We start from the raw sequence: 72,089 nt of genomic DNA, 5'->3' as shown, positions 1-72,089 counted from the left end.
ACACATGGAGTTGTGGTCGACAGCTAGTATTTCAGTATAAACAAAATCTATTTTATTTACATTTTTTTATAATAAAGTTTAATTATTTTATGAGCAACAATCAATAAACAAACACGCTGTATGCGTGAGTTGTATAATCTTCTTGAGAGTGTTTTGTTTATTTCAATGTATTTCTTAACGTTATTATGATTTTTAATCGCGTCTCAAGAAAAATAAAAAGAAATATCTGCTTGGGTGGAAGTCGTTAACAAAGTGGAATTACAGTAAATAAAACGGGTGTAAAGAAGGATTTAGTATCTTTTTGTAGCTTTTTTACATTTTCTAATATATATTTTTTTGTTTATATCTTATTCTCGACAACAAAGCCGCTATAAATTTTCTTTTAAAGGCTTCGTAAAAACGGTCCTAAAGCTTACACAATTCATATACTTACTCGCTGTTATATATAAATATATGTATTACATAAAATTAAATAGATAGTTTGATATTAAATGTAATTTAATTAGAAACACGTTATTAGTTATAATAACTTCGAATAAAATATCTCAAAAAGTGGAAAAGTCTCATTATATTGCTAACCAGAGTTTACAATACCAAGGTGAATTTCTTAATATCTTTCTAATATTAGTTTGAAAGTAATTCCTTGCTCGTATAACAGTATTGCCAACATTTTAGATCGCACAATAATTAGCAGCGTAATAATTACAACGCTTAATGTTGGCAGCGCGCTCCTATCGCATGCCCCTAAGTAGGCACTTTATTTTGTGGCATTTGGGGACAAACGGAATTATTCCCCAAAATTTACATTCTACGAATAGATAATTGCAAACATAATATGTAAGATTTTACTACGGTAAGTTTTTTGAAGCATAATATAATATGTTTATGCCTGTTTTCTTGCTTTTGTTGTTGTGGTCATTAAAAACATATTATCCACGTTTGGTCAAACAGAAAGGAATGTCTGAAAGCTTAGCGCCACTATTGTGTTTTGTTCGTCATTGTATCACTCTTCTGATATTATTCAATTTTTTTAGAGAATTCAATAGAACATTACAGTACCATCATTAATCAACGTTCACTTCATGCATATATCAATATAAATTCTTATTTATTTTTTAACTAGCTATCGCCCGCGAGTTCGTCCGTGCGAAATAAAAATAAAAAATAATTAGTAGCCTATGTGTTCTTCCAGACTATGTTCTACATCTATGCCAAATTTCAGCACGAACCGTTGAACATTCTGGAGATGTCTTTAAACTAATGTCTGCGCCAAACTTGACACCTGGCCGAGCGGCGCGAGGGTGACGTCACTCAACTGCAAGCACTCACTCTTTTCATTCCATTTCATTCTCGCAATTCTCGCACTCGCGCGCACACATGTCGCACCACGAATGTACTTCTTCTAATTAAACGCGAATCTAAGATATTTCCAACAGTTTTTTATTTTATTGTTCTGTACTGAACAACTAACATCCATCTATCCATCCAAACTTTTGCATTTATAATATTAGTAAGATTAATTGTTAAATAAAAGACAAAGTTTTAACATAATTAAATTTCAATAAATATTTCTAAACTTGTTGTACATCTGTTTCCGAAGTAGACTGGAATAAATCCGATTATAGGATTCCAAGAAACTAAAATTGGATCAGTATTCTATTAACAGTCAATTGCCGTTTAATAGAAAAAAAGTTCGTACAAATTCACATTTTGATTTAAAAAAAGGCAAAAAGCAAACTGGCCACCTGAATTCGTCAAAATGGCAAAGCTATTGCCCATTGTCATCCGCAATTGGGGATGCTTTGCCTACCTTTAATCGACGGAGGAGGAGACACACAGAAAGTGAATATTTCCTCTTCCTATGCATTCACTCTTCCATACTCTACCCCTTTACATCATCTTTATAAGAAAAGGCCTCCGGGAACGCACACTCATTAGAAGAAACGCGAAATTACTTCCATTTAAAGCCTGACTTCTGTGTATATGCATAGTTAATATAGTGAAATGTAAATATGAACCGTATTGTATTAATTCGAAGAACGCGTCTGTTTGTGAAAAAAAAAGAAAGAAAATTAATTAACATGAACTCGAGCAATCTCTGCCAAAGTTTGTTCATTAACGTTTCCTGTAATTTTTTGTTCGTTACACTGGAGCTTGTTTAAAATGTTCACTGGAAATTAGTTTATTCAATTACATGATTTTGTTTTTGTAAATTTAGTTTTCATTATAATTGGATAGATTTTTGGAACACATGGTTAATATTTTGTTTTAAATCGCAGTTGTCGAAATTCGCGTTTTTTATATGTTTTTGTATCATGACTTTTGCCTTGTGTTATTGTTTGTGAAAGTATTACAAAAACAGAAAGATGTGTTCTAATTTCCAAGTAAATATAAAATTCAATTAACGTGTAAATTAAAAGCGGCTTCGTAATCACGTTACTTTGTCACGGCGAGCACGTTGCGCTTCGCCAGTTGCTACGTTTGTTTTCTCAAACTTTTCTCTTATCACGCGAACGTGTGGAACACTTCACATCGTGTTTCTTAATATGTTACGCAGTGAAATTTGAAAATGTAATCCTGGGTTTCCACTACTCAAACCCGAATACAAAACATATTGCCATCTCTAAAAAAATAGAGAGAACGGCATGTTTTAAAATATTTTTTATTTTTTTTATATCATAAGTTGACAAACGAGCGAGCGGCCACCTGAAATCGCTGAAATAGCGAAGTGACCGTTGCCCATAGACATACGCAATTGCATATGCGTTGCCTACCTTAAATCGACGGAGAAGAGGATGCACAGAAAGAAAATATCTTCCCTTTCCATGCATCCTCTCATCCGAGAAGTCCATTTCCACGTCCCATCCTTTCCTTATAAGAAAAAGGGTAGGAAGAGAAAGAGGACTAAGTTAGGCCTCTGGGACGTGACGCTTGTCTTCTGTGTGGTCGTGTTATTTCACCGGGCGAGCCGGGCCAATTCGTGCGAGGATGTTAAAGCGGGCTCTACCACTGTTGAATTGTTTTTGTAGACGTCCATATGTAATTACGTCGTAGTAATATCGTAGAGGTCTTGTAGCTATGTTGTAGCATACTCGTTAATAGTTCGTTGTTGATGTAATAAATTAGAAAACTGTAATGATTCTGGTTAGCGAATGTGTGCGAATGTCGATATTCGAATAAAATCGAATGATTCGAATTATTCGTACATAGCTTAATAAAACAAAACTTCAAGGTTCTTAAAGAGATCATTCGAGACTCAACAATAACGGAGTACCAAATTATAATAATTATATCAGTTAAAAGATTAACAACGCTTATTTTCGTGAAATAACAAAGTCCTTTCTTATCATCTAAGCTTAAAACAATTACGGTAACAACAAATTGAACAAGCGATACAAATTAGCGGGCATTGTGTTGTCAGTGAGGCGGGAAAAGAGAAGTGAAAAGAAACCAATTATAAACGCTAGTCTGGTTTTAATATTAAAAGCATTCATTACTGAAAAAATTGGACTATTTATTTTATGAGAGCCTGATGTTCGTTACCGCGAATTTCCACTGTAGAAAAACATATCTCATATCATTATCTCTGTTTCATTCAAAGAGAAGGTAAGAGATGACAAGACGTTACTGTGTTTCTATGTTAAAGATACCTTCTTCTCTTATTCGCTTATAAACAAAGCAGTGAAAATTCTTAATTGTCTGTTTTCTTTTCAAAGTTAACAATTGTTAACATGAATATAAAAGGTAAAAGGACATCTAATTATATAAATAATTAACACGATTCAAAATTAATAACATTGCTCAATTGAAAATGTTACTAATTGCTTAATTTGCAATAATTGTATAATTATATAATTTAACAAGCCGTAGAATTAAACCCATTTATTCTGTATTTAACGTGTCGAGTTTCGTTGCATATTTCGTGCGCTCTTTTGCGAAAAACCTTCATAAATATTCAAAGGCAATTACTCGATGCTTCAAGGATTCTCACTCGAGTAACTATGTTATTTAATCACTTTTAAAAATTCAATTGGATTAACAAAAGATTCGCGTTGTTTTATATAAAACTAGCAGTCGCCCGCGACTCCGTCCGCGTTAATATAATAAAAAAAAACTTAATTAGTGTAGCCTATTTGTTCTTTCAGACTATGTTCTATACGTATGCCAAATTTAATCGAGATCCGTTCAAATATCTTCAAACACCCATCCATCCACATCACATCCATCTAAACATTCGCATTTATATTATTAGTAAATTAAATAAAAAGCAGCTCTTCAAGGCATATATTCGAAAAAAGGAATAAATACCTCCTCACCAATTTTCAGGCATATCGGTAAAGCCGTTCTTGAGTTATAAGTAGTGTAACTATAATAACACGACTTTATTTTTTTTTTAATTTAGAACTTATTGTTATTGTTCGAGGCTAATAAGATTGTTTTGATTAACGCAACATAATTAGTAATTTCTAACATAATATGACGTCATGATGTAATAAACTAAATAGTACATAATAAATATATATCTGAAAAAAAGAGAATAAATAAAAAAATAAGATATTAAACTACAGTCCTAAATAACTTTTATTAATTGTGTATAAATAGATTGATATATTACGTTGATTAATTCTAAATTAAACTAATACATAACACAAATATTTTACTATAAGATCACTGAAATATGAAACAATTTCTTGTATCCAAATTACACTCGTTTGTCTGGAATACGAAAATAACGCTTAAAATTCATAAGCGTCCGCAGCGCCCTCGTGCGTCTCAACGGCAGAGTAATTAATTATTATAAGATACGGTATTAGTCCTACATTTCTTGCAAGTCTTGCAATTTCCTGTCTGATCCAGCACGTAAACGAAACTAAGTTACAATTAATAGTGGTTTTTACGAGTAGGTTTCTGAGACCAAAGTCCATGTTTTAACATGTTGTTATTTTTCTTTCAAATAGAGGAATGACAATATATTTTATTCAAAGATTTAGGTGTCAAAACCCCACGGTTAGTTTAACTTGTCGTCTTTAAGTTATAAAATCCGAGATCGGGACCTGAAAAAGCACAATTGTGATAATGCCGTTGTTTACAAACTTAAGTAATAAGCAGGAAAAGTTTCTCTCCTTTATGAATATTGTAAGATAATATTGAATGTAAAAATGAATAACGATGTCTTGTTTAGAAGTTTTGTTCGCGCCCTATTTGTTGCGTCTTAAGAGGGAAATGGGGCGCGAACAAAGCTTCGACCTCGTAAAAACCTTTTAAAAATGAATCCATCGAAGCGCTACTTTATTGGGTTACGCTCACCCTTGTTTCTATTGTACTCAACTATTATCTATTATTTCATACATTTAAAGGGATATATATATATATATATATATATATATATATATATATATATATATACACATAACATAGTAACATATGTATAATAAAAAAAATAATTTATATTTTGTTTTTGAATATATGCTATTAATAACAGCTTGCATAGATTTATAAAGTAATGGTGAAACTATTTTACTTTTATATATATACTAGCTGTCGCCCGCGACTCCGTACGCGTGGATAGATGAAAAAACTTAATTAGTGTAGCCAACGTATCCATCCATCCACCGTTCCCGCTGCTCGTTTGCCCCTTCTGTTATAAAAAAAAAGGTTAACCTCAAAATACCATTATAATATGTATGTGAATAATTTAAGTTACCTATAAGTAGTTGTTTAACTAAATAATAACTCTACTTGTGGTCTAACTTTAAGTTTTATGACACGACTTAACTTGGTATAAGTTCGATGCACGTCACAGACTTTAGAACAATAATTTTCATTAGCACGAATTTCTCACATCAAAACTTAGATCCTTTACTTAGTTAGGACGTAGGCTAAGTTTGTTTTAAGTATGTAAGACTACTTACTAGTAGACAACTTATTCGTGTTTCTATACAATTTAATTACATTACCGATGTTTGTATCTATTTTATAAAAAAAAATACTTTCCTGAGATCTTTCTTTGAGGTCATTTCAAGTTCAAGAAGTGTAATAGTACATATTATTAAATAGACGATACTTTTAAAACCCTTTGTCACAAAACTTCCTTCAAACTGCCATCGAATTACAATGAACATAAATTTTGTTGAATTTTCGCAGATAAATTGAAAGACGACGATAAGTTTATAGATCAATAATTTTAATATTCTCTTTTATGGTAGTTTTATTTTTATGAATTTTGGTAGAAGTTAGTTTAGTTAATAAATGTTATAACTTCAGCATTCAAATATATTTAGAAATTCAGGGAAGTTAAATTAAATAAAAGTGCTATAACATTTTATCACAAAACAAGTTATTGGTATGGAATTAAAATTACTACTTTTTAAATTAAGAACAATATTTACAAACTCTTAGCTAATATTAGTCAATTAACCATCTGCTACTATTCCAACCAATGTAATATAGACAGTACATAAAATAAATTCCATACACCTACTGGTTGTATCAGTTACACATTCTATTTTAGTAACAAGCTATTTTTTCTCTCCCAATGGTCTATAAAATGTAATTTAGTGTTCCTTCGTTGCTGAGATGGTACGGGAATTAATTTGACCTCGAACGGCCATTAAACCTTCCTAATATGACGTAGTAACTTAAATTGTCTAAGATTATCTTCATAGCCTAAATTTTAGAAAAACTAAAACGAAATATCGCATTCGATATTCATAATTTACACCAGAAAATATTATCATAAAATAAATTTCCGTTTGTAGTCAGAAGAAAGGGCTAGTAATAAATATTAAAACATGCGAGCTAGTAGCTACCTGGATTCGCCGAAACAGCGAAATTACCGTTGCGACGAAAGAGGTGGAAAGGGGACTAAAATTTGTACTACTCATAAACCAAGCAAGCAAAATATATACTGAAAAGATAAATACTTATTTATTATATTAATATAACACTTAAATTAATCTATTAATCAGAAGTCCTCTAATTAATCACTCTGAGTGTAACATGTTCGGGCGATGTAAATCAAATTGTTTCGCAAAGTAGATATCTGAGGAGAGACGTGCCTTGCAAACTAAATGCTTCATTCAGCTGTACATATTATAAATACTGTCTGTACTTTCACAGATTTGTATGAATAATATGATAATATACTTAATAAGCTGGACGAGAAAAAAAACTTATAGTGTTTTGAGATATTTTGTTGAAGAACCAAAAGCACAAAGGTTGTGCTAACTAAGAACATTAATAAATATAGTAGTCGTAGTGTTTTTATCTAGAAATTTCTAGAAAAAAATCACCATTTAAATTTATAAAGTTTTCATCAAACAAAAGTGTAATCAAGCGACAAATCAGGCAATCCAATTGCAAATTGAAAACTCGCATATCAATTGAACGAATCGATTTCTTAAACACATTAATGTGGTTGTCCGCAGACTGGATATTCCCAAATGAATTTATAATTTACTTATAAAGCTATCTAAAGTAGCTATGAAGCAATTTTAACTATTATAACAGTTAAAATATATATATCTTTGTAAATATAAGCATGTTTAGAGATCAAATTACCTATCCAGGTGAGAGGCGCCACTATCGCCTCGCTACCTACTTTCGCCGCTTTTGGACCGATAAAATATTTGAAAAGAACTATACCTATTACTGTAATCTTAAATTTAATTCCCATAAAGTAGTTTTCCACAATTTATATGATATAGCTACCAACCTGTGTCCCCTGTATTATTGCATGCTGTGAAAGTTTACTTGAGGATCAGCGATGCGTTCACAAAAATACTGTTAAACTTTTACTGCTTTTATAAATTTATGTTCTCACAAATCGGAAGGAAACTTTATCGCTCTATAAATTATTTAAAACAGTTTACTAGACAAAATATTTTCTTCATATATATTATCTCTGCAAGGACTAAGAACCATCAGTTTGCCCACAGTTTAATAATTGCGTGGAAAAAATACTTATGAAATAAATAAAACCTTTATATACGCATTATTTAATATTTTTATGACCTGTTTTAATATATACTTCAAGAAATGTCATGAATATAATGTAAATATCATAAATTAAAGTAAATTATTTCATATTCTAATTAATCCTAAATATAACTAAAATGGTTTCCCTTTAGTTTTCGAAATTACGTTGGCAAGTTTAATTATGTTTAATTTAATTAATACTCAGTATTAGTCAATAGATGTTGTATGAATTCGTGCATGTGTAAACAACCAAATTGATCCGTTGATTAATTCCGACGCTTCGACCTGACGGCGTGTCAACAACAACCGCGTTAAATGACGTTATTTTATTTTGATTCCGCTATATCATATATGCTGACTATTTGATTTGTTACGAGAATAATTAAATAGCAATATAAAACAAATAACAAATAATTGTAAGCATTTTCTCGTAATATGTATAAAGTTGTTAAGATTATTAATTAAACGTCAACCGAAAAAAAACAATTGAACAATGATACAAGAATTTGTAAGAAACTTTAAGGTCCTTAAGTTTCTCCAGTAAAAATCAATTAGAACCCTTAAAATTTTTACCTTTTACTATGGATAACAAAGAAAAGTCTCCGTAACTAATCGTTACATCGAATGCGTTTGTTCGAGCTTTGTTCCCATCGTATAGCAATTTGCCTTTGATGTCGATATTGTTTGAAAACACGCGTTTACATTATTATTTTATTTCACATTATAGTGGATATATTGTTAGCCTCAAGACATATTTAAATGATTGTATGGCGGCAACATTAATAAATTGCACCTTATATTTTGTTTTAGATTATTAACGGAGTCAGTTTCTACTAAGTTATTTAATATTATTTTGCCCTAAAAATATTTCAGTATTTGATTTAACAAGCGATCTCCTTTCTTTGTTTAGGTTTAGTTAAATATAACTGTATCAAATATCTTGTCAATGCCGAAACTCAACAGTCGACAAATTGATAGTTGTCTTTCATTTACAAAGTCGAATTCGCGTTACGGTCGATGCATTTAATTCTTATATCACATTATGACTAAAATTATAGCTCTGTGCAAATCGATTAATCTAAATTACAAACTTCACTAAGCTACATTCTTTTTTTTGTTCCAAACAATCTACTTTGAATCATTATATAACTAATTTCAATTTCTTATGTAAATCCCAACATTGTGAAAGTGTTCTTTAGATGATAATATAATATTAATAGATACAAGAATATGTTTGTTATATTTTACATATTAAATTTAAGAGACAGAATTCCTCTTACCAAACGATTTCTGTATTTATGGGTAAAATAAAAACGCTAATGGTATCTAATGTAAATACCTTAACGGTAGTGTGGTTTCCGCTTCAAACAAATTGAGCGGCTAACTAGTCCTCTACAAACGAGTGTTGCGATGATTGATTTATCATCAAATGAAAACAACTAAACCAAAAATTTGGTGAAACAGCTCTCATAGACAAAGTTCAGTCGCTTTGAAACGAACTGACAAGTCTATAAGTCACGTAATTGTCATGCGTCAGTTCTATACATTTTTAATTACGTTATGGAATCGCTTTAGAGCGAATGCACTATTTTTCTATTTGTGTCAACCATTTCTTCATACTTTTTTTAAATGATGATAAGGGAAAAGACGTTTACTATTTCGGTTCACTAGTCTGTGAGATGTTTACTGTATCGTGTGGCACTACACTAATATAAAATTCATTACACCCGTGTATTGAGCTTTACCTCAGCTGAATTTCAGGTCCAGTGTCTATTTGGATACATTGCCTAAAACTGTTTATTTTGTTTTGTGAATTACATGAACTTTTGATTTATAATTTTAATAATTTCTACAAAAAAGCTTTTAAAAAAATTGATGACGACATGTTTTATGAAGTCGTAAAGTGATCAACGTTCCGCTCGTAAAGTTTGAAGCAAGGATACAAACCCATTACGAGATGTGAAGACAAATTGCTCGCAGACACGACATGCTCTTCAAATGTATCATATACTTTTATTTTATTGAACACACGACTTACCAAACCATTCAATCACCTCTTGTCTATTGTTATACAGTTTATTTTTATCATGTTTAAAATATCAATATTACGGAAGTTAATGATGTCAATAGGATAGAAGCTGATTTGATTAACAGTATCAATAGTACCAATGTTTAGAAGTCAATGTCACGTACAATAAAAAGTTCCCATCGGTACCTCAACTAAAATTGAAGATCTAAAGATCAGGACACGGTTAATATGTGAGAAACAAATCAGTGAATCGGCACACAGATCAGTATAATTTGTACCTGAACTGTAAGTCAACAAACAACTTGCGGCTCATCGAATCACATGGTTACAGTGCATCGCGATGAACTGCCGATTTTGATGTTGACTCGAAACTCAATGATTCAAGTTTATGTGAACTGAACTTTTGAATCGATTCAGACGTGAGTATATCAAAGTCACTAAAGTTATATTAACCATTTAAGTATCAAAGAAAATGGATTCGTGACATCCACTGAACTATTACTGATTTAGTATTGAATAATAGATGAATACATTAAACAATAGGCAAGTAAACATCAAGGAGAGGCTCGATGTCCACAAAAGCTTTGAGTAGCAGAGCACCGTTTAATCGGCTTACTAACGTAGTGTTTTGTTAATTAGTTTCGTCTTTGAGCCTTCCGTCTTTGTATTATTGTAAAGGAAATTGTGCCCAAATTGTGAATATAAATGATGGAATTTGAAATACTAATTAAAGTCAATGTGGTCCTGTTGTTGTGGGATGTCTTTTACCAAATTATAGAGTTGATATACTAAAGAATGGCGACCTCTTTGGTCATGTGTTTACATTACATTGAATAATTATTTAAATAATCATCATTTTCGAGAATGTCGTGTAACTAAAGATGATGTAAGTTTATCCTATGTAAATAAGGTTTAAATAACTATAATACAAAGAAAAATTATCTTAAACATATTGTAATGCGCAACGAAAATAAAAACTTTTTAATTACTTTGTTTTGTTGAATCACTAAACTCTCGAGTACAATATTTATTGTAATACAAATATATGTAAAAATATAAGCTATAATTATAACATTTAGAGTGAATACGTGTTAAATATAACAAGTAAAGTAAATGTTTAATAAAATGTGCGTACATTTTGATATTATTGCAAAATCACTCTTGTACGCCCAGAGTTAAAAAAGCAAAACTACGCCATCAAAAACGTCGTATCTTAAAATCGCTGACATGAACTGATAGAAATGCATTCGTTCTATTTGAACGGTTTAACGCGGGATGGAAAAGCACCCGTGCGTTTGAGGGCTCACTGTTCATACATTGCTTAACTTAACTAAGATAATAAGATAAGTGTAGGTAGCAGCTGCTCTCAAATTCGATTAGTTACGTGTACAACCGGCCTTAGTGTGGCCGCGCCATCTATAATGCTATTACGGAACTAAAGCGACATTATAATACTGCCCTACGATTAGCTAAGCAATTGAACGTATAGTCAAATAATTACATTCACTACCCACTTAGGAGCGAATGTTGTATAGCAAATTGTCAATTGTGCAATTTAGCTCTTACAGTTGTTGCTATGACAACGAACTAATTTAATTGGGAGTCTCAAATGACATTTCACTGACATGGGTAATAAATATATGTCCTCAACTGTACATTTACTAAAGAAGATTTGTTTAGACAAGTTAAGGTTGTACATCAGGATGTATAATTTTTGCTAAAACAATATTTTTATCTGATAAATCTGATGATTAAAAAATGTTTTATATTTTACATAAAATCATTTTTATTTTCACTATTTTAACTATAACTTACTTTTGTTTTACACTAAAAATAAAAGTAACATAATTAAATAGGGGAAAAATTGAAAACTTTCGTCATATTTTGTTGATGGTTTCATTAAAAATATCTTTCAGTAGAAAGTATTGTGTTGAATATCAAATTAATGAGAGAAAATTAATAACCCTTTCGTAATAGGAGATGGGCAGCGCCGGTGGCGGGAAAATGAAAGCCGTTTAAAAATATATCTTTAGTATAAAGTATATCGTTAATCAAATGTGCGATTCTATTTGATAAGGGTCGCTTATAAAAGTATAAAGCGAACAAAGAATCATTCACTGAGCTACACAATACACTATTGAGTAATCTTTTAACGTCAGAAATATATTATTCAAATGCTAGCTGACGCCCCCGACTACGCCCGCGCGAGTTTAAATATTAGATAGTAGCCTATTCTCAGACCAACTGAATATGTGTCCAGCTGTTTCAGAGGAGTATGGTTACAAACATTGTGACAAGAGAATTTTATATATAAGATACACAAATGCATCTATATATTACATAGATATAAATGATTGTATTATATGATGTTAACCTCTGGAGAAACCTACACTGTCTCGTGTTGTTTTTACTATAAACCTTCCAATTATCTAAAAAAACACGAAACATGACTACATATGTAAACTCATGATTTTTAGCCTATTTTCTACAGCACAGTTATCTTATGTCTTCATTTTTGTTTGTGAATTGAACTCTCCAAATCGTCAAACTAATATCCGAAAACATTGTTTAGAGTTAATCATTTCCATTCAAACTTTTCCACTTTATTTCGTATAGAATAATCTACATAAAAGTTGTCTTAAAACTTTTGTCCTTTGGGGACTATAACGAGTATTATAAGTTGTTTTCCTCGTACTGAGTTCTTTACGCGTTCACATCATTGACAGCAATGGAGAGGGAACGTTGTGTAAAACGATCTTAACTTTCCCTTACAAATTATTTGTTGCTTTGATGGATGCTTTCATAAATTGTTGATAACATTATTGTAAATTAGAAAAGAAAAAGCATTATTTAACTTTATAAGTTTTCGTATATTATCTAATGAAAATAGTACATATTAAAAATAGTTGAACTTTTAACATATTAACTTCAAATCTTTTTAGTATAGGATGACAAATTATCGCACACATAGATAAGTAGATGAACTTTTGTTTGTGTCTTCTTTGCAATTACTTTTGAAATTATAATTTAATTAGCATCCTCAATTAGTGCGTTTCACGAGTCTAAGCGACGAATTATAAAGACAATTGAGTTAAAATACCATTATCAATGGATTTTGTTTAGAAGTTTCCACATTGGGTCTATGCATCTTTATTACAGCAAACAAAATCTACAGACTCTTGGTCTGTACTCTTTCTTGCACATATTTATTATGCTCAATTACAATAGTGTATTTTATAAAATTGTTTTGAATTTTCTTTAAGTTTCTTACAATAAGCTATGGTCATGAAGGAAGGAGCGTTACGAGACTTTACCGATCTTCAAGAAAAAAGAACGGTCTATGCATTGAACTACTGATGTTAACTGATGATATATTCTCAATTGCGTAATGTTATTGTTTAGGAATTTAATATTTTATACAACAATGGAATTAAAATTAGTACAGCTCAATGCGTCACTGATTTTCAAAGCCATTTTACTCTCCGTTAAATTTAACAAAGCTTTAGTGCTAGCATAATTGAAATTAATTCAGAAATCGAATTAAAATTATAAAAGCTCTCTGTATTTTTGTACTGAATATGAGTCAAAGTCCCTTCCTGTTCATATGACTATTTTTTTTTAATTTTATCATCACTTTAGTTCCTTACAAATACGTTAGTCGTTTTATATCAAGTGTTTCTAAAACTATATTGCCGTATAACGATGACCATCAAACATTTATTTATGATGATAAACAAAATTATTATAATTAAAATTGACGCGACCGATCAAACTTTATCACCGCAACTAACAACAACGCGTCGTCAAAATTAACACACCAATTAACTGAACAAATAATGTATATATTTAACTTTGTTTATCTCAAATTAAATTATTTATTTAATACAAAATTTATGAAAAAACATGCCCACTATGAATACACAGCTCTGATGGGACTTTTCTTCAAATATATATTGTTGCACGCTTTATCAATACCCTGTAACGTAAATAATCTTACTTCTTACTAATATTATAAATGCGAATGTTTAGATGGATGGATTGATGGATGGATGTATTTTTATTTGAACGTATCTGCGGAACGGTTCAACGGATTTCGATGACATTGGCATATATTAGAACATAGTCTGAAAGAATACAGATGCTACTTATTAATTTTTTTTGTTAGACGGAGTCAGGGACTACAGCTAGTATGTAACACAGGTGATATAATTTAAAAACTAATATTTCATATTAAAGAGATGCAAACTATTCCACTGAACTCAATCGAAACTTTATCTTTGAAAGTTATCATACAGAGAGAAGCTACAGAAGTTGCAAATGTGGAAATGTTCTCTTATTTAAGTTTTTTTTCTCTCGCAGCATTCGATACTCAGTAATAACTTATCGTATTGAAGCAAACACTCCAGATATGAAATTTAAAGTGCACGTGACGTGTTTGCCTTCAAAGAGAACATTTGTAAAATTCTTTTATATTTTAAAAGAATCGACTGTTTCTTGTAGAAACATATTTTTGCATATTTATGTATAGTTATATGTGTTTACCAGTCTTCAATTAATATAATCAATTATGTAGATAAATTATATAATTATTGTAGGAATTTCAAGTCAGATTTTTTTTAGGCAAGAGAATTAAATTTGGTTTCCATTTACTATCAAGTATCTTACAGCAATCCTTACTCCGAATGGGGGATGAAATATACTTCCCTGACTATTCACTTTTTTTTCATTAATCGCATTGTCAGTTTAATGAAAAACTTAATTTGGAGACCACACGCGTGGGGTTAATGTCCGTCATCATGTATACACGCGGCCCTTGTTACCTTTTGTTCCTTTTGCCGTGTTAATGTTTCGGTCGAGTTGTTTGTCTGAATTCTCTCATAAAGCTTTAATTCCATGCTGTACGTGAAAGTAGATAAAGAAATATTTTAATTCAACAATCGCATGTCTCACGCAACGTACTTTCGTGTCGTTTTCATATTTAATAGACCTTCAAGTCCTGTAGACCAAATACATCTAGTTGTAAGGTCATTGGCAGGCAAGGCTGCGCACTAAATTATATTCCAACCAATTGTCGTAAAGTCGAGCTACATTTACGTAAGGGATATTAATATGACATATGTTTGTTTAAATCCCTACATGTGATGTTTGCAATTCCACAATCATTAGAAGGGTTGGCTAATGACGACTCCCTCACAAAGCGCACGGAAATGAGAGCCGCTAATCTATGCCGTGCACATACAACACTCTGGAATAGACATGGTTACGCGCCTCAATTTTCATTATGTAGATATGTATCTTTCACCTACAACAGCAAATCACATAGCCTTTTGAAAGAAATGCTTTCTGATATTATATTTGTGATATTTATAATGCTATTGTTTTTAAAATTATCTAAACCAAATATATTTTTATAAGGTCTTTTCTAGACGTTCATATATCTATGACATAGCGTACAAACTTCTATGAAGCTTATCTAAGCTCTATCTATACGTCATACCAACTCTATACACAAATCATACTGATAGCACTATATTAAGGTACAAAGCAAGCATCATTACACTTTATTTACTTGTTATATATACATTATATAATTATCTATTTTATATACTGATTTCATATATTGATAAACAGCTACGAATGTGTAATAGTTTTTTCGTACACCATATAAATGTTTTTCGATCGTTTTATAAAACTTGTTATTTTCTACATTTAATTTTAACTAAACAGGTCAGGCTATAAAGGCTTTTCGCATTAAAGTACACTCAGCAGTGTACATATTGGTTCGGTGTCTACGCGTGTGTGTATGTGTGTGTGTGTGTCGTCAATGGCACGGTGTTTACTTATGTTTCAGTGATCGTTGTGAGGTGGGGCGCCAGTGGTCGCGTATTATTATATTAAAAATAAGAGCTATTGTAATAAAATTATATAACGTTAACTCAAATGTGTCTCTCACAGTGGGTTTACATTACCGAAATAAATGTAAGAAAACGCTGAAATTTCGATGAGAGCAACTATCCGCATATAAATTATTATAGTAAACAATTTTAAAAGATAATAATTACGAAAATTGCGCAATAAACACTATAGAAAAGCATATATGACAATCAATTTGTTTAAGAATAGCAATGCCAATGGTTAAAGAAAAAAAATATTAAACAAAATCGTAACCGCTGTAAGCGGGCTCCACTTGACGACAGGCGACTAAATGTTCCATCTGACCTGAGCGTAATCGCTAAATTAGTTACGCCCCTTTCACGTCAACTGTTTACTTTTACCACAAAAGTTGGAGTTACCGGAGCTCTTGATCCACTGTACTCGATCGTTGTAATGCTACATTAGTTCAATACCACACAGGGCCGGTTTCAGCATTTTCGGCGCCCTGGGCGAGATTCTTGCGGCGCCAACTTATTTTAGTATCAGGGAAACTCTTTCAAAGATAGTTTATCTTAATAATATGGCAGACCGTAATCCTACTATTTTAGAAGTTTCCCCAACCTTTTTCATATAATATTGAATGTTTAAACATCGAAAACCATTAGAGATTTTACCTGCCATAGTCAGTCATTTAATGGTTTCTTAAGCTTTTGTTCAATCTGAAAATCGGAGTGTGATACTGTGTAATATCTGGGCATATATCTATAGTATACTTGATACGATGCGATCGCAAGATTGAACGTAAAACAAGCGACGAATCTCTGGGAACAATGGGGCGGCGCCACTGTAGCGCGGCTCTGGCATATTGTTGTAGGCCTATAAACAATTAGACATGCAATTTACATTATCAGAAATCAGTAAAACATTAATTTTTATATTATAACTTTTTCCTGCAAGTATTTTGCAAAATAACGTCCGAGGCCGACAGATAATAAAACTATTTTTTGAGGAGTTGAGGAATGATTTGATTGTTTGTCTTCATTGAATAGGCTCTGAAACTACAAAACCAATTTAAAAAAATGATTTCACCGTTGAAAAGCTACATAATCGACTGATGACATAGACTATATTATTAAGTAGATTATTTTACAAATCCGCGCAGACGAAATCGCGAGCAATCGCTTTATGTCATAATTCTAAATGATATTTAAGTCTGTGGCATATAGATTAGCGTCAGATTTCATATCCGGTGGCGACGTAAGCGACGCTGATACGATCTTTTTGGTACTCGCATCGTTCACGTCTCATAAAAGGAAATAAAAAAAACTAGCACTTGTAAAAAACATTTGAGACTTAGTTGGCGCTGTTTTAATCACCTCTTTACCCTTCTGCTGTCAAGTGATATCATCTCATATGATGGTGAACTAAGTTATTAACTCATATATATTTATGAATATATTGTTGTGTTTAGATCTTTTGAATTATACTATCTTTATTAAGTTAGTTGACAACAAGCCTCTTTAGCTCAGTGGTAGAGCACTGGTCTCGTAAACCAGGGGTCGTGAGTTCAAACCTCACAGGAGGCACAAGAGTTTTTCTTTATGCTGCTTTAAAGAAGTGGCAACGTTATATTTTTATTTCCAATATATAATAAGTATTTGTTATAACGATGATCAAAAAACGACACTGTTGTATACAGCAGAATCAAATTTGAACAGGTTTCAGTATATATTATAAACAAAAAAAAACAAAAAAAAACACTTTAATATAAGTTAATAAAATGAAAAGAATGTAAAATATCATTGACGCAGGAACTTTTCGCCACATTCAGGTCCTTATGAAAATGTGTTCTCTCGAACTTATTGTGAAACTTTCAAATTGTGGCTGAAGTTAAGAAAAACTTTCCAAAGTACCGTCAAGGTCGAACATCTTATCATTTGCATTTAGATTGATTTAATTAAACTTACAAAGTGAAAAATTGTATAATATTTTTGTTCAATAAATGTAATTTTTAATATCTTTTAATATCTTTTGACACTTTAGTTCTTTTTATAATATAGAGTTTTCTTATTAATACAATTTTGTAAATATTTTTTTAAATATATAATAAGGTAGCAAACGAGCGAGCGGCCACCTGAAATCGCTGAAATAGCGAAGTGACCGTTGCCCATAGACATACGCAATTGCATATGCGTTGCTTACCTTTAATCGACGGAGGAGAGGATGCACAGAAAGAAAATATTTTCCCTTTCCATGCATCCTCTCATCCGGAAAGTCTACTACCACACCCCATCCTTTCCTTATAAGAAAAAGGGTGGGAAGGGAAAGAGAACTAAATTAGGCGTCCGGGACGCACACTCATCAGACGAAACGCGGAATAGCTTCCACTTGACGCCTGTCTCCTGTGTGGTCGTGGTATTTCACTGGGCGAGCCGGGCAGATTCGTGCGAAGATGTTAAAGCGGGCTCTACCACTGTTTAATATAATCTAAATAAAGCTAGCAGAAGCTTATATGATTATTGAAAAGCAAAATATTGTTAAATGAAATACATAATAAAACGAATTGTCTTGTAAATACGAAATCACGTCAAATGCTTTCTACAAATCACTATACAACGCTTGATAATTTGTAAAGAAACAATTAAAATGGATTTTGTAAGTAAAGTTTTCCAGGAAAACATATTTACTGAGGATAACGCTAAAAGCATTTCCACGTAGTAACAAGAAAATATATACTCAAGAGAAGTAATTCCCACTAGAAAATTAATAAAAATGAGTTTTAGAGAAATTCAGGAAACTTGTATATGAACCACGATATGGATTTTTTCGCAGTCCGCAGTTATTGTTATCCTATCCTAGGGAATATTGTAAACGTAATTTTTATCCTAACTTGCACCTTAAAAAGCCAAGCCAAGTCGCAAGTCTTTATAAGGACATGTTTACATTCGGAAATACAAACCATTATTTAGTCCCCTTTATATTCCCACCCTTTTTTTTCATGGGAAGGATGGGGAGGGGAAGTGAATTTTACGGAGGACGTATAGGAGGGGATATATTCTCTTTCTGTGTGACCCCTTCTCCGTCACTTAAAGGTAGGCAAAGCGTCTGCAATTGCGGATGTCTCTGGGCAGCGGTCGCTTTGCTATTTCAGGGAATTCTCGTGGCCGCTTGTTCGTTTTCCTTACGATGTAAAAATCTGATTGATTGAATTTCGCTTTCTTTGGCCTGCAGGTTTATTTTTTTTTGCCAAATTGCAACAGCCAGTTAAAATCAGATGTAGTTAGCTTCACTAAGTTATAAAAATATATTTCTTACTTAGTTCTGAAACTTACTAAGAACTAGTGTTAGTATCGTCTCTAGAGAAATTATTGTAACTCTGATAATACTCTCACACTTCTATTTTACTTTATCATAGTTTATATATTCTTCATTTTTATTTTAATCAAAGCTATTAAATAGAATCTATATTATTTTTTTTATTTATTATATTTATTAGACAAGTACACACAACAGATAAATTATGCAACATTTACCAAAGTATGCAACAGAATAAATACAATAACAGCTATATATCTTGTACGTTAAAAGCGTACTGATTGCCAGTCTACGGAAAATATAATCTAAAATCCATGTGGAATTGGTTTCAATATTTTTATTGAAAGCATCAAAATTTAGTTTCATTAGAATTTGTCCCTTGTCTATTGAGAGCAACAAATTGAATTAGGCTGCCTTATTCTGGTAAATGTTATTTGATCTCATTCCAATGTCTATTGCCATCAAAGTAACAGACTGGAATATTGCGTCATCTCTTTCTATTTAATCAAATAAATAATACATAGGTTTTAAATTTTGATTAGTTTCATAAAAATAGAACTAGAGTTTTTTTTTAATATTGTAGTTTAGTTAATTTGTTTAGTAACCATTCGCACTGCGTTGAATGGTGGCCACTTTTCTTTTTAAATTAACTTTTTTTTTTAATTTTTAGTTTTAAACATCTTTTGCCAGTCTTCAGCCAGTAATTTAACAATGAAAGTTTATCTAATTTATAACAATGAGGTCTAATCTTACTTTTATTATAAATGCGAAAGTTTAGATGAATAAATGTTAGTTTGGAGATATCTCCAGAATGACAGATCGGATCTTGATGAAATTTTACACAGATGTAGAACATAGTCTAGAAGAACTCATAAGCACTAATTACGTTTTTTTTAAAATTCGGAGTCGAATAAGTCGTGGGCGATAGCTAGCTAATGATAAAATTATTATCAAAATACGTTTGCTATCGATGAGTCTAAATATAAATGTATGCTTCATCAGACGAAGATAAATTTGTTTTTTGAAATGAAAAACAACCGCATATCAATTTTTTTTTAATTAAAATTTTTATTGCACGATATTTTATTTCGTAGTTGTTGGAAAAACTTATCTGAACCGGTGTATTCATGAAACTTAATTACAATAGCTCACGAACGCCTCTTCATCAAATATGAACATGACAAAAAAGTGTCATAGATCCTTGTCGGACTGCAGTTGTGTGGTTTTGTCTTATCTCGTGTGTCATTTTCTATGCCTGAGTAATATTTACTCTATTTTCTGACAGAATTGAACGCGATAACAACGCCTTTCTCACGGGACAGTTAAGTTTGTCTTACTGTAGTTAGTGGTTCAATTTGCGTTGGGAATTGGCAGCAGATGGCTACGTCAATCTAATCGGGCACCGACGTTTGATGTATAGTTTACTTACTTCAATATACCAGAGAATTTCCTACAACACACAACGCAAACAGAGTGATCTAATTAAATTGAACTTTATATTTACGTACAACATAAATATACAAAAATATAACGAGTTCTAAAGATTCATCAACTTGAAAAGCTAAGGATATGTCTACTGTTTTATTAAATTATGTCGCCATCTTTTATATTATTAAGAAAATTGTAGTGTCTGTATTTAATATGGTAAAAAAAATCGTACACATAATATATTTGCGTTGCTGATAGAAAAACCAGTTTATAAACATTTCTGTCTGTCCGTCTGTCTACAATGCCACGTTTATACCGAGTAATCTTCGAAACGACTGGACAGACTTTAACTGGACTTGACGGAAAAATACCAAGATGTGGACGGGTATGTTACTGGTTGCTTTTTTTTTAATTCTGCGCTTACGATGTCGAGGGCGAGCACTAGTGATTATCTAAACGTTAATTTCAACATGTATAAGAAAACTATATTTATGTCTGTATTTTTCAAGAAGTATGAGAGAAATTGCACTAATATTACATGCGAGGATAAGCGGTGCATGTTACGCCGGTGTACTGGCACAACACTAGTATGTCCCCTCACTAATCATTCTGACATTTAACTTTGAAACTCGCGCCAAAGGATTGTAACTAATGATGTCTAAAAATGAATTGACTTAAAACTTTATTCTAATACAATGTTCCTTTAATTTAGAATTTGATATGTAAGAGACATAACGATGTCTGTAATCATAAACATACTTAAGAATATTGCTTGTAAATGTTTATGAAGCGAAGATCGCGCCGGCTCGTAAACCAGCCGCGTTAACATAAACTTATATCTCTTATAATTTTATGTTAAATTTTTAGCTATGTATGTTGTGGTCAATGTTACATGTCTCAATAAACCAACATAACTCACTCCCGTAACCCAGAGGGGTAGGCAGAGACCACGAACCTCCTGGCACACCTCTCTTGCTACTTCAGTCATACACGTGGTTTTCGGGTGCAATCGCCCTTCTTGAATATTTCATGGATCTGAACAGTAAAAGTCTGCCTGAGACAGCCCTGACCGAAACTGCCGCTCAGTTTCGCGCCTTAAATTGTGAGTAACAGTTTTTGAGATAAATTTTTTTGGAATAAAAACATCGTATTAAATAAAATTACCAAAGAATGCTTCAATATATTTATTTGTACATATTTTTACATCAAATAAAATGTACACAAAATACACATATCCTAGTCCAAAAGGAAGAGTTTTAAGAATTTAAAAACTAATAAAATTTTAATGTGAGTTGCCACAACCGCCGCATCTAATATAAACATATCGTCGTCCCTCCTAATCTCTTAGAGAAAAAAGAGACGCCAATATATTTCGTTGCTTCGGCAGTGACTCACGGATATACTTACTCAAATGAAATGAAATAGCTTTTAAAAGCAAATCTTGACACGAATCAAAAACGACATTTGTTTAAACAGAAAATTTTGTTTAAGAAAAAGTGTTCCAGAATTCAATGAACTCAACAAGACTCAAACGGAAGCATAATTTTTGTTTGTACTTTATTTAACGTTTTTAAAATTATTGACTAAGAAATTATTTGACTTTTAAGTGAAATATATTTTGAAAGCTTTATTTTGTACAGATTGCAACGAAAAACTTTTAAATTCAAAACATTATTTTATAATTTCTCTTTATTAATCATTAATTTATTTATTTATCACGTAAAATACTTCATTAAAATTTGGGAAAAATTAACTTATTTCACTTTTATTTCGAAATTTAGTATTTATTTTAATTTGTAGCATTTTAATAAAATAGTTATACTGTTTCATTATTTAAATAACTTATAAATAAAATAAATAGGTATATATAGTGTTACAGTCTATGCAAAAATATTATTTACAATATTTGGTCTCATAAAATTTTTAAAGATTTGTTTTTGTAAACTACACGTAACAATTTACATTTAAATAATGAAATAATGGACACATAATATTTACAATTAGACTATAAATCTAGCTAAATATGTATGTATGTACATGGTTTATTAAAAAAAAATCAGAAATTAGAAATGCAAAACATCGAGTGAAGATCGGAGAGTCGCAGTGGTACTGTTAATCTGACTTATTGAGTTTTACATATTGTTGCAACAAAAATAGTTCATCCAGAAATATTGAAATCCAAATAACGCAATCGAGCAACATAATGTTGGTCTAAAAATAACTGAGGGCTCGACATTATTAGTCGCTAACGAACGGGTGCCGCGTATGTTTTGCGTAAACAAGACATTTCCTGCGCTCCCCGGCGGAGCGTTTACCAACACTATACACTGGTATAGTGTTGGTTCATTACTGAATGAACTACATCTCATTTCAAAGCATCGCATTACCTCAATTAAAATTAACTAAGTTCTATGATACGACGTGAGATCGACTTACCTAATGGCCTGCAAAATGAGCTAGATAACGGTTGCGGAACAAATTGCCCAATTGAAAATCTAACCGTGAAAACTGTGATTCTTACTATGATACATATTGTTGTCTCTTTCAGTCATAGAGAATGAAAGAGATGGCAATATGTCTCTGTACAAGTGTCAGTGGAAAAAGACGTTTAAAGAAATTTGCTTAGGGTCAATGTATTGAAAACTTATGACGTGTGTACATAATAATATTAAAACGATTGATATTATGTACATCATTTAATCATTACTTAATAATACTTAAAAAGCTCTTTATTTAAAATAAATGACTGAATAAAACGATAATTAATTTGAACTCGTCGATGTGAAGCAAAATTAACAAATACCTTCCCAGAAATAGAATAATTTACACAAAACTCGTAACTTTTCAATTGCGATCACTTACTTTACTGTGTCATAATTTGATACATTCAACCACAATCGTAACACAATTATCAATGAATCGTCAAACGACTATCAAATACATTCAATTAAGCTCCATTGTACGCACATCACTGATATTTATCTTATAATTAATTATTAACGTTATTTATACAGTATATAATAACTAATAGATCATATTACATTTTCCTTTATTTTTTATTTGACAGCTGTTTAAGCTACGATTAAATTTAGATTTAAACCCGTTTTTAGTTTCGTCGTCGACCCTGAAAAGTTCCCGCCATTCCTTGTCGCACTCTCGATAGTCCGCGTGCGTGTCGCTGTGTCTCTCTTCTGTCACTGTCGCCGTCCCCTCACATCCACTAGGACCCGCACCCTTGAAGCAATCGTAATAGGGTTTACAATCGATGCTGTTCGTACTCCTCGCAATGTATCTTTCGATTCCGTCGCGGTTCCTCAATTCATTGTTGTAGCAGACGAAGAAATTATCTTTACCCAAATGTCAATCTCTGCCGACATCGGTCGCCAGAGTGAACCTGGTGCCTGACTCACTGATAGAATCATCTCTGATCTTAGGACGTCTGTTGCCGTTCATGTGCTCGATGAACGAAGTGTTGGTGTTCCTGCTGCAGTCTCTATGTATGCTATGATGGTTCGAAGGGGAGAGATGTGTCAGTCTGTAGCTGGCGCAGGAGTCGTTCCTTCTGACAACAGTCCGAGTGGTGCCCGCTCTGGAGCTGCCGATGGGTGCGAAGGAGGTACCATTCTGGTCGGGAGCTGCAGAGTTGAAGCAGCAACAGAAACATTTGAAGTACGACCTGTGGAATTCTCGGCGGAATTTTCCTGCAACAAGAATGTTTTTATAACAGATGCAGCAGACGGGCACGCACTAGGGACGGTACACGGTGAACGTGAGATGTAAAATAAATTGGCAAATTTGTAGAAAATAAAATTCGTGCCAATATTGTCATAATGTGCTGGAACTAAAAGGGAAGTAAATGATATCTGTATTCCAAGATTTTATTGGATGAACAAAATTTCTTTTTTTTTACTTATCTAAGACATAAAGGATTTATATTTCCAGATAAATCTTGGAACTGTTAATTTTCGAAAACTTTTAAATATTGTGACTTTTGCACAAATGTATCGAGTAATAGCATGCGGAATATAAATTGAATTTCAAATGTGTTTGTAAATATGTGCAGTATAAACGCCTTGTGTTTCGAATTTTAACAAACATAAGCGATTACAGTGCTTCTATATAAAATGAACTAATTTGATAAACCGAGCTGCTTGATTTAGACTTTTATAATGTACAATCGACACTGGCCCAAGCCGCGTAAGGAGAGCCACAAACAAGATCCAATTTAACCGAACTTATAATTTATACTTTTATAATATAGCTCACGGTCTTATTTAATTTCAGAACTAATTATTGGTATAAATTATTCTGAGTTCCGCATTTCCATGAGTTGAGACATTTTTTTAATTTTCTTGGAATATTATAATAAAACTTTTTACACAGAAATACATAAAAGACATGCGACAAAAAATGGGGGGAAAGGTGGTAGTTTGCGTGACAATAATTTCGGTCAGGGCCAGCGGTCGCTACTAACCTGAAAACCCAGGGAATCCTGTAAGCAAAATATTTATGCGTGACGTATTTTTAAAGGAAATTAACACGCGGTTCATAATACCGCTCATTCAAACAAAACAAACATGTTGTACCAAGAAATTATAAAATAAAACGATATGATTTGTAAAACGAAAATGCCAAAAAAGAGAAATCTTCCAAATTAGTTAAGTAATACATTAATTTTGATCTTTGTCACTTTTAAAGTTCACTAAGTATGTATCAAATGATGGAGAATGTGTGCGGTGAAATGTTATGTTGTAGTTAATTCCTAATTAAATGTTAAGAAGGTCACTTTAATTTTAGTTGATTTAACTAACGTCATTAATAAAAAACAAACAAATTGTGTACATCTTACCCTTGTTAGTTCAAAACTCCAATTTTCTTATACGAAAATAAGTGTTCTCATATGTTTGGTATACAGTATCTTTTGCTTTGAAAGTTTATGAACTTTCATAATAAATTGATACATATTGTATCCGAATGAAATCATTCAAATTCTCATAAACTCTGCATGCACAAACAACTAAGATTTAACTACACTTAACATCAGTTGGGAAATGAAGAGAAGTATTCCTCATATAAATAAATAAAACTTTATCGTCTGATGACGATCACGACAAGTATTATTTAAACAAAAGAAAAAGATTTACTAGTCTCAGATTATGTAGCTAATCGTACATATAAAGTATGTGGGTAACTCACCGCTCATGAAGTTGTATATGAGGGGGTTGACGGCGGAGTTGGCGTAGCACATGACGTGGGAGATAAGAGCAATGCAGGTCATCACGTCGCTCTGCTGCACGTCGTACGCCACCCTGTTTCATGCAACTGTTAAATTACTGGTCATGGGCTAAACAAGACAGAAGGAACGATCAAATTCGTTCTAAGGTTATTTTGTCAACAATCATCTTTCATCCAAGTCTTTGGACTGGACATTTGTGTAATTTGTATTTTTCTTGCAATAATCCTGATTGAGATTTTTTTTCTTAACGCAAATTGACCTGAGTACAGAGAGCAGATGCACGGGGAAGTAGCAGACAGCGAACATGGCGACCACAGCCACCAGCATCTTGGCAGCTTTGCGACGCGACCGCAGCTGACCTTCGGTGGACGCGTTGGCGTGGATGGAAGGCGTTGTACGTCTGTTGGCAGCCAGCCCTACCGCATCGAAAACAACATTAACACCATAAGAATCATCATTCACACAGTCTTACAGTTGCAGGATGTTTAAAGATGACTGATTCAATTATTACCATAATTTTATCTGTATTGTAAGTGTGTTGTTGGCTACACTGTCCCAAGTGTTCAAGTACGAGCAGGGACACTAAGTCAATCTTCCGTCAGTGCTACCCAAGCTACCGATAAGAGCAGATATCTGTCACGTGTAATACTCGAGCCAACGCTCGAGACTCAGATGCCAGAACTCTACAGCGTCAATGTTTCCATTGTTCCAATATATTCAAAGGTATTATGTACTTAATATGAGCAACCATATTAAAAGAAAGTCTTTCGTATATAAAATCAACATAAGCAATGCTATCGTCTTGTAAATTACAAACAAACTGGCTAAGAATAAAAGTAACGTAAATATGAATCGTGACGCTGTGCTCTCATTGGGGATTTGCGTAAACTTGGAACCAAAATTGCAGTTGAGGTGTTATTGAGTGATTTACTTTGAATTATTATGTCGAGGCACGTTTAAGTTAACGTTATGTTAACTCGTACATTTACATTAATACAGAAATATAAATGAAGGTCAGGTAACCTATTTTTGACAATTTCGCTATAGGGGAAAGTCTAGTACTATATGGCATGAAGTAGCAAGTCAACATTCACTTTGATGTTCTCTTGACAAACGAGACAAAAGGGAAACAAAGAAGCAAATATTGCAAGAGGTAGAAGGCAATAAATACAAATACCTTTGTTTTATTTAACAACATAAACGTGTATAGAACAAAGAAAATAGTAAAAGAAAACAATGATTCGACAATAAAAACGTACAAGACAGATGTGACAAAACTATTGAATATAATATACATTTGCTTAACACAAAATATGTGGTCTTGTTTGTACGATAAATAATAACAGTAGACATCGGCTGCCGGGACACTTGTATTATATAATATTGTCATCCCTTTCATTTTCTTTGAAAAAAAATCGAGTCAACGATATGATAGGCATAACCGAAAGTATTGAAAAAGATGTAGTGTATCTTGAGGATTGCTTTGGGCTTTGTAAAGGTTAGGCTCTTGCTGACAACCTCCATGTCACTGAATTATTGAGTACAGCGGACATAACAGATTTAATATATTTAGGAACTTATTTGTCCGCTGTACAAAGGGCCTTAATGTCATAAGATACTGGTGTTATGTTATGATGCAGTTAAATATATCTAAGCAAGTAAATGTTAACTACATTGTGTTCATAAATATTTTGAGACATTATCACATTGACGCTATTCTGTTAAATGGATTGAATTTGTATTCCATACAACATTCCTGTTGTTGTCATATCGTTTATTTAAAAAGACGAGTTCGTAATTGATTTTCACATAAACAGACCGCGCGTCAGCAAATTGTTATAGTGCGCGCCGCCCTTTATTCAGCACCCATGTCAAATTGTGATGGATTCCAGTGCGCGTGAAATTACTTTTGATAAATTGATTTTCATTACCGCTTCTTTACAAAACGGTCGGACGCAATTAATTATTTGCTCGGAAAAAAAATCTGGAAGTTTCTAATGAAGCAGAATTGATTTATGAAATAAGGATCCATTAATTTTAGATATAAAGCCTCAGCCTTTGCTGAAATAAATTTTGGTGAAGGCACAGTTAGCAGTTATTGGCAGAAAATTAATAAAAACCTTCACTAATTGACCATGAGGTCGGTTATCTTTTGATATAAAAACATGGCAGAGCTTTTCCATTTGCATAAAAAAATTGACTCGTAGGTTAAACCTGCATTTGGTACATTCAGACTAAAAACGGTTCACGCTATTGCCTAGCGATATGTTTCAATACTTACAATTAGTGTGTCCGCTGGGCGCCGAGCACAGTTTATGTGACTCCGTGTGTCCGGGGATATTGTCTGACCTCCACAATACTCGCACAATCTGGCAGTAGGCGATCATCATCAGAAGTAGTGGAAACCTGATAAAAAAGGACAAGAAACCAAATAAACTATAGTATCATAAAAAGCAAGATCCACTTCAAATTAACATAACATATTAACTTTCTTTGGAATAAGACAAATCGAATAGAACCTCACTTCAAAATCAGTTAAACCGTTTATGCTCCAGAAGGTCACAAGTAGATGTGTCCTACATATAACAAAATGTAATATAAAACTTACAAACTTGTAAAAAAACATTACTCTCACGAGTCAGTCGGATACAACTGTAATCAATTGTGAATCGATCAGCATCAATGACATATTACGAAAGGTAAAGGGAACAATTTTGGTCGAATATGTAATATTAAAGAAAGACGGGGCTTCAGTCAAGCGATTGATAAAAAATAGATCATGCAAAATGTTCCCCAATATTTATATCGCAAACATGATGATATTTACATAAAGCATTAAGATCACAAGTATAAATAACATTTATGGTTATCTTATTTCATACAATTTTTAAATCATAATAAAATGCATTTCATTCTATTGTTAATGACGAATACTCGGTAAAACGAAGGTTTTGACATAAATAACAACTACCGTAACTGAAAACTTAGTTGTTAAGATTTAGCTTATTTACTGAATGCAACATTTATCGGTCGGTACATCTGTCCATCTCAACGACATACAAAAGACAAGTTTATTCTTTATAATAGAAATTGTTAACGCTCGCAGAATTGCAACAAGCAAAAGATGTTGCGTATACAATAAATTGTGAATGCCCTTGGCATTTATACAACAATGGATTCCGCTTCGATATACAAATTGTAAGATGACTTACGTGTACAGGAAAAGTGCCTTTATTATGTGCCATTTGAGGTCACTATCGTCTGACCAGGTGGAGGTGCACTGCATGAAGTACTGCACGTTGAATCTCAGCTCCATCTTCCTTTCCACTTGCAGCACCACGAACTCCGGCACATCTGCAAAAATTTAACAAGTTCAGATTTCCTTTAGTTTGCTTACATAGTAAGTGAATAAAACCAATATTGCTCGTACTACTTCTGAAAAATAACAAGGCAATCAAGCAACCAAAAATTAAAAACAAGAAAGCTTTAAACACAAAAAGTAGAGAACCGAGGATCTAACCATAATGATGGAATACTAATAAGTCTTGGCACTTACAAGAATAACATAAGGATATAGTTTTTAGTCAAACGATTGTAACAGATTACTTAAGAATATGCAGTAGCTGAATTGAATGACTTACTGAACAGCAAAGACAGTAGCCATATAATCAAGATGGCAGTTTTGGCACGGCCAGTCGTCGACTTGAACTTGAGCGGGAAACAGATCGCGTACCAGCGGTCCACTGAGATGAAGGTGAGTGTCAGAACTGACACCGTCACTGACACCGACTGCACAAAATACAAACTTTGTTATTAACTGCATGTTTTCTTTAATTTTGAAAACTATTTCAATAAATCAGTAATGGCTATATTTTAGTAAAAAGTGGACACATATTACGATTTTCTGCTGCTTTATCAAAAAAAATATCTTTAAACTGAAATTATGGAACATTATAATAAGTCTTTATTTATCTGTCTGAAAGAATATACTAACCTGAAAGTATAATACAATCCGACACATAGCAGTACCAAAGAACCAGGTCTCAGTAACATCCCACAGCACGGTCGGTGGTAAACAGATTAGAATGACCATAAAATCTGCAACTGCCAAGTTGACTATAAAATAGTTGGTGACCGTTCTCATCGAGTGGTTCCTGTACACAGCTATGCAGACAAGAGCGTTGCCTATCAAACCAATGACGAACACTATCGCATGTGTAGCTATTAGGACCCACTCGTAAGGTTGTGGATATATGTAGTCATATAGCATTAGTAAGTACTCTTCCTTCGTCATGTTGCAGAACTCCGGGTCACCTACACATGGTTCTTCTGTATAATTATATTGATCATAGAACTCTGTTGTTAAATCGTCAGATACATCTTTGGTATTGTTGTTGATTTCATTTGTATTATCAAATGCATATGTGGTTTTAGTTCTGCTTGAATTTTTCACTTCTAAAAACTCTTCACCGATGATTAAATCTTCAGTCACATTTGCAGATCTTTTGTTAATTTTGATATTATAGTGTTTATTTGTTATATTCTTGTATATTTCATCATTTAATATGTTTAAATTCTTTTGTAAGTTGTTTATTGAATCAATTGTGAGAGTTTCATTTAGATATTTCCTGTCCACCTCACTTTGTGTACTCATACACAAGTTGTACATAAGGAATGTTGTTATAGAGGCTAATTTAAAGTAACGCAACATTTTGTTTTATTTATCCAATCATTCCTTTGTTTAAGTTACAAATTATAAATGAAGAACGAATAATATCTTTGGCCATTGTTATTTAATTTATAATTTTGTAAAGAAATCCAGGTTTCCTCTCCATCTGTGGAAAAAAAACTATTTTAAATACTTTCAAACAAGCCTTTACTAAAATTATTGTAAACTAGCTATATCACTTTAAACTTCCGTAGTTTTTACTATAATAACATTCGTAAGAAATGGGATTCTTGTATGTGCCATGATTACACTCATCCCGTGATCATGGTGTATGCAAGTGTGCCGAAATAACCGGAGCTCAAACGGTTCCATTATGTTAAGAATCCCGTTTCTTACGAATATTATTATTGACTAGCTTCTTCTTCAAGTTCTTCTCAAGTTTCTTGACTAACTTCTAATTCAAGTTGTTTAACAACATTTCAATATTGAAAAATAGGTAAGGAAATTGGTATTCGTTTGCATTTACTACCATTTAAAAGTCAATGTGATTGAGTGTGTAAACATAAATCATAGTTATTATTGAAGCACATTAATCCAGAGTTAGACATCTCTTTCAAACTTAACGCGTTAGTTTATAGCCAGTAGGTACTAGATTACCGTAATGCAATACGTATTCCTAATATCAATACTCTGTATCCATCAATGCCCTTACAAATGTCATCATTACGACTACGACAAAATTGTACCGATGTGTGTTGTGATGAACTAAACTTAAAAGTATCGAATACATTTTTTTATCTATTTAATTACACATACACAGCTTTCAAAGCGACCTATAAAAAGGAAAAGTTGAGTAAATTGACTCAAAAGTTGGTATATACTAACTTCCGAGTTAAGCCGTCCCCATCTTGAACTTTGAACAAAGTAGATATTCGCAAATATTTAGTTTTTCTAAAAATACTTATCCTATTTTTAAGGTTGTTACTTGTGAATCAAGCTCGCATACTATCACCATGTTCTTTGTTTTGTTAAAACGGTATGTGTGTGTATATGTGTTCTAGATCGTTGTAAGAATTTAATTTCCAAGCCTTCACTTCCGGTGCGGCGGAGGACAAACACAAACACAAAGCTGGATCCGTTTTCATGTCGTTGACATTCTCCAAAGCTCACTTACAGACATCTATTGGAGAAGACAGTATTCCAATTTCACTTTTTATTTTCTAGTAAACTATTATTTTCATTTTATTAAATATTTTTATGATAAAAGCGAGTATTTAATAATAAAATCATTCTTTTCTCAGTACATGTTGTTTAGAATTGTCAAGAAACGTAAAGGCTGCTTATTCGTTTGAAAGCATTCGTCTCCTCTACGTTTGAAATGTTTTAAGATTGATTTCAAATACAAAATACGAAATAAATGATTACTTGTACAAGCGTCATAACAGATCAAAGAATAAACGAATAAATTCATTGTTCGCAAAAATACATTAAATAAGCAAAAAATACGCGTAAATGCGAAATGTTTGTTTTGATTTCAGTAAATCGGCCGCGCGTGAGTCAATCCGAGTCAAACGAAAATTATCAAACATAGAAATTGAGAAAAACATTACGTCAAGTTTTCAAAACCTTGATTCTTAATGTTAATTTACGCTTCAGAAAACTCGTCATGAAATTGTAAATATTCGATTTTGTATAATAGTATTATATTGTACATTATTTTCACATACAACTAGTCTGTATGTCTTTACGATAGTTATATGTTGTCAGGTTTTTATTTCCTTTTACGTTTCCTTTAATTCTGTAATCTATTAGCAATCAAAAGCTTTTCTGACAATTTCGATTTATTACGAAGATAATTTGTAATCTGACGACATCGTTTGATGATAAGTGGTCCAATAAAATTTACGAGAAAAATTTATATCGTTTTTTCGCTTTTTATTTTATATTGTTAATTTTCTGCGTATTATTGAACTTTTTTAGTATATTGAAATAGTTTTGCTTTAGATTTTCAAATATGGACGCAGATCCTAGGAAGAAAATTACTAATTTTAAGTCAAAAGGGTAATTTCTTGTTAAAGTTAATTGGTAAAATAAATTCTTAGATTATGATCTAACTTATTCAAAGGTAATATGTCAAGTCGTGTTACAAATTCTCTGCAGTAAAAAAAGGCATTAAGCAAACGAGCGTACACCTCAGTAACAAAGAGCATTCCCATTTCTAGCGCAGTTATTACAGTATAAGTACAGCCCCAGCGTCCCCGGCTGCCGAAAGGTCAAACAGTCAAACGTTAACGCCTTTAAACTTATTGCGTTTTCGCTTTTAAACTCTTTATAAGAGTTGTGTTAAAATATACTTCAAGTTTAATATGTACAAAGACGATATATTAAAATATCAAGTAATAAGAAGAAGGAAAGTAAACATAAAATGTAAAAGGAAAGTAATAAAAATGCGCCTAGTAAAAATCAATAGCTAAAACTAAGGTCTATTTTTTACAAAATCATAAAATTTATTTTATATTTATCATATCAAATCATACAATTGACAATTGGGCAGAAGCTAAAACTAATTAATTAAATGAACTATATCGAATTACAGAAACAATTTCAATTCGGTTCAAACAAAATTGTCTTGTTTTAAAAAATAATGGCAACACAATGACATCATTAAAAATAATAATTGCATGAGATTATTTCTTCATGAAATAAATGTAGAAACGTTGACTCTGTGACATTCATCATTTATATAACATGGTATTTAATGAACGGCCGCAACACTTCAACAAATACCCCAGCGAGGAAATAAAAACAGTTCAATATGAATTTAAATTATTTGTACACATTTTAAAAGTAAATTTTTTTTTGAATGTTTAGATGTATGGATGGATGTTAGTCAGAAGGTATCTCCAGAACGACTGCATGAATATCTCTGAAATTTGGTTTAGTTGTAGAACATAGTTTTCAAGACCAAAGGTTACTAATTAAGTATTTTTTTTTAATTTCTCAGCTAGTGCAGTTATAAAATGTGGAAGACGCAAAGAAAAGTTTGTAGTCTGCCTATGCCGCTGTGTTAGAGACGTGAGTTTTGTTGTAATATAAGTGACATACTGTAATAATATTATGGCTAAAAAGCTTTATTATTTTATTGCTATATTTTGACAAAATTCAAGTGGTTATAGTAGACATAAAAACATCAATAATCCTTTGCACTTGTAACTAAATCTTATCTATTGAATGATGACGTACTTCCGTGAAACAAGTGTCCTATTTCAATGTTGTTTTGTTACCAAAGAGTTAGGCAGTTGAAAGATATCAACTTTCACGCCTTTACAATATTACAATCGAAATTATATAGAAATCACTGTAAGGGTTATATTGTAGAACTAGCTGCCGCCCGCCATTCCAGCCGTACGGAATTAAAAATAAATTTAGTAACATACATACATACGTGTTCTTCCAGAAAATGCTCTACATCTATGGTAAATTAAATCGAGATACATAGAGCCATTTTGGAGATACCTTCTAACAAACATCCATCCATCTAAACATTCGCATTTATAATATTAGTAAGATAAAACATATGATACATAAAATAAAGGTTTACTAAAGATTTTCCTGTGATGTGTACAGATATAGAATAATTTAAATCCCCCATGTCTTATACTGCATTCGATTTATACGTTTATGATTCTAGGGCTGTGGCCTCATGCCTTTGTCGTAATTTCAGACGAACCGTTTGTACGTGTTGCTACCATAAAATAGTGCAAGATTAAAAGGAATCTAATCCAAAAAACACAAACCGTAAGACACTATCTCCTACGACTCCGTGTAGTACTTTTCGTTCGCCCTGAAGTTACGAACTGTTGCATTTATAATATTAATAAGATTGTGAGACATATAAAAACAGTAATCTGTTTATTCTGCCTCAGTGTCGTACTGTAGCTTACTGCGTAATACATATAACTATTAGTTGTTAAAGGTGTCACGTAATTATTCGACCTTCTGTACAATTACAAGTTAATTAATTTTAGTTTAAAAACTTGCAATTATCAAGTTTAAAGTAACAAGGTTATTAATAACTGTTATTAATATGCAGTTACATGTTTAAACATTGGAAATATAGGAAATATGTTTAGAATCATTGATTTTTCTTACAAACAATTACTACGATGATATTAGGTTAAGGTATTATGTACCTAATTCGTATAGCAAAACATTGTTATGCAGTAAATAAGAATTATCTGCTAAATAATAAATCCTGGTAAATATGAAAGAAACCCCGATAACGATGAAACATCCAATAATAGCTCGCGTCTAAAATACAAACACAATATGAACTAACCACTCAATTTGGAACACTCTAGTGATGGATTCCCACGAGGGCGGCACCATGTGGCAGACCAGTAAGAGAGTGCAGTACCACTATTACTTGAACGAAAACTTACTATGTAAAACAGTAGATTACGACAACATTTGTGTTAAAGTTCAGCGCCCTATCCCGCGTAGAGTACGTCAACATTTTTATACTAATCTTCAAATAATACATGATGATGATACGAAGACGCTTGTCGTAAACAGTAGTAGTACTGCACAGGCTTGCTGTTCTACCATACTTTTCTGTCCTCGTGTGACACTACCACGTATGCACAAATAACCATACTCTCTTCCGTTGCGTATAGTTTATTGCATTGTTGCAATATTAATCTACACAAATGCAACATAAACGGTTATATTACTGTTTTAAATACAAAATAATTCAGTAAAATTATTATGGAATTTTTCGCAGTCAAACAATGTCAACGCTCGACGAAATCTAATTCATAATTAACAATTCTTTACGTCATTCGACACAATGAATAAAAATCGTATTATTAAAATATCAAGTTTGCTTTATAAGAAAAAAAATGTTGGTATAATGGTAAATACAGTAAATATAGCGAGTTTAAAGTGTTAGAGAAAATCTTGCAAACTGGACATCGTTATGTGTCTATGTATTAACTATTTGCTTTTCTTACCGTTGGTTTCTGAGACCAAAATCCCCGAAACATATTGTTATCTCTGTTTTGTCTCAGACAGTAAGAGGGATGACGATATGTTTAATACAGAGATTTCCATCTCAAAACAAATGGTTAATCTTTATACTATTAGCTCTGTTAAGATTCTACATTTACGAATAATCGCGTTAATGCGTGTTTTTTTTAGAATTACTCATTTTAGCTTTTCTAAGAATTACCAGCAATGAATACATGAGGATAAAATGTAAACATTTTATTTAAATCTTTGCTCATTGTACATTGTAATTATAATTGTGCGCGTTAAATCATGTATTAGTTTGCCATCGGAGCTTTAATCAATCCGACTGTACAGGTGGTCGGCTCTTCTAACTGAGAACTCTAACTAGCCGTCGCCCTCATCTATGCATGCGCAGAAAAAATAGTACACAAAATGCTCGCATGCGTCAGCTTTCTTTCCTTCACAGTCACGTCGAAATTGGCGCAATCTTTTCAGATATTACCCGAAAAGAACGCGGACAGACAAATAGATAGTCAGACAATCTTAAAAAAATTCCGTTATCAGTAATGTAAATACACCTTGTTTATGAAATATGATTTTTTCTCGATATGACAGACGATATAATTTTATTAATATTATGTATAAACAGACTAGATTGTCATCTAAGTCTTTTTTTATGGTTAAAGGAAATTCTCGATTATCATTTTTTTTATTTCAAAAGGTGGCAAACGAGCGAGCAGCCACCTGAAATTGCTGAAATAGCGAAGTGACTGCTGCCCATAGACATACGCAATTGCATATGCGCTGCCTACCTTTAATCGACGGAGGAGAGGATGCACAGAAAGGAAATATCTTCCCTTTCCATGCATCCTCTCATCCGTAAAGTCCTTCCCATCCTTTCCTTACAAAGAAAAGGATGGGAAGGGAAAGAGGACTAAATTAGGCCTCCGGGACGCACAGTCATCAGACGAAACGCGGAATTGCTTCTACTTGACGCCTGTCTTCTGTGTGGTCGTGGTATTTCACCGGGTATAAAGGTATATTGCAGCTTGTTTGTCTTCCCCCAAAATCTTTAACTACATCTAAAACAGTAATAAAATGTTCACTAAATCTCGATTCTGATCTTATAAACAAACCGATTTCCTCACATAAGTAAGTCTGAAAACAAGAAAATACATTAGAGAATAAATAGTGAACGAATCAACACCGAGTTTGTAAAAACAAGATTAGAAAAACCACAAAAGAATAGGCGATATTAAAGGAAAGCAAATCCGTTTTGTCGTCTTTCGTAACGTATTAACTGCAGACTTCAATAAAATAGAGCTTTAGTAACTACGGTTCACGGATAAAAATAAAATTATTCGCTCTTTAGCAAACGTCACAATCCAACAATTTTATACGGAAAAAAAACGCAGACGTAGTGAGATACGCCCCTTGTACTTCCACACCCTTTGTTTTGTCAGTAAGGGAAGGTTATGAAGGGAAGTTTGCCGAGTGTGTACGCAAGCCCATTCAACAGTATTATATGAGATCCATTTCAATTTCGTTACGTTGCCAGTGTTGGAGAAACGTGTGTAATAGTATTTTTAAAAATTGGTTAAATCCCGTCCACTCTACCATTAGTAACATCTCAAATTTCAGTTATACTGACTTATAGAATATTTTTCGCGTTTGTTTTTTGACGTCTTTTTATTAGGAAACTCTGTCTAAATTATTTAAAAAAAAAACAAATGAAAAAGTGTCTTTTTAAGGTGCGTATGTAAATCAAAATTTTCTTTTTAATTGTATTATGTTTTACACAAAGCCACTAACAATGAGGATATCTTATTTCATAGAAACCCTCAGAGAATCGAGAACAAAGGCTTAGTGCAGTCCAGTTGTTAATTTTGAAAGGAAATTATTCCAACAGTTTATGCATTTCAAAACAGCTTCCACAGAGCTTGTTGTTGCTTAGAGAACTTGAGAGCATTCATCTGGTACACAGTTAATTACTAAATTACAACTTCACTAACTACATACATATGTACATAACATTATGACATCTATCGTCTTTTGTTTTAAACCAGTTAACATTTCGCACTTATTAAATAAAAAGGAAATGCAAACTACACTTTTGTTTAAACTTAATTAATCATTTTCCAAACTAAATCTCCACTAAGAAAGACCACTTAACCACTGTGAACGCATGTAAGATGTCAGCTTAAATTACTAGTACCTAACAAAATTCTAATGAAAGATTTTATGTGCGGATGGGCTATTTTGTATTTATTGGTTCATTTTAATCACAAGTCGCTTAGCTAATTACGCCGAAATATCGAAGTAAACATTACTTAGGCATCTGCAGTAAGCTGGAATATCTTGCTTACTTGTAAGTGAAAAGTTATTAACGCTAGATAATGTTACTAGTTAAAATTTAGTTAATGAAATATGTAGCTATTTATATGTCATGCAACATATTGTACGTGCGTAGGCAGCACAGCGCGGCACACAGTGGCACAGCGCGGCACGTATCGCGTATCGGCAGATTAAATTCCGACACGACGTATTGCCGCTACTTTGTTTATAAATCTTACGATACATTGTTGAATTAAATAAAAGGCTTATAAGATTTCTTTTATTCAAAAAAAAACCTCAGAATACTTTGTTACAAATAAAACAAAACCGATTAATTATCCTATTATCCTTGGTATAACTAGACAGTTGGTATTTTCGACATCGTTGTTTTATAAACTAACAGCCCTTCCTTACTTCGCACACAGTATATTAAATAACCTATGTTACACAGATAAAATGTAGGATTTTAATAGTGGAAGATTTTTTCTCAAATCAATCCACTAGTTTATGACTTTATTTGCTACTAAAATACAAATCTTTTCTCTTTACAAGTCAAGATTTTGGCCTATGACATAAAGAGCCTAGAAGTCACGGCAGTTTGAAATTAATTTCCATTTAATTTGTCAGAAGCAACAAACTAAACAGTGAGGATCATTGAACAATAATATAATTAGCATACAAAAGGTGTTTGGTTAAGTCTGTCGACTCCTCCATATGACAACAGCCATCGTCAACATAATATATAAAGCTTATATACTTCTCTATAATGCTACATATAACTTTATTATATTACAACATAGTAAAAAGTTTAAAATTTTAAGTCCTATTTTTTTTTATTAAAATATTTTTTTAAATCCCATTTTCTTTTACCGGATCTTTGAAATGTATGTAAAGCCACACTTGAAGTGAAAGGAACTTCATTCAGTGGCACCTCACATAGTCTTTCGTAAATTCTGAAGTCAATTCACATTTCTTTTGAATAATCGTATTTAAGATTTAGGTCAACGACTACGACATTTATTCACAAACTAATTAAAGTATAACTACCACTAAGATATGATATAGTTAGAGCAACTTAAAGATTATTTAAACAATCCCTGAAACTCGCTTTGTGAGTATTTAAGGTATCTGAATGTCGTAGTCAGTCCTCTCCAAGCCCTACATATTTGCATTACAAAGAAAATTAACAAAAACTTTAGTTCTATTATAAAACTTCTGAAACATCAACTAAAACTATTATATACTAGCTTTCGCCCGCGACTCCGGCCGCACGGAATTCAAAAAACATAATTAGTATCCTATGTATACTTCCAGACTATGTTTTTCATCTATGCTAAATTACATTGAGATCTATGCTGCAGTTTAGTTATACTTTTAAGAAACATCCATACATCTAAACATTTGCATTTATAATATTAGCAAGTAGTAAAATTAGTAAGAATCAATACTGCATTGTAATTGCAAAGTATATAGCTAGTGGCAATACAAAAGTACATAAACATGACCCGAGCGATGCTGAGGCCTTTTTTAAACGTATTCACATTACTTGTAACGATAAGCCATTCGTAATGGCATCGATAAGCATATGAATAATCTATCATCATAGTCTCTATTTCTATTGTAATAAGATCTATTTTATGCTGACTATCTCAAAGAGTGCGTCACCATAGCGAAGATTTGTTATTGCTAGGGATTTACTGTTTTATGGTTAAATTTTATAAAGGTCATAACTCCATAGTTTTCTTAGTATTGCATTTTGATGACCTTTATGTAAATGACGAGGTTTTATAATAGTAAAGTACATATATTGTTTCTAAGTTGACATTAAGTTCAATGGTGCGAGATTTGTTTGCTAAACATGTCAAACCTGCTTTAACAGAGCGTATAGTAAACATAATAACGCATATAATCTTTCTTCTTTCATTTATAGTAGTAAGTCTCTACATTTACGTTTCTCGGTTGTAATTCTGTCTTTTTTGTTTCTAATCTTTATTGTTAACAATTTCATTTTGTTACGCCACGCTGGATTCAATCGCTGAATTGGTATAATGTAAAGTAGGCATAAACGTAAGTGATGTCCATATTTATAGGAAAGACAGGACGTTAAGTTAATGTGTGCTTCCTTCATCATGACCCTTCACCTTCATCGTATTCCAGAGAGAATAATGTTGCTAAATGTAGAAGGTTATTCAAGATAACGAACTTTTGATACTTTAAAATAATATCCCTGTTGTACTAATGGCTCTCCTAAAGTTTGAATTGATGAATTACACCGGCGTTACTTAAATAAACAGCTCTTGTTATTCACGTCTCGTGTTTCACGAAATACTTGTAATAAAATGTATCATTATTTTTCTCTATTTACAAAGATAAGTAGGACAATATTGTGTTTTCATACAAGTTTTATATAATGAAAACATACATACATAAAAGATATAGTCTATGTGAGTGTTTTTTAATATCCTAGTAATATTAAAGCCTTTATTCACTGGCTTTTTTCAACTTAAATGTAATAATTATATTATAAATCAGAAATATTCTTTAATCTTATTAACATAGTAAGAGATACGTTTATATCAACTACTTTGGTCAGGTTGTCTGTCGACATACACCTCCTAGTAACATCATTTTAACTGTATGTATCTTGCCATAGCGTCCGGAGAAATTTTAAATTAGTTTTAAAGGCTATCAGAACATGTTCAAATTTCATTAAAACTCTAATTCTAACTACAGAGCTGTCGTTTCAGCATAGTTTCACATTCAGCGAATTATGTACTTATATAATATATTGAATTATCAGCTTGGCATAGATATAGAAAACAGTCTGAAAGAACACATAGGGTATTAATTATGTTTCTTTTTAATTCTGCGCGAACTAAGTCCCCGGTGACAGCTTGTAACTAATAATAAGTTAATTGTCGAAAAGAATGTTTTACGTAATTTACTGTTAAAAATGTCACTACACTACAAGAGCAAAAATTATCAAAGTAATATTTCTTACTATCAAGATATACATTTAGAGGAAAAAAATCCCTGACACTAACACTTTTCATTTTAATAAAACTATACAATAGAATAAAAGAGTTATGAAGAAGCAGCACAAGGCTGTAAACCCAATATTTCTCACTCCTAATGGATAGCTGCTTCCGACCTCGCCAATAATCATATCCCCACCACCCCTCCCATCCCCTCCCGCACCCTGCAACACCCCCTCATAGCGCTCGGAATATTTTAAAATGCATTAAGCTCCTACGTAATGGAGTCAATTTATCTATCTTCAACTCCTTTTTATTTCTACGGATTATTTAAAGAAAATTATGCATTTTAAATATAAATTTTAAAACGGATCTACTAATGTAACAAAAGAGGGAGAGGTTTTAGTTAAAACTAGCTGTCATCCGCGTCTCCGTTAGCGGGGAATTAAAAAACTTAATAACTAGCCTATGCGTTCTTCCAGGCTATGTTCTACATCTGAGCCAAATCAAGATCCGTTGAGCCGTCCTAGAGATACCTTTTAACAAACATCTCATCAAGCCATCTCAACTTTCGCATTTATATTAGTTAGAAGTAAGATTTGCAAAAACCTTCCATTCTTGAACGTGGATGATGCTAATGGTCTGAACACCGCGCCAAAGGAGGTCTTGTTGAGTTGAGTTTGTGTTAAAGAACTTCCTTCTTTCTAGACAGCATAGAAGGTTTTTATTCTTTGCATATCAAGTAAACAATCTATAGAAGTTTGGTATAAATGGAATAACAAAATTTGTTATTCAAAACTAATTTAGCACATAAAAGATAAGAAAACATCAATCAAAGTGGACGTAGACATCGAGTTAGTGACCGGTGATCATTCATTCCAGTCTTTTACTTATCCTGGCTGTTAGACAATGGACTTTATCGCTTAGGCATAAGCTATGTTTTCGCTTGATGATGGCGGTGTTAGAACATTTGCCGCGTGAATTGTCGTGTTCCGGTCCATATTGCATCGAACAGATTGGAACATCGTCCGGCAAAAGGTTAGTGCTACCAGAACTACTTACAATTTCATTTCAATTTATCGATTACTTTACTTATATACTCCTGAGATTCTTCTTTAGCTTTATAGAAAGCTGAATTAGTAGCCTATGTATTCCTTTAGACTATGTGTCAAATCCATGCAGCCGTAGAGGATATAACTTCTAACATATTATACACTCACTAATGGATGGATTTGTTCGCAACGAAATATATTCGTTTACATCTGAATGTTTTCACTATTGTTAAAGTCGATTTAATATGAAATAAAAGTGAACCTTTAATAACTATTATTTGCGTGATATAATGAAACTCAACAACAACCCTTACTATATTAATTATAGAGAAAGGCAATTTCTCTACATGTGCATTTATCATGCATTGCTTACGAGAGATAAACGAGTGTTACGTGTCGTGGCGTGGGCGTAGGCGAATGTTCCCAAATGTGTTTGTTGTGTGGGCGAGCGGCTGGGCGGCTGAGCGGCGCGGCGGCCAGGCTTGCAGTCAATTACTAATGGCCTCTACTTTTATTTTATGGTGCTTTTGTCCGCGACTCCGTCCACGTGGAATTAAAAATATTAAATTAATAAATGAAGATGTTGATAAGACACAAAGACACTTGTGTTCCTACTTTGTTAATAATAAAAAAACTACCTACATACGTCTTTGAATTTCTTGACAATTCTTCGCAATTATTGGTAGACCACATCGTCTACTAATCCAAACTGTGCTTCACGCTACACAAAAAACTTGGCGGGGTGGACAAAAAAATATTATGTTCAAGTTCATACTAAGAGAAAATAATAAAGACTTTGTGACCATAAAGTTAATTAGAGGGAGTCGATTGTTATGTGCGCAACTTGATATTCAACATAACACAAGAGACACAAAGGTCTGGAGCTGCCCTAGGGCTGCCACAAAGCTCCAGGCTATAACAAGTCTGACAATGTTATGTTATACGTTTATATTTTGTTCATGCGTTAATACACTCAGTATCAACCCTAATAGTAGCAACTTTATTAGGTACTATAATATAAGCCCAACATGACCTGTAAGTAATTACTTTATTTCACCAAATAATAAATGTACAGTAAAATTATTTACAATGAAACTGTAAGCTGTGAATATGTAACGCATACTTTATCTTTTTATATAAGGGTAGGGACAAACAAGCAGTGGGAACACCGAGGTGTTTTTTTATTATAATTTGTTTAATTTATTCTCTACTACATGTAGCCCGTGACTCCGTCCGCGCGTTATTAAAAAGAAACTCTATAAGCAACCTATGTGTTCTTCCAGACTGTGTTTTATATATATGCAAAATGTCAGCGATATTCACGCAGCCGTTTTAGATATATCTAAAAGGTATCCCACATCAAACATCCATCCATCCAAATATTCCCTTTTATCACATTAGAATGATTAATTTTAACGGTACAATTTTTTTTTCAAGCAAATCAGCAAATTTTTAATAAAGTAAAGCGTTAAACATCTAATATCCTTTATATAAATTTTTCTCCCAAAACTTTAATAAGGTAACTGAAATAAATTAAGGAGAATTTACAATTAAATTTAATATGAAAAATTATAACGTGGAAAATGAGAAAATTTATTACCTTCATATTTCCAATCCAGGCCGTTCAGATCTACATAACAAAGCCTTGGAATGGATAAATTATTTTTTTTATCTTTCTTTATTGAGGATTGAATTATGACTTGTTTTATTAGTAAATGAGTAGTAAATAGGATATACATAGGAGGACGTTATAGTGATAGGAACAAACATAGTAACACGAAAAAGGTTTAAAATTAGTACTTTTATTAAGATAAGGAACTGTTCCTTCCGAAGGTCTCAGTAAAACAATTATCTTGACTAATTCGTGAGAGGCGTCACGTAAATCCAGCTAAATGTATTTGTTACGAGCGTGAAAGCCTCGCACGTGACGGCTGGCGATAAGGGCGCGTACACACTGATTATCTGCTCACACAATTCACGTACATGTTTACTGACTTTAAAACATTATCAATTTGAATACGCTTTCTACTGCCATATTAAAAACTGTGCCTCATATAAAACGATAGAACAACTAACGATTAAACATTTACCGTTGGTTTCTGAGACCAAAATCTCTGCATAAAACATATCATCCCTGTTATTATCTTTGACAAATGATAACAATACGTTTTAAACACAGATTTTTGTGTCAAAAACTTACTCAAATATAGAAATAATAGGAAAAAATAGTCACCTAGTGTAATCCAGGATCACCTGGATGATGAAGCAAAATTGTGTTTGTGTATATAAGTAGGTGAAATTCTAGTTTCAAGATTCCATTAGCTGTACGTACAACAGATAGAGGCGATACTAATAAAAGCCTGTTAAAAACGTCAAATTGCCACCTTTAGGAAGGCAAATCTCCTCATTAGAGCGTCTTTCTGCACGATGAATAGAATTACTAACGAGAGAGAAGAAACTCACCTTTCAAGAATGTCTCGGCAGACATAATGTAAGCTAGAGTCACACAATTTTTATGTCAAGTAACGCAGAATATACGACAATCAAATATTTAATAACGTTTTCATATTTCATTTTTTTCACTGTAACTAAATATTTAAATTATATTTAGGTCTAGCTTGATTGTAAATCACTGACCTTTATAAATGGACTGGCTATGAGACGTAGTATTTTGTGCGTATTGTAATTTCGTCATTTCGTCATTGATGGTAGCGGTTTGTAGCGGCGGTGTGGATTTCATCTAATGGTATAGATAGAATTAACTGTAACGTAATATCAAGAGGCGCGATTAAATCGTAGTAAAAGCAATAACTTCCAAGCAATTGCTTGTCCATTTATAGTGCAAAGCGCTCCAAATACGATGTATGATAAAATGAGTTGCCTATGTATGTGGTTTAAAAAATCTCTCTTATGAATCTTGTGATATAAGAACGTTGTAAATACAACTAGCATGTTTACCCATTTTTATTCAAGGTGAAAAGCATTAATTATTACTTTTCTGTATAAAAGAAACTAGAAATCTTTGCTCCGACTGTCAGGGTCACATAATACTGTGTTATTTATCTTGACATCGTAGGCTAAAGGCCCAACAAGTCTTGCTTAGCCAGCATTTATCGTAAACACATCTCAAAGGTATTTTCTGGCTTAGAACGAGGCTAACTGTCGTATTTGCTCACAAACTTTCGCTATCTCCATCATTATTGTGAGATTATCTTCAAAGTACAGAAATGTTTTTGAAAGAATTTAACTTCTAGTCAAAGTAAGTATAAAGATTTGTACCAAAATATGTTATTAAAAAGCTTTTGATGATTTCAAAATTTTTGTTGAATATTTCATATTATACTTTTGTAGGTAGCGCTGGAAACAATGACATCATCAGTGAATCTGTCAACTAATTGGAGTCAGGCATTGATTGTGTTTGATATTAAATTGATAAGTGAGTTGGTTTAGTACTAAAACTGGAGGCACGGTAACGCAGGCAACGTAGAGCTCGAGCTGCGTTGCCTAAATTAAAACGATAAAGTCAACAGGCACTTGTGTTTATCACACATATTGAAATGTAACGCCTAATCGCACACTCGAATATATTTTATTGTGACCCCACAAATGACTCGACTTCAAATGTCAACCTCATTTTTAAATCATATTAGATATAGACAAATTAACCAGATTATACGGGATAAAACGGACAGTCAGTCCGAGTTAATAATAAAATAAATATTTATTGCAATATCCCTTTAGATGATTGACCTCTATAAATGGATAGGCTTTGGTAGTAACAGCTTCATCTTCGCTGACTTAAACCCTGTGGAAGTTCCTGACTGTAAATTATATCTCTATTAGTTCAAATCCTTACCACCGCTACCAACCGCAACCGACAGCACCAAAATGGCGAAAATCAAATAGGCACAAAGTTCCACGGTTTATAGCCTGTCCATGTAAAGAGGTTAGAGCTTTAGATGGTTTTGTAACATCGTTGAAAGTTCTTAAAGAGTGATGCTGTTGGCGAGTCATTTCACTCGTTAGACGAAACACATAACTACGTGACTGTTCTGTGTATTCGTGGTATTACACCAGTCGAGTGGTGCTAGTCAACGACATGGTGACAGATATTGTTACAGGCTAGTGGTTAAAGCTCTTTTTCAGCATTGAAACTTAACGAGCTTTTGTTGTTGAACGAAATTAAATTTATTTTGATAAACGCTTGCTGAATTTACCGAAATCAAAATTTATTAAAAGCTGGAATATTTGTGGTACAAACCACACCAATAATCTGAGTATATTCGAGGGCCGTAAACCATTCAAATTGTATTTGCCGGAGCTCGTTCACGCCGTTGATAAGTTATTTATGCATTTCAAGCGCATATGAAAGTAATTTCATATTGCAAGTTTTTGGAAATAGCTCAGCCGCGAACATTGATCGCTGCGTACAAGTGAAATCAACTATTGATATGTTTTAACATGAAGCAATTACTTAACATTTATTACTCTAGTAGCAAGTGATTAAACGATTCATGTATTTTATAATTTTATACGTGAATTTTATAAAGGAAGGTGGTAAATTATCAAACTATGTATGCATAACGATACTTCGGTTAGACCCGCGTAGGTCGGCTATTAGTAATACATCGTCTATAAAGCGTCATTCATGTTATATGTTTTGAGTAGTGAGCTTCAGACAAACAACTTTAACATTTATCTCTCGACACTGGCATCCATTGACTTCATAATCATCGTTCAAAAATAATAAAAACATGACTTTACTTCAATAACAACTTACACTCGATCACTCACTCAGCAAATTGAAATGGAAAGGGTTTCGCGATGTTTTTTTGTAAATATCTACAGCGGTACACAGTGTGTAGGATGCAGGAAGTTTATATAAGAAATATTTGTATGTTACTGAAATAGAAAACATGACGAATTGGAACTTAGAGTGATGTATGAAGGGATGACATAATACATTTCGTCAGGTCGAGCCAGCACGAGGCATGGCAGCTCAATAAGAAGGCACTCAGTTTTAAATCTTATCAAATGATACAATAACATTGTTTTTGTCGCTTTTAACTTTTACTTATCACCTTTGAAATTATGATGTACTAGCTGTCGCCCGCAACTCCGTCCGCGCGCAATTAAAAACATACTTAATAAGTAGCCTATGTGTTCTTCCAGACAATGTTCTACATCCATGCCAAACCCATCCATCTATCCAAACATACGCATTTATATTATTAGTAAGATGTATATTACATAAGCACTAGTATAAAAACGTCTATAAAACAGCTTGTCAAATAAAAAAGCCGATTTGCTTAGTCACTTAGACTGTCAGCTGAAACTGAAACAAGCCTCGCCCTGACCGGAAGTACCTCGTTCAGCCGCACCCCGCAACGCCGCACGCCGCACGTCGCGTCATCATGAAGAAGAAATGATTAATGATATAAAACCTGAAAATCCGTGTTCAAACTTATCAAGTATATTTTCAGATGATATGTGCTAGTGCACAAATATATATTTATGGCATCATAAAATTAAAAATACTTTTAAAAAACCTGTTACACACGCAGTTACTCAAATAAATTTTATTACTAATCTACTTTATTTTGATGTGAGCAAAAAGAAATAAATAAAAACCAAATAATAAATTCATCTGAAAGAAAGTATTTAACATTAAAATTTAGTTAGAATATATCTCGTGGACAGAATTAGAAGGTGTAGCACAATATGACATCGCTAATGGGTGTCGGGACAAGCTTTGATCTTGCCGACAAACGAAGGTCAATAAAAAAATTCAATAGAAAATAAATTTCAAGATTCTGTATAATGAATATCGGACAAGTTCACCTTAAGGGTCACAAGATATATCTACTGTACACAATACCCAGAACTCGCATTACATTCTATAATATTAAAGGCTTTTCTCCATAGAATGTGAAATCTATTAACACTATTTATATTTTACGAAACTATGTTATAATGTCTGTCGATTTGTCTGCATATCAGTTCTATTGTGAGCCTGGAGCCTAACCATCCGAAGCGTTAAGAAGGGAAAAGTGGCGTGTCATTTGATTCATATTCTTCCTCCAAGTGTCAGAGAACTTTCTTTTAATTAACAAATAGTGTTATTTTAAATAACGCCATCTACATTTAATGATGGTATAGTCTACAGCGTTAATGTTGCCATTCAAAGCGCATTCTGCCGTTATAAATGCAAAATGTATGTGTATATTGAGAGTATGTTGCATTGCAAATGTTCCTCAAATGTCGTTAATATTTGTGTCCAAACATATATTGGCCAATACACTGATATGTTCATGCCTGTTTTATAATGTGAGATTTTAAGTTTTGGTGTACATGTATAATATAGTAACGTATAATGTAAATATACATATTAAGGTACGCAAAAGTGTTAAAAATGTAAATTATTAATGAGAAACAAACATTTTGTAAATCCAATTTAAATATAAAGCTCTCGGCAAACATAAATCTTACGGATTATTCCAGTTTATGATTATATTTACATTTTTAGCGCGACATATAAATACTATGTCTTCTATAAAATAATGAGATATAATCTACTTATCGTCTTACAAAGTCCGTAGAAAAACTAAAGAGTATCTAAATGTGTTCTTTAAACTGAAGTTATCTCGATAGGAAGTTTGCTTAGCAACAAAATTAGTGTGTTGTTATAATTTATTGTGTACTCGTATACTGCGGAGTGCAATGGCTGCTAGAAGCGCTTAGCTATTTAAATTGGCGTTAACCTCAATAAAGTTGGCATTGCTCGGGACGCGAGTGCTAAAACGTGCATAATGCGTTTCTACAGAATTATTTATGAATAATATTGCTGTTTAGTTTGGTAGTGGTAGTACTGAGCGAGAGAGACTCATTTTCTACCTGTGCTCTGTGACATTGGATTGTATTGCAGCTATCTTTCCGTAATAACGCCGTTGAATGGAAATATAAACTGCCTTTTGCTCACTACGTTTGTCAGAATGATGAAGAGTGAGAGTAGCACTAAATATAGTCACGTCAAATAATTAAATAATATGTTATTTTTTGAAGATAGTACAATATTTAATGATTGCTTTCCGACTTAGAAGTTCTATTTTAATTACGGCACAGGCGAAAGAAATATATATATTTTATTAATAAATTACGAGAATGACGTATAATAACATTTATTAGTATATGTTAAATTAGCAGGCTTTAACTGGACTATAGCCATTTAAACTGTGCTATAAAGATATCTGATCAAAAACAGATGTATACGATCTTTAACTGCTTGTTAACCATTATCTAGGCCGGAAAACAAATATTTGTCCGCAACTGCCAATAGTATCCACTTCTTTCCAGTTAACCTTTGTTAATGTATCTTGTATTTTAAAGTCTTATATTTTAACTATTTAAAAGATACTCATTGGATGATTAGATTATTGTTACAAGCATTAAAGGATCCTTTAATGTTCCATTACTCTGTTAGTAAATTTTACAAAGTAGATTGGCCTTTAATGCGATCGCGAATATTGAGAGATCAAAGTCTCGATTGAAATGCAAAGAATGTAAGTTTTTAAACCCTCCAATGATTGCTTATAAGAATTGTTGTCACCTGAAAGCGATACTTGATGTCGGTCGGTCGGTTCACATCAGTGAGTTTTGCGCACTTCTCCCCGGTGAGACCGAACGACGTGTTATAAATATATCACTTTCATACGCACTAAGGGATTACTCTTGTCAAAATAAAATTGGATTTTACTTTATGTAATAGATATAAATTGATGTGTTTACTGATTTTAATTTTAAATTTACCAAAATAATGAACAAGATTAAAAAATATTTCGTAATAGAAAATATTTAAAAAATCAGATTTGGTGAAACAGTGTGTATTTAAATATTAAAAATAAACATTAAACATTGTAAATCTATTTAAAAAGTAAAGTAAAAATGAGAAAAATAGCAAAGCTAAATGTATAAAAACAGGTGACATGTTTCTTGTGAGATGAAATATGTAGAAAGTAGTGTATTGTAAATATATACATAAACTTATTATTGAATTAATTAACTCTATATTAATTATTAAAAATTAAGTTTTTATTTGTCGATTTTTTATATTTGTCGTTTTTATTTCATTTAAAATGTAACAAAAAGATGTTTCTTTTCGTATTGTTTCCAATAAATGCATTGAGTACAGTTTTAAATACTCGTATGTACAAAAGTTTGAATCGCAGAAAACTAAACAAATGTTTGCTTTCCGTTTGTCGGAGCGTGACCACGCGGACACTTTCTGTCTCTGCCTACAACATCCATACACTTTATTACAACTATCTACATGCTTTTCAAACACGTGTAACCTTTTTTTTACGTGATATGTAACAGAACAGTGCCGTGCGAATCCGGGACGAATCACATGTTAATATGGTTTATGTGATAGAATATGAAATCTTACTTAATTAACTTATAACGTACGATGAAACTAGCTCTAAAACTTATATAACTTAAGTTGAAAGTTGGTGTGAATACTGACAGTGTAAGCTCAGTGGCGTGGAGGCAGTGCAACTGATTGCAACTTAACATCCGGCCCAAGCTTCTGACAAAGTTTCCGTCGCGCCTTAACTTTGCTCTACATTCCGATCGCATTGACAACAAATAAACGTATCATCTGCACTTCAATAGAACTACATATAAACATCGATCCTATTAAAAACTTGTCTCATATATGTATAAAGTTATTTTAAATCATTCACCCGTATTCTAAGAAGCAAACGTATAGTTTAGTTTAGTGGTACATATAAAAATAACAAACAATATTTTTTATAAAATACATTATACCGCTAACTAAAATATAAAAGCGGCTACTTGTGTAAATCTATATCAGAAAATGTAACAATAAATGCCTACACAGAAATATTGTGATCGGAATCGGCTTTGTGTCGCTCTCGGGTTCCCCGCCACCGTAACGAAGGTCCCTAATCTTTGCTGCTCGAGCTACCAATCTATACGGCACAAATATACAATGTTATGTAACTCCATGTACTCAATATTATATACAAATCCCTAAGTCGTTGCGGTTCCGAGGGTAACCACTCGTCTTCAACTAATTGGGATACGACACCACTTCACTAACAAGTACTATTCTAACGTCGACATTCTGACTAATTATATAAATATTTTATCATCAAGAAGTCAATCCAATATAAAAATACACATAATAGTTTAAAATCTCAAGACTGGTTACGTAAAAAAATGATTTTTGCAAGATTGCAATATCTACAGTTAAAACTTCAATTTTTAAAAGTCGCAGATCTCGCAGTAGTCTTAATCTGAACCCGTAGCCCGCTAGACCTATGCAATACCACGACCAAACTGAAACCAATCGTCGAGAGGACTAATTCTAGTCCTTTTCTCCTTTTTACCGTTTTCTTGTAAAGAAAGGATGAAAAGGTCGAGATTTGGTAAGGATTGTACTGTACAGGAAGGGGAAATAGCCTCTTTCTTTGCCTCCCCATCTATCCATTAAAAGTATACAACATATGTAACCTTTTACCTGTTGCTGATATCCCTATCTTACCGAAGCTAGGTATCGTTACTCTATAAAAAATAATTTATCCAAGTGTTACTAAATTAGTTATTGCTTGAATACTGATTTAGACAAGATATTAAATAAAACAGAATAGAGGAATCAGTAACCTCTTGAGATATAAACACATGCCTGACCTGTGCGTGACACACCTAACACTTGCGCTAATATTTTACATTTTAATAACTAATTCAAAGGTCAATATTACGGTACGGCTTCCGTTTTAAAATTTACTTCAACCTTCAAATTAACTTTAGTTACTTGACCAATATAGATTATAGTGTTTATAATTTCAACCTTTATCGTATTTAAACACAAACGCTTATAAAAGGGTTCTGGTTTGGTTTGTTAATTATTAAGTTTACATAGGATAGCGATTAACCGTGAGTTTCTGAGACCAAAATCTCCGTTTAAAACATATTGTTACCTCTGTTTTGTTAAAGATAATGACAGGGATGACGATATGTTTTATACAGTTGTACCAGTTAGGTTACATTGATCATGGAATAAATAAATCATTATTATATAATATTTAACTTCGAGAATGTTGAATTGCTGAAGTATTGAGTAGTATCATTAGGTGCTCAGGATTACGGCTGTTATTGGCATATTTGACATCGTGCGTTGACACGCTTTAATATTTCAGATTATACCAAATATACATAATACTAGCTGTCGCTCGGGAATTTGTCTGCTTAGAATTCTATAACCCTGACTGAATTCCAATGTTATCTAATATTATAACAGTTTAAAATAAAGTTTGAAAGTTTTTAAAAAGAACTGACAAGAATTAGAAAATTTTTCATTAATCAACAACAAATTGTTATTTGGAGTGAATCCAAAAGCGACTAGTTTTACAAGGCGCTGCCGCTGCACCGCGCTCCGCACCACGCCCGCCGGCTGCTCGGAGCGGGACACCGGATTTAATTGCACATTTGTTTTACTTAAATTATCTCAACTAAAACAATTTACAAATTAATGTCTCAAAAGAAAAAATCGAATACTGACATCTTACAAATATGTCAACTTGAATTTGACAATTATTTATTCCTTTCTTGACGAAAACATATTGAACTTTTCTCATTAATTTATGTGTAAACTAGCTGTCCCCCCGACTCCGTCCGCGTGGATATATAAAAAAACTTAATTAGTGTAGCCCCCACCCATCCATTCATCCACATCACATTCATCTAAACATTCGCATTTATAATATTAGTAAGTTAAATACAAAGCAGCTCTTTAAGGCATAAATTCTAAAAAAAATGAATAAATGGTATCCTATGTCCGTCTCCTGGCTCTAATCTACCTCCTCACCAATTTTCAGGCATATCGGTAAAGCCGTTCTTGAGTTATAAATAGTGTAACTAACACCACTTTCTTTTATATATATAGATGCCAATACTTTTAGGCTTCATCAAATATTATTATTATTAGTTTAATTAATTATGTTAAAACTCACAATTACATATATCTGGATTAAATGCGTATTTCGTACTTATGATGAAAATTATTTTTTTTTTTTACATTAATACCTTCATGGTAAACAATCATAATAGGGGACCTGCAGACGTTTCCGCCGCCCCGGGCCATATCCAGTGCAAATGTAACTCGAGCATACAAACAATACAAGGCATTGTTCCCGACACCGCCCGAACACGGCCCCCGCGCCCCGCGCCCCCCGCCCTACGTCCGCGAGTCAGCTCTTGACTTTCAAAGCTCTGTTTGCATGCATTGCTGCAATTTGTTCCGGATTATTGCAGCGAAAATGATTTGCAGTATTCTTTTGTGATTTTAAATAAAACGCTTATACCGTTTTAAAAAGAACTTCTGTAGCATGCTACTAGTAATGATTCCTTTAGAGTTTGAACAGTCTAGCCACCTTGTCAGATGAAGATATAAACACAAAGTTTTATATTAACTATTTAGCTAATATAATAAAAGGTAAATTTTACAAAAATATTATGGCGAAATGTAACTACGTATAAAGCTTTAAGTGATAGATCGTTAATAATAATTACAAACTTGTTCCCAGCGCTATAAAAATATCCATCAATCTCTCCGCGTCAATTAAACTTTCATAGCCAAATATAATATAGTTGACGCGTTCAGTGTGCAGTAGTGTAGGCATCCATGACGCGCTCTGTACATTCAAATCTAAAGCAAAAATAATTTGAAGTCGCACAATTAGTTCTTACATTAAATGCGCGAAAGGTAATAAAAAATATAATTGCGCTGAGAAGAACTGGGTGTAAGAAACATAGAATTTAATTTTTTAATAATTTTTTTTAAGTCGCAGGCGACAGCTAGTAGAAGAAATAGCAGGAGACCCCTTTTTTGCTGAGGGGAATGCTTTATGCATTTAAGCATGAACCGGGGGGGACGCGGTAGTTATGTGGGATTCTCCTCCATAGTGGAGGCATACCCACTAAACCTCTCTGTTCCTCCAACGCATCGGGACGGGACCGCGGGCACGCTTTCGCTCTCGTCCGCGGCCCAGCAGGAGACCCCTGCCAGTCAAAGTCCTGGCACAGCGCTATCTCTCCTACATCCTGTCTTGCTCATGAACACGCATGTTCATGTTAATGTGGGGTTAACCGTTAAAAACATTAAAAAAATAAATTTTAATAGCAATATCCAGAGCTCTTTTGTATGTGATTATTTGGTACGGTCACATTTCGCATAGGGCAGTAATTCACCATTGTCAATCCACATTACCGGTTCTCTAATGGCCGTCGGATTTACGATTTAGCTAATTCATCTCAGCTACAAAATGCTAAATAGCTTGAACAGTCAGGTATAGATTTAGTGTCTGTTTAACTTAGGTAATTGATAATAGAAAATACATCGGGAAAGTAAAAACAATGAACATTTTGTAGCAACTGCATTTTTTCAGTAAAAAATTATACAAAAGAATATTTTAAAAGTTAATTATTAATGGTAATATAATTAACTTGATGTTATACTCGTGCACAAAATATTTACCATGTAAAGAGTAATTAAAGAGCAATATTTAAATCGCGAGTAAAAGCGTTAAAAATATTTTGTTTAAATTTAGAACCTATGATCTTTAGTTCAAAAATAAGATGCCAACCTCTGAGCTACCTGTAATTGTTTTATTTGGCAGAGATAATATTTCCGATAATTATTCTAATATTATAGTAGAAAAACTAAAAAAAAATGACAACCATATTTATGAATAAACATTGTAATGCATGTCTTAAAAAAATTCTAACACACGTTCTTTATAAATTGATATACGATTAGTACATATTCATAACTTATTTAATCTTCAAATATAAATCTTGAATTTGCCAAAAACATTTATTTACCTTAGTCCACACAGAGGAAATAATTAAAAAAGAACTTTTATCACTTATTTAACACTCCCAAAACACAGTTATTAATTGCGAAAATATTTACATCACAACTTGTTTAAATTAAAAAAATCACAATCAATTAAATAATTTATTTAACACTTTACAATTAATTTAATTTCGTAAGCGTATATAGTTCGCGCAGACTGACGTTGTCAGCAAGCGACCAGGCGACCACTCACACCGACAGATTATTTCGAACTGATTTCCCGCGCAACGGCCACAGAGAAAATTTGCTCAGATTAAAAAGATCGCAAGAGGTGAGCGTTCACAAAACAAATTGACTTTGATCGATTGAATGATTAAGGTGAATGAAAACATCGATGCAAATGTAACGTCGACCATTCGTTTCATTCATTCACTCGATATGTTTAGGCGCGGAGAATGAAAAATGTTGAAGAATCGCCAACAATCAAATGCATCGCTGGCTGATAATTGATTTCTATTTACTTAGCTGGTTTATGTTTTCAGTATATTTTTAATTTTCTTTTCCTTATAAATTCTTTTAAATGTTGTCCGCATTAATTCAGTCTGCTCATTCTTATAGCTTTTAAACTGTACCTTTGAAAATTTTTATTTAATACAGTCATATTTTTTTGAGGTTTATCATATTTCATTTCTTTTGTGGCGATTTTGAACATAACAAAGTTATTATACAGTATTTTACAGCGCAAAAATTAGCATTTAAAAACAAAAAAATCCATTAAAATCTCCTTCTGATTTTTTAAAAATCTTTTGCAATTTGTCTCTTGTATTAAAAAATAAACGCTTTGAAATTCTGGACTACTGATTGCATTACCGACTTCAAACAGCAAAGAGCAACCGTCGATAGCATGGGTGAAGTCAAAAGATATTTATGTGAGCCTCAGCGAATGAAAACAAAACGTTAAAAGCTCAATTAACGGAGACTTCAACAAAATGAGAGATGGCCTACCGAGCTGACGCGCTGTTTGTTAAGAAAACCAGAAATAAATCACATTTCACTGTTTTCTCTATACTTATGTTTACAGATTTCCACTTGGCAACAAGTTTCACGAATTACAACATAATTCACGAACAGTACACCGTTATTTGTCTTACACTGAGTGCTGGCGCTGAGGAAACATTCTTTTATACAACTATATGTATTGTTTATACTATAACTAGACATAACAACTGAAAACTTAAGTAACTTCTCTTTTATAATCTCGTACAAATCATTATGGCATACAGTAACAAGGTGTTTATTTATAGAACTATTATAGAATATAACTAACTACTATATACTATAATAGAAATAGACTTATTATAGAATCCTGTAGATTTTCTTTTTCATATTATAGCACTTAGTTTGGTAATCTCGTAAGGATTGCTAGAAATAAATACGACATAATTTTGATCTTAATGCATAAGACTATTTGTTACCGCTTTTGGAAATTCTCTTTTGACAATGTAATCTATTCGTTGGATAAAATATATATATATATATATATATATATAATACTACTGTTGATGATATTATTTGTAAATCATACCTCCGAATAAATTTCCCAAAGCGTTATTTGCTATTAAACACTATACGTGTAAACATTTCAATAACGATTCTTGTTAACTTTAATTGTTTAAATAGTTTCGTCTCCTAAAGTGACAGGTTAATGTGCATATATTTGGGGATTTTGCAATCCCTAACGACTATCCTTAAAGGCTAATTAAATCTCACAAAAACATATAATATAAAACCGTATCTAATGTTACTGGCCGCATTAACTTTTTATTATTCTTGCTCGTAGATTTTTTCATAAAATACAATCCAGTTATTTATTAAAATTAAAAATAAAATTTCTTTTGTTCAGTGTTATAACACTCAGAATAAGGAGCACCGTTTGGGAATTTAAGTTAAACCCTAATTTTTCTCTATAAACGTTTTTAATATTGTCATTTAATTGAGTCGCGTGGCAATGAGATTCACTTTACCTAAGCTAGTACAAGCTCAAAGGTCGTCAACCTTTAACTCAATGACAGTTGCCGGCGCCGGAGACTTGCATTTGGAGTTAATTGAGCTGCGGGATTGCGCTTAATGTTTATATGACGCTAATTGTTTTTAACAGATTAATTTATTTTTAGTAATATTAGATTGACTTGCAATTTATTAATATTCATAATATACATACTGTAGGCTTGTTTTTTTTTGTTCACAGTAATAAACAAATGGCGAAAAAAAACTTAATTAGAAGTCTATGTGTTCTTCCAGACTATGTTCTACATCTTTGCCAAATTTCATCAAGATCCGTTGAACCGTTCCGGAGATACCTTCTAAGAAATATCCATCTATCTATAGAGGTCTATCATAAATGCGACCTAAAGGGAATTTTAAGATAACTTTTAATATCTATTCATCTGTTATAAATCAGAATATTCCATTAAAAAATATAATGACGTCAACTTCCTCGGCTGTGAGATTATCAAATTACCGAACATACCATCATTACTACAAGTAGGTAATATTAAATTCAGATCAAGGCAATCTTCAACAAGTAAACGTATATAAGTCGTAATTGTAATAACGTTATTAAGAAACAAGAAATTGCGCAATAAATTTGTACAAACCTTTGATACGACAAATGTTTATTTACGTTAGAATCAAAGCCATTATCGTTCATCAATGCTGAGGTATTTTTATGTAAGTAGCTCAACTAAGTGCCTATTAATACCTGAAGGATATTGCAATCGTAAAACTTTATAGCGGACTCAGAAATACGGTCAAAGGTCGTTGATTTTCTCTCGCTCTCGGAAACTTATAAAATTACTAAAGGTACCGCAATTAAAAAAAGTCGTTTTATCTAAAAAAAAACTAAAACTATCTTAAATTAAACCGTTAAGTTTAAAATAAAGAACAAGTTACATTTTATCTATTAAATCTTACTAATATTAATGCGAATGTTTAAATGGATGGATGTTAGAAGGTATCTCCAGAACGGCTCAACGGATTTCCATGAAATTTGGCGTAAAACATAATCTGAAAGAGCACATAGGCTACTAATTAGGTTTCTAACTCCGAGAGGACGGAGTCGCTGACGATTGCTAGTTACGAAATAAATTTGAAATCAATACCTCGTACATTTGAAAGGTTAATCAAACATTATATTAAAGTGATTTTTCAAACATAATAACTCTATCAAATTATAAGAAACAATTATGCAATGAAGCGAAATCCAATATGAGTTCAAGCTAGTTTCACACGAATGCTGAACAGTGAGATAGAGCAGTAGCCATTTCAGTACTGCCATTGTTCAAACGCAACTTAAACGTTAAAATTGTACTATTCTGCCTCCATTACAGTTTTCCCTCGTGTGAAACTAAAATTAGTCAGCACTCGGCAAGCAGTAGAAAGCAATGCAACGTCCACGAATATCCTTCGGTTTCTCCAATATGCAGACGTTGCACAAATCTAGCTGCATTTATATAAAATGTAACAATGTCATGACCCACGTTATATTGCTGTGTCATCATAACATTAGTTTGTGGTTCACTGTGGGATATTGGCCTTCCGCATTTAGCCATTTTCTGCCGTTTTATTAAAACAATTTAAAAACATGTAAATCTAACTTTTATTATTATTATTATAGTATTATTAATTAGAGCACCCATTGCTTAGTGGTTAAGGGTATGGATTTCCGATCACGTGGTCGGGGGTTCGAATCCCGCCATTCGACTACTGTCGTAAACTATATACAAGAGCCTAGAGTTAACTTGCAATGGTACATACAAGTAAATTAACAAAAATAACATTAACCTGCTAATATTTTCATATAAAAAAACAATAACAGAAATTGTTGGATTTGATTTATAATTTCCAAGTAATATAACTTCCGTATGTAAATGTAAACGACGTGGCGTCAATACACTCATATTGAAAAGCAAACGGTCTCTTCTATCTCACACATACATTGAAAGCGAAATTAAATAAAAGTCCTTTTATCTTTTCTTGGAAAGATATTTGAATTTCGTTCAACAAACGTGAAGGTGATCACACGTCGACAACATTTCGTAATGAATCTTCTTACAGGAAATTATGTAAACATGACTTTGTACTTTTTATAATTTTTTATACAACCAAATACATTTATCTTTGTTCCCGTGATATTAAAAAAGGAAAAAGTATCAACACAAGAAATCTTTTTTTTTTTTACATTGTCTCTTATATATAATAAATTGAAAATTTTCGTTTAAATCGATTCTGCGACATTCGACTACTCGTACGTACGTATCGGGTGATTTATTTTATTTTCATTTGTACCTGAATCGAGATGTTCAAGTATACGAGTATCGTACGGAAAATTTCTTGTTTATTTCATTTTTCACAGAAACCATTTGATCGAGGTACATTTCTGTTTGTAAAAACTTGTTTAAAATTATAACGGAAGTGGATTTTACGATAATCGACGGTTATTAACGATTACGAAGAATAACTTTATATTATGAAATGTAAACAGTTTATGCGCAAGTAACACAATTATTTACATTTAACTAATATTTTACCTGAACAATATTTCAAGTCTGAAAAGAAGCTTTTAACGATATTATTTTACAATCACGTTAACATGTTGTAACATCGTATTTTATCACTCCTTTATCGACAAGTCTTCGTTTATAAGATACAAGACTTACTCGTTAAGTATGTGGTCTAAATATACAGGCCTAGTTACCCCCTAACTTAGGGTAGTCTTCGTGGCTATGTGGGGGCATATAGTGAGCTGATAATTCTGAAGATGATACCAATGAGACATGATAAGGTGACTCATAAACTAAGAAGGAACATTTTATCTCAGAAAATGCGCGCTGCAAAAATATTACGAGAAAATTACGAGTGATATTTTTACGACTCTAAGATAATACCTTTTCTACATAGAAACTGTATTATTTTACCTCTACAGTGTAGTAAAGTACATTTAAAGTTTAAAAATTAAAGTTTAAACAATCTGACCGTGAAAACATACATTGTGAAAATTTGGAAAATATTTTTCATCAAAAAATCTTGGATCTTTCGGAAACTTGTACTGCTTTTCGATATTAAAATCTTCATATCGTGTTTTAAATTAACTCCACAGCGGTGCAGCGCCATCTGTTATCTGAAAATAAAACCATTACCACAATGGTTAAAGCTGACACAGTTTATCATTTAAATTGTTTCATATACAGATGTTAGTAATTTATTCCGGGTACACAAAGGACCGCCGATAAGCCGCGGCTATTTGTCGCTTGGCCGGGACAATGCAGCGGCAGTGTCGTGCCCCGGGAACACACGATTTTACTGTTTAACGTTCTTTCAATTTGTTATTTATCGTCATGAAAACATTTACCATATCATATTAGAACACACTATAGTTACGTTAAATATATAGGTAATTTTTTCCCTCCCTCATTCCTAATATTCCCTTTAACAGATAATTTACTTACTACATTGTGTTACTGAATATGTAACTTTAAACTTGTAAAACACAACACTACGAGTACCAAAAGCTTTCAGACTAGCAAGCACCTATAAACTTTTAGTATTAAATTTCACTAAGCTTTTCTGAAAAAGCCTTGAAGTATTTAGAACAAGCCTAGTAGAGTACTAAAACTATTAAATGTTTGTCCTTGTGTCGGCAGAGCATTGTTTAAATGTCTATATCCCTCCGCGACGATATAACATCTCAATGTCACATAATTACGCTTATAACTTAAAACAGTATGAACAGAAAACATATATAAAAAATACAATTTAGTGTAGCCAAGTAGCCAAGATCTTTTAAAAAACTATGGCCCTTACTATAAAATAAATTAGACAATGTTTCAAATAAATTTAAGCTAAAATGTACATCAACATTTTAAAACCGTGACTATGACGCCCCCCCCCCCGCGGATTATTGACAAATCACGGCTATTGAAAACATTATTATTGGTAGGTTTATACCGAACGTAGTGTGGTGATACATATTTAGGGTGAAACATACGACCGCTTTACGACCATACTATCCGTCATTGGCGTTCAAAAGGTTAAAACACGTGTTTAATTAAATGATATCTATATTTTTGAGGTAATACAGTATATATTTACGTTTGCAAAATCAAAATTGAATATTTAACGTACTTAAGGCTCTTGAAATTACCGACTGTCATTTATTTTATTTATTGTGTTAGTACTTGCGTTTTAGACTTCCTCATATTTAAAGATATGTGTACACATACATGTATGTATGTAAGAGACGAGCTGCAATAACCGTGCGCGGAATTTATACAGGCAATCTGTTTCACTTAACGTTCCTCTGTCCGTTCTCATTGTAGTGTATACAACACACAAACACATATTAGAACATGTTAACTATATGTTATGCTCCTGAAAATTCCATCACATATTTTACGACAGAATTTAGTCGTTAGATGGCGCTATTTAAAATAAAACATAATATTCAAATATAGTTTATTGCCGGGCTGACACTAAAAATATATAAGAGATAATTAAGTAACTCAGCAATGAATTATTAAGTAAATGACGATAACGACTAAGCTCACTTTACTTTTTAAGCTATTATGTATACCTACCATATTTACAACTCCTTTGTCAACATTTGGTGCAATTTAGTTAAATAAATAATAAATAATTTCAAAACGATGATAATTTAAAGTAATAACGAAATAAAGCATATGTTTTCTCCAGTAAGTACCACTTTAAAAATACTGTTATCTAAGACAACGTGTGTTTCTGTAACAGATGTGAAAAACAACGCAATTTCTCTTCACTTTCTGCAAACCGCAAACATTCCGCTCAGAATGAACCTCAGTTATTTTCATGAGAGAAAAAAGTAAAGTTTAAACGCTGACATTAATTATTATTCTTTTGCACGTCGTAATCATCGCGTCGTTTGTGGAAATACCGTAATGATTTCTTCTTGTCTTTGACTATAGCTCTTTGATGTGACGTTTATTTTGTAGTATTGTTTTTTCTTACAAATGTCACTAAAGATAGGTCTTGTAGTAAAGGAAAGGAACGAGTTTAATCACTTCTTTTATCTTGATTTCATTAAAAAGTCAAAATATAAATGAGAACACAACACATACAAAGATGTTCAATGTCTAAAAAATCTTAATTTTTTTTTATCAAAACAAACGAACCTCTTTTCTGATACACTAATATAATCAGTTCAAATAAATCACGTGCGGTTACGTGTCAATTTTATCTTCTTAGAATTAAAAGTTAAACTTTCGTCAAGTTGGTTGACCTTTCAAAGGATCAAAATGAAATAACTTTGATAAACATGTTGTGGGACTCCAATTTAAAGTTGTGTGGCTTCCAATTGTCGCCGACAGATGTCGCTCGCTACATCTTATACAGCGAACTAGTCATTGGGTAAAAGGTGAATAGTCTAGCTCAGTGTCACTCAATTAAATTTCTTTGTGATCAATAAAGATATACGATACGCTTTTACAATAATATTAATTTAACTTCACCTTTACTTCATAGTGTGCCCAAGCCTCAGGTCAATTTACATATAACCACATACCGCTCTTCTGTAGAACAATAAAGCTTTGTGCTCTAAACCAAGTATAATTAATCAGATAAAGTTGAGACCAGTAGAGAACATGTTTTTCACTAGAGTTCTATCAGTAGAGAAATAATACGACCACAAGTTTCTTCCTAATAGTACTGGTTGCTTAAAATTTATTAGGTTTCAAATGTGATCAGATCAGCTCAGTTCAAAGTTTGTTTTAATTATTGTAGCAAATATGACACTGTAAAATACATAAAATTTATCTGTCTTTCTTAAGGTAAAGGAAACACGATGCATTTTGGACATATCTGCAATTAAATCCAAGAATGTGTGAAGTAGACTAAGGCATAGACCTAGACGACGACGCAGGAGTATCCAAAAGATGTTTTAATGCGTTTATAATTTGTTTAAATGGTACGATGGCACGAGCTGGATTCCTCTTCAATGTAGCTCGTAAAGCACCTTTACGACGTGTGACGTGTCACGTGCCGCGTGTCACCGGACAGGGGTACGTTACCGCCTCGTAAATAATCAACATAAACACAATATTAGATTTTGTACGACATCGCACAGAAATAGCGACACGCCTCCACAAACCACATATTTGTAATTAAACTAACAAAGCTATTTGGCTTCTGCTACTAAGAATAACGTCGCTTGTAGACGATTTTATATCTGTCTCTACATTTACTCGATATTGTGTTTTTCAATAAAAGCTACTATAAAGGTCACGCTGAACTCTTTAAGCATGAGTGTCAATATTAGTATTATAATTTGATTGTACCATATTAGAAAAATAAAGTTAATATAAAATAAGCAAACCGTTCAAGTGTAAATAACGTCTTTGAAATAAACAAGACGCTTTAAAATAACTCGGCATTTCTCGAGAACATCTTCAACACGCGAGAGCCCCTCGAAGGCGGGACTACGACTTCTTCCTTACACTTTGCAGACAATTTTGTATTATATTGAACGAGTTTCTGCCACTTACGCGACTAAACTAATTATTTAATATTATTGGAGTACGTTAATTAATTTATGATTTGTTTACAATAACATAAGAGTTTATTATAGAGTACTACACTATTTTATTGACAATCTTGCTAATATTGCAAATGCGAATTTATAGAATGATGGATGTTTGCTAGAAGGTAAGAACGGCTTAACGGATTTCGGGGAAATTAAGCATAGAAGTAGAAAGAAGTCTGAAAGAAAACATAGGCAAATACATTTTTTTTTAATTCCGTGCGGACGGAGTCGAGGGCAAAAGTTATTTTAGTGTAAAAGCTCATTGTTTTAAAGACGATAAAAGTTTGAAATTGTATAATTTAACAGAATACAGTATTCACACATATTTATATAAAGTTGAAGGACTTTATATAAGTAAGAGACACAGCCTTCGACGTATTATGTAAATTGCTGGTGTAATTTAATTGCTAATTAACATAAGATATTGTCTTATGTAACGAACGAGTACTTTCTCCACGTATTAAATATGAGACGTAATTTATTAAGTGTTCACTTGGAATATTAAGAAGATTTACGATCAAATAATACAATTATGTACATAATTGCCCCTAACTGGAGCGTTGAGTAAATTAAACATAATTTAACTCTACAACATGTGGCATTTTTTGTTTAAAATATTAGTGATAAAGAACAATTTTTCGAGATTTATTAATGTTAGTATTTTTAACTTTAGATTAAAAGTTATTACTTGACAATTAACTTAAAGCTTTATATATTGAATAGACATAAAAATACACAAATGGAAGGAAACATAATACTAATAAACAAAATTCCTCTTAAATTAAAAATTATATGAACTTTATTAGTCAACGAAAAGTGAAGTAAAACTTTAAACAATTGCTTGAAATTAGCGGGAACACTAGAATTATTTCGTAGTTATAGATAAATATAGCGGGAGTTTCATATACGAAGAATGTAATATATTTTCATTAGACAAAGTGGCAGCGCCGGAGGCGACGGTGGCGATGGCAATCAGAACGTTCTCTAGAGCTAGAGTAAAAAGATATATTGGAGCTCGGATTTTGTTTTACGATCGCTTTACGCATCTTAAAATACGTCGCCATAAAATTGTGTTAAAACGATTACCAATAAACGTATATTTAAGTGCGTGACATAACACCAAAAGATATGCGCCGGTGTCGGCTGGAATGCTGCGTGTGCCTGCTTGATGTCGTATACATGTGACTCAAGAGAGCATGATACACATAAATGTATAAATTGACTATAAAAATAGAGATCACAAAGCGATTGTACATTTTTTACTAAAAAAAAAGTTAAAGTTTGCTATTAGAATGAAATAAAATTAATGTTAAAAACTTAAATATTTAGAATTCATTTTTTTAATTTATAATTAATAATTTAAATTGCCAGTCTAGTTATTGGTAGAAGTCTTATTTATGAGTTTTATTTCGTTCGTCTAACTGACAACTACTGTAGTTTCACGTCTCCACAGATACAGCAATTATCTGAATCAATGTTTCTGATTCGGAATTTACGAGTCGATAAAAATAACAAACCTCGTTAGGTCCATTCATTAGATCCCTTGAACCCTCATCTCGCTGACGTCGACATGACTTCAATGAACGCCGACAAGCCGCTCAACAGACGGACCAGTTAACCGTCACTTCATTTATTACTTAATGGAGTAGAATTTACTATCGCAAAATCTGTTAACTTGATGTAAATATGAATTATTTGTTTTACTCCCGAGTAGGGGACGCTGCGGGCGATAGTGCAGCTACCTCGGCACATATGCAGAACGTAATATGAAAGAACTACTAAAGACTACTTATTAAGTTTTTTTTTTATTCAACGCGGAAGGAGTCGCGGACAACAGCTAGTATATTATAATTTAATTAAAAATAATTAACTACTTATTGATAGATTGGGTAGTTTTATGATTCAAATATATCTTTTCGCAACCAATTTGGTTTATATGTTAAAATTACGTATGTTTTAGTTATGTAACCGCATATTTAACTTAGTGTACAAAAATTATAATAATTTGCGGGCAACATAAATAGCAGGCACCGTGCGGAGCGTAAGTTACTGCTAAGTTGGCACAAAGTGGAATGTTGAGCCGCCATGTATGTGCCCACAAAGAAATTCCACGAATAATCAAGTTAGAGTTAAGTTAGCGAGTTAGCGCAAACACATTTTGAAAGCATTCATTGTAAAAGCATAACTTTTTAACTCCCTTATATGTCAATATTTTATATCTCAAAATTCAACTTCAAATAAGTTTTATAATGAAAATTTCTTTGATGAATCTAAATGAAATAATGAGAAATTTTAAAATGAAAAGAAAATTGTAAAGTCTTTCTTAAATAGAATCATTTGCCGCGTAACTATAATACAAAGAGACAAGAATTATTAAAATATAAAATTGAGAAAGAAAAACATCACATTTCATTTGGTGCTTACAAAGATAGTATGGAGACGTTACTTCTTCTCCAATTTGTTTATGATTTAACACAAAGTTGTCTTCATAATAATTTTGATGATATTTTTCATTCAGGATGTTCTAAATTTCCAGTTTTGCTATTTCCCACAGGAGGGGGGGATGTTCGGGAGTAAAATTAGATTAGTGCGCTAACGAGATCGGTCAGGTAATATAATTACGCGGGTAATCGTGTGCTAGGGGGTGCGGGGACTCGGGGGAAGGGGGAGGGGGGGAGAGTGGAATCAGGTAAACCGCGCTGCATGCTTGCTTTGCGAACACAATTAAATTCATTATATCAAAAAAAATCTTATTTCACATTGAAAAAATTGAAATTTTGTATTAGAAAATACTCGTATGTACGATTGTTTTTGTTTTTTGAATTCGTATTAAGATGTATCTGAGTTATGTTACATATAAATGTAAACTAAACCGTATTTATGTATATTGAAAGCTTCTATGCTACGCTGACATGTCACTTTTGATAACAAACACCGACCACTCACATGTTTTTATTAGACTACGAATTTCGGTCCCTCAAAAGTCTTAAGTCGTCCACATCTTCGTAGGTCATAAGCGCGTCGAGACAAATGATCGTTCAAATTACTTTGTAAATTCTTCAACCGTGAAACCAGCTGAGAAACCGTGAACTTTGAAACTCTTTACAGCTACTTTTGTAGATTTTATGTGTAATTAATATTGTTAATACATTATTGTAAAAGCTATTTCAGAGGCATAACGATACATCAATAGCTTAATATTAAAGGGGAGGGCACTAGCACAAATACTTGCAACAACTGCCGTCATATCGTGATCGTCAATTAAGTTAAAATTAGTATTAGTACTTTCAGCTGATAAGGGCGCCGCACAATTTAATACAAATCTTCTCGATAATGATACGATGGTACTTGTCTCAAATATTCGTGCTAGCCTCACTAATTACTAATGTAGCGGCCGCAGTTCGAATTCCGTCTAATATTATCGTGAACGATATTCCTAATACAAGAGCTTAGTTGTGAATAACAAGAAACATCTAAACATAAATAAAAAATATAACTAAATGTCTGATGTGATTGTAACATGCACACTATTTATTTCTTACTTTATAATAAGTTGTCACGTTGTATGAAAAAGGATACTTAAAATTAGTACACTGATAAACTTTACATATTTTTTATTACTTCTTATCTTATTTTGTACATTCTTTTTTTGACAAAACAAAGTAAACAAGGTAATAACATTGTCCTAACAAGAATACCTAAAAACGTCTCGTGACATAAATGTTAGGCACTTTGCTACTTTATGATGTCTCGCAACACGAAGCCGGATTAGCTATTGTTATTAGCTGTTATAGATCTTACACGAGACCAACTAGGTCTTAGAATTTTATGTTATTAATAACTTAATAAAGATTTGAATAACAATAATTTGCTAAATAATAATAAACCGCTTTATTTTTCTAATTCCACGTAAAACGGTACTAATTTTAAGCAATAATGAACTTTTTACTTGTTCAAAAAATTACATTGAATTATCAATATGATACCTCAAATGTCAATTTGGCCACATTGTTAAGTTAGCATAACTTGAATGCAATTTAGTTCCACAAGTGATAAACTTCTATGTTTACTTAGCAGATCGCAGCGGTAACTTTGAATTCTGACAGACATTCGAGTTTGCAATTTACAAATATAACTAAGTTAAACCAAATTTGATGTTCCGCAATGTCCTACTATTAATAAACTTTAATACATAGCTAATTACGTTTAACTAGTTTTTGTTGTAAGGAAAATTGAGAGCACTGACCTTGACCAAGTCCAGGCAATACTGTTAGTCAACATCCAAATTGTGAAACCGGTAATAGAGCGGTGTAGAGACAGCTCGTCGTCCACTCATCGTTAAAGATACGTCAGCATAAGCATGTTCAGCAATGAAATATATTAGTATTCAGTAATGTTTAAAAATCAATAATAATATTGTCATGATTGTATGTACTAGGCTTAAGTTAAGATTTCAAGTTGTATTCATTTTCCTTTGGGAAATTTAAGACAATATGACGCGACAAACTTCGGAAACTATTTGAAAGGATCTCGCAGAGAATTCGACTTTGCTTCCTGTCCCACGAGACTTGTAGATAACTATTCTTTTTGTTAGGATTTTTGTCTTTATATTCAGTACTTATAAAACATTGGATTATAACGCAATCCATTGTCTGCCATCTTTAAATCTATTGAACTTGTAGTCTCAATAACACTTCAATGTATATGTAGCAGGATCAAATATTCGCAATAACTTCCTAATTATATACATTTGTTTATATTTCATACACTACAGGATAAACCAAGTTTGAATATGTATTTTCTATATTCCAGTTTCCTTTATATGATTGAAATAAATTAAATAAGACTATATTTCTATATCCCCAAGGATTATTTTACAACATATAGTCAAAAGTTTTTTTTTCGTCTCGTCGTCCAATTCGACTCGAGGTAAGAAACCGGCAGTGATTTTTAAACGAAAAACTTTTTGATGTCCACTTCTAACAAAAGTCTAATAAAATTCTATGATTATGGAGTTAATTTGTTCAAAGTGGATCATTGGACTTGAATTTACTTTCACCTTGCCACAAAGACGAAAAAAGTTGTATAGTACATTTTTAGATATTCCAGTGTAGTTAATATGTTTTTATCTAGCTGAATAAAAATGAGTAGATTATAAAACTTGATACAGCTATAAAAGAGTGTGGGCTATGTACTATGTATGTGTCGGTGTCGCGGCTTGCGTTTGTCGTCAGAATTTATGCGCACATCAAACACCCACCAGACATTTTATATGAACATAGCTTCGTATACTTTGTAAATGTTCTATAAAGTTTTCTTCTCAGTTCATGTATAGTTAGTATTTAAACTTTATTTACTCGTAATAACTAAAGCTAAATAAACATTTCGAACTGAATTTTATACATATTTATTTGCGATGGTTTTAGTTTTTTTATTCTTCTACTTTTAAGTAGAAGAATAAAGTCTTTAGACACCGGAAAATACTTTACTATTATTTATTCAGTTCTTTGCCTGAACTTTGATCTGTTTAAATATTAGCGACATGTCGGACTTGTTAGCTTTGACAATTGATCGAGGTCTTCCCTTTTCATGTGACTATCGTGGAACGTGTTTGTCATACAAAAACACTATGAAAGCATCATTCGAGTTTAGATATTTTTTACAGACTGAAGTAAAAGAACAAAGTTAACTTAATGTTTTAATGATATCGTTACATTAATTTCATTTTAATAGTTTGTCAAAATAAATACTTAAAGTTTTTAATATTGTCTTTTAGTTTTGCAATTTTATAAAGACATTGCATTTTATTAAGAAAGACAACAGCATAAGCGGACAGAGAAATGGCGTTGAGGATAACAAAGCTTAGCACTTATCCCCCGCCATTGTAACAGTCCTGGCTAAACGACCGCCGTATTGAAGCTTTGACGTAATACTCCCAGTTCCAGGATTTAGATGATGACTTAATATAATTTTCGAATTTTGGATTAGATAAGAATCTTGTAAGAATGTTTGTGACTATCACCATCGTATCGTGATCGTCAAAATTTGTATTAAAATTTGAACAGCGACCCCTATCGGCCGTACAGTACACCAATGATCTCGTTCTAATTTCGATATAATTGAAGATGACAATATGAAGGCGACTGTCACAATCGTTTACTAGAAAATATCCGACACATGTATTATACATATACTAATATATAAGTAATATACAAGATGTATTAGACATATACTAATAGATTGATGTCTTGTCACGTTAACTTAGTCATATTCCTTATACCCAGTTAACTTCTACAGCTGGTTAAGTGATGAGGTTCATGAAACTTTAAGCTGTTTAAAATTTCAATGAGCTACTTACAAAGTTCCTCGCGGTAGGACTAAGTTAGACCAAGTTCGTGCTAAGAATTTCCGGCTGCAGTTTCCACATGTTTGCGTACTTCTTCACTTAACTTGTAGTTTACAGTTATAAAACAATTAGAGAAAAGAATAAGCTATAACATTTCTCGTAATTGTTGTTTCATACTTACTTAATATAATATTTGCTTAAAATATCACGATTAATAATATCTAAATAGTAATAACCTTATCATTTCTAGTCATTTAATAATGTGTTTGAATTGCCTAAAATGTTTATTGTGATGACGTCACAGCGAGGGCAGACTGTGCGTAGCTTCTACAGCTGTTGCGTCATACAACTTAATGACACGTGCAAGTAATTCGGACAGCCAGCCCCCCTCCTCCGCCCCAGACCGCGCACCCCTCACCCCTCCATTACAATGGATAAGTCGAACTCTTGACATTGCTGTGATCCTCTTACAATTAGTTTTTATGGCAAAATAAACCAAACAAAACTCCAAATAACTTTGATGAGATTTGTGTGTATACACTGTGTAAGCTTGAATTTCAACATTCGAAGGACAGAAAAAACACTTTTGGTTTTTGTGTTTTTTTTTTGTAAATAGAATGAGTGAACTTGCAGTTTTTCTTTGTTTAACACAGTAGCAGACTCACCGTAACGTTTCCGTGTTTCCATTTAATTTCTTCGTTACGTTTTGTTCCTGAATAAAAATCTGCAAAATGATTTTTGTAAATATAACACCGGTTCATTTAATTTTAACATGTATGTTAAACATATGTATAGTCAAATTAAACGCACAATATGTTGGATGTTTTGTATCGTCGGTTTTAAAATCCGCATCGATCTTTCATTTATTTCAGTTATTAATTAGTAATTAAAATTAAATTAAATTAAAATTCTAAGGTTTTTGCAATAGTCAGTAGTAAAAAACAAATTTTAATACTGTAAAATAATTATAACATGAAATAAAATTTATTTAGAGGACATAAAAAAAGGTCGACATTTTTGTGGCATCACTTTGAATTAGGTGACAGGGGTTTAGGCAACGCTGTGGCGAAGGCGGCGGTTGCGTGTGAGCTCTCTCAGGAAATTACCGAAACGTCTTTTGCCCTCGATAACTCCCATTTGCTTTAAAAGGTTTCATTATATTACATATTAGGGAAGGAAGTCTTAGCTTCGCATTATATAAGAAATCTGTGCCTTTGAAGCTTGTAATCGTATACATCTATTATATAATAATATAAATAATAATTTTTATATAAACTCAAAGATATGTGTGCAGTCAACCCGCTCTGGTCGAGCGTGGTTGACTATGGCCTAGTCACCCCAAATGGTTTCCCCGTAAGATACTCCTTACTGTAGGCTCCAAAACCCTCAGTGGGGACATAGGGTGAGCTGATGACACGTTATTTTTATTAATCAGTAGCTAAATATTATGGCACACATTAAAAATAAATGTTTTGTCACATTCTCTGTATAAAAAGATTATCTTTAAAGATTTATGTCGTAAAGCTTTTGAAGATATTGTGTAAAAATACTACTGAAGTTGAAGGTACGTTTCAACAAAGAGCAGACACACAATAGAGGCAATTAGCCAACAACTGATTTTCTTTGAATAGAGTCGAACTTGAATTGTGAGAAACAATCGCTCGCTTCAATTTGCTGGAATTTATTACATTTTTATATATGTTATCGTAGATTTATTGTGACAACGTTTTATCAAATAATGGTGGAATTTACAAAATTACTTAAATTTTAAAAAGATGTGAAAATAATTTTAACAAAAGAAAACTATATTGTGAGGTAGCACATCTGTACATGGTTCCACAAAATAATTGTTTATGTATTATAATTCTGTTTGTTTTGTTTCCGGTGGCTAGAGTATGAGATGAGCGGCACTCAGCTGAGACTTATCTATTTTTTTAAGTCATCAAATTTCGCGCGGTCATCTAAGTGATAAGGGTACGCTACGGGCAAAGATCTCTTATAAAAACTGACTTAGAAAAATGTCTCTTATTCTTTCATTCAATTTTGTTTTAAGTTTTTTTTCTTAAGATTGATAATATCGTTATTTTATGAATTTTATTCTTTACTTGATAATATCGTGATGTTTTTAATAACTTTTTACAAACTTTATTTAATTTAATTTTGTTAAATTAAGAAGCATTTCAGATTAATTAATTATTATTTGAGATAATGTAAACAATTTCTTAGAATCTACTTTATGTAAATCTATGATACGTCGATTTAAATTAATTAATGAAGAGCTTTAATCTCATATGAGTAAACTAATTAACTATTAGCGTCGTTTGTAGCGTGTGGCAGTGTGTGCGTGTACATTGAC

At 32.5% G+C, this 72,089-nt stretch overlaps 1 protein-coding gene and 1 non-coding gene across 2 annotated transcripts; one reads left to right on the top strand and one right to left on the bottom strand.

Moving 5' to 3' along the window:
• The first annotated feature begins 17,394 nt into the window (after nucleotides 1-17,394).
• Nucleotides 17,395-17,466, top strand: TRNAT-CGU (transfer RNA threonine (anticodon CGU)). Its single transcript has one exon. It is a non-coding gene; the product is annotated as a tRNA-Thr (tRNA).
• Nucleotides 17,467-23,675: 6,209 nt separating this feature from the next.
• On the bottom strand, nucleotides 23,676-54,838 carry NGR-A5 (neuropeptide receptor A5). The gene is made up of 8 exons (XM_013318974.1): nucleotides 54,803-54,838; nucleotides 29,854-30,694; nucleotides 29,501-29,648; nucleotides 29,072-29,213; nucleotides 28,141-28,265; nucleotides 26,119-26,275; nucleotides 25,820-25,932; nucleotides 23,676-24,324 (listed from the first exon to the last, which is right to left on the bottom strand). The coding sequence occupies exons 2-8, from the start codon at nucleotides 30,568-30,570 to the stop codon at nucleotides 23,984-23,986; spliced, it is 1,743 nt and encodes a 580-aa protein (XP_013174428.1). The 5' UTR covers nucleotides 30,571-30,694; nucleotides 54,803-54,838; the 3' UTR covers nucleotides 23,676-23,983.
• Between the last annotated feature and the right edge of the window lie 17,251 nt (nucleotides 54,839-72,089).

Source organism: Papilio xuthus, unplaced genomic scaffold, assembly GCF_000836235.2.
Source record: "Papilio xuthus unplaced genomic scaffold, Pxut_1.1 DF829758.1, whole genome shotgun sequence".
Classification (NCBI taxonomy): domain Eukaryota; kingdom Metazoa; phylum Arthropoda; class Insecta; order Lepidoptera; family Papilionidae; genus Papilio; species Papilio xuthus.
Note: the sequence above shows the minus strand (reverse complement) of the source record. Positions and strands in the feature narration are given on the sequence as shown.

Bases quoted from the DNA above. Each gene is read 5' to 3' on its own strand.
- NGR-A5 (XM_013318974.1), bottom strand. From the start codon at position 30,570: ATGTTGCGTTACTTTAAATTAGCCTCTATAACAACATTCCTTATGTAC. The intron at 29,649-29,853 runs GTTAGTATATTC...TATTTTGTGCAG, and splicing joins GGATTGTATTATACTTTCAG to TCGGTGTCAGTGACGGTGTC. The intron at 25,933-26,118 runs GTCAATTTGCGT...TGCATGAAACAG, and splicing joins CATCTGCTCTCTGTACTCAG to GGTGGCGTACGACGTGCAGC.